The sequence below is a fragment of the Monodelphis domestica genome, chromosome 6 (genome assembly GCF_027887165.1).
Source record: "Monodelphis domestica isolate mMonDom1 chromosome 6, mMonDom1.pri, whole genome shotgun sequence".
In the NCBI taxonomy this organism is placed as follows: Eukaryota; Metazoa; Chordata; class Mammalia; order Didelphimorphia; family Didelphidae; genus Monodelphis; species Monodelphis domestica.
In genome coordinates, this window is record NC_077232.1 from 287,672,567 (window position 1) to 287,744,655 (window position 72,089).

Below are 72,089 nucleotides of genomic sequence, written 5' to 3' on the forward strand. Positions count from 1 at the left end.
CTAGTAATGGACTCTGTCTTAGTAAATTCTAGCCTAGTAAAGGACTCAATGAAAACTAGAATAGGCTAAGCAAAAATCAGTGACTCACTTTCTCATTTTCTGAACCTCTTTCCACAAAGAATTTCTCTCCATAATTCTTTTAATTGTTCACCCTTTCTCTGACTATTCATTCTATGATTCAGATTTCTTATACCTATCTAGTCCCACTCTATTCTCTGTATTCCTCATGGAATCAAAACTTCCAAGGTTTCCATTCTTGGCTCCCCTCTCTAAGCAGCTTCTGTTAAGCCTGGGGTAGAACCTGCCTTTACCTTCTTTCTATTGTACCTCACTTCTGGAAAAATACAAACTCCTGCAGGGGATAGAGAGAACACTGTCCCATGACAGAACATCTTGCTTCCATGTACTTGATTATGCAGCCTATCACCTTCTTTCCCCATTTGTCTCAAAATCTCCTCCCTAGGTTCATGCCCTCAGGTACCAGTTGCTCTCAGAAGCTCTAACCTAACACCTTCATTCTAAGAAAGCATCAGTTGTCTCTCTAAGTACCAAATCTTCACAGACAACACCTGGCACAAGATGCCCTTCTCTTTTAAAGAACATCTCTCTTGGGGGCAGTTAGGTAGCTCAGTGGATTGAGAGCCAGGCCTAGAGATGGGAGGTCCTAGGTTCAAATCTGGCCTCAGACACTTCGCAGCTGTGTGACCCTGGGCAAGTCACTTAACCGCCATTGCCTAGCCCTTACCACTCTTCTGCTTTGAAACCAATACACAGTATTGATTCCAAGATGGAAGGTAAGGGTTTTAAAAACAAACAAATAAATAAATAAAGAACATCTCTCTTCACCCTTCATCAGACTTCCTTCCACTTCCAAAAACAAGACCTTCTACTTCCTCCTCCCCTCTTTTCTTTTTTAGATTAAAATGTGTAATAATTTCCCATTTATTTTTCATTGTCACAAAATGAGTTGTGATATATTGGTGAATTTTCTGTGGAATTTCTCTTTAGTCCCATTAAGTGATAAAAATCTTTTCATTTAATAAATACTTTGAAGGAAAGTTTTAACCTTCTTTGTTTATTGTTAATTTATTTATTTGTTGACAACTTCAAAATTCCCAGGTATCTCCCACCCTCCCCTCCCCACACCAGAGAAGACATCACTTTACCAAAAAAATGCGTATAGAAACTCTTTCATGTTTCTATTTATCAATTCTTTCTCTGGAGCTAGACATTCCAAACTTCTGAAACTTTTTTTTCAGAGATTTATTTGTGTTGTCTTATTATTTCTATATTTGTATACAATATTTCTCTTGACTTTAATAATTTTGCTTTTCATAATTTCATGGATGTCTGTCTATGTTTTTTAATTACCTGTTTGGGGGCAGCTGGGTGGCTCAGTGGATTGAGAGCCAGGCCCAGAGACTGGAGGTCCTGGGCTAAAATTTGGCCTCAGATACTTCTTGGCAGTGTGATTAGGCAAATCACTTGACCCCCATAGGCAATGGGGCTAAGGGGTAAGGGCTAGGCTAACCCTTGATTAGAACTGAGCACATCAGAAATTCTACTCTGTCATCTTCCCCTTCCTCATTCTATATATCCTTCTATTGTGTAATTTAGTGACCCCAAAAACATTGATTCATCTGTAGGCAGATTGACATAATATTCTGTTCATTATGTTCCATTTCTACCATCACTTCTACCTGACTTCTACCTTCACTACTCTAATGTATATATATATATAATTTATATATATATAAAGAAGTAACTCTCAAGTTTCTCTGATGTCACTCTGTTCCTACCTGCTAATGTCCTTGATTGCTGCATTTGTTCTTCTCTACTGAATTTTTGTTGTCTGGAGTATTTGAAAAATGAATAATCTTTTTAACAATGTTTTGAATACCACTTTACTGTTGAATATCTATCCTTTTTCCTTTGTGCTTGGGCTCAGATTTTCAGGACATATTATCTTGGACATCTTGGACTTAACCATTCTCCAGAACACATTTTTCCATTTTCTCCTACATTTTCTAGTAGGTGCAGAACAGTGTTGTCTAGATTAAAAAAGGAAAATGTGCATTGGTCATAGGTTCAAAAACACTTCCTGGAAGAGCTCAAAAAGTACCTTAAAAATTAAATAAGAGAGGCAGAGAAAAAAGTGGGGGTAAAATGAGAGTGATGCAAGAAAATAATGAAAAAGAGTCAACAACTTGGTAAAAGAAGCACAAAAATACTGAAGAAAATTAAGTCTTAAAAACAGAATAGGCCAATGGTAAAAGAGGCAGGAAAATTCACTGAAGAGAACTCTTAGAAAGCAGAATTGGCATCATGGCAAAGAAGTTAGAAAACTAATTAAAGAAAACAATATCGTAAAATGTAGAATTGTCTAAATGGGGGGGGGATGTGCAAAAGGTCACTGACGATATAATTCCATAAATAATTAAATTTCAGAATAATTCCTTAAAAATTAGAATTGGGCAAATGGAAGCTCATGACCCCATGAGACATCAAGAAATAATTAAACAAAGTCAAAGGATTAAAAAAATAGAAGAAAATGTGAAATATCTCATTGGGGGAAAAACTGATCTGGAAACAGATTAAGGAGAGATCATTTAAACATAATTGGATTACAGAACACCAATTTAAGAAAAGAACCTAGACATCATATTTCAAAAACTTATCAAAGAAAAGGTGAAGTGAGATACCATTCCATGTCTGCTACAAATCCTAGCTCTTCCTTCTTCTAGCTGCAGGAAGAATGTGCAAATCATGCCACTTCTCATATCTTTAGTTTTTCATTTGTAAAAATTAGGATGCTATTTGTACTCCTTTCCTTATAGCATTGTTGTAAAGAAAGTACATTATAAGTCTGAATTATAGAAATATCAATTATTATTATTATGAATAAAAATGTGTGAATGTAGATCTAGATAAGGTATAGTTAGTTATTCAATATACATATCTTATTGTGTAGGTTTTTTATATATATAATTATATTAAAATAGAGTCCAGGGCCTAGAGGTAGGAAGAAGTGAGTTCAAATCTAGCCTCTGACATTTACTACTTGTGTACACTATTCAAGTCACTGTTTGCCTTGCTTTCTTCTCTATAAAGTGGGGACCATAAAAGTGTCTATCTCCCAGAATGGTTGTGAATATCAAATGAAAGAATAATTAGCACAGTTCCTGGCATATAGTGTTACATAAATGTTAGCTATTATATATTAATAAATTGTGTATGTACATATATACATATATATATATATTTAATTTAGGGATTTCTATCTTCCTTGCCCTCACTTTTACATAACACTTTTATTTTAGAATTTAGATATTTCATAGAAGGCACATCTACAATTACATTAATAGTATGCTCATTTTAATCTCACACAACACAAACAAGATATGTGAAGGGAGTAAATTATCTAAATTATTCAAATAAGTGACCTTACCTCTTGTCAATGCTGAGGTTAATTAATTAAGGCGTATTTAGTAACATGCAGATATACTAAATATTATATTTGCAATCTTTGTGAGAAATACTTATTTATTCTTAGGGGTTATAAAAATAAGAATTTTTTCTACCATCAATAATGAAAGAACAATTCTGTCCGTGTTTACTTATGGATTCCTCTGTTGATTTTGATTTATTTCCTAGTCATATGCATGTGCATATCAGAAGACAGAATTTGATCTTAACCTGTGATGCAGTATGCTTTTTTCCTTATACACATTAAAACAGAAGTACAAACACTCTCAGGCTAATGCATTAATTAACAAAAATTACTTCTTTCAACTACAATAGTAAAGATAATTCTTTTCTGTATCAATATCACTGGAAATATATTTTAAAATTTCTATTTAAAAATTTAGCAAGGACTTACTAAATGACCTCATAACTTTTCGTCTTGTCAGGCATGGGGAGAGTGACAAAAATAAAGTCATTTCTTGAACTACAAATGTTAAGTGTATTCCTAATGTTGGAATATGACAGAAAAAAAGTGCCTTGCACACATTCACTATATTGTGCTCTATACACATCCAAAAAGTGATTCCATTTTCTTAGAAGCAGTTATAGAAATAAGAAAAATCAGCAACTGCTGAGGACTTTTGCAAACAAGTATATTGTTTAATTCCAAAATTAACAAAGAGTAATAACAACAATGATGAAAAGTAAACATAGAATCCTTAGCCCAGAAATAGATGCAATCTTCCCTCCCCTCCCCATACCTAAATCCCCATGATACATTAAAGATACAAATACAAGAAATCATGACTTTTTCATTAAACCCTCTTGAAGAAAAGTCTCCTTTCATGCTCAAGTCATTAGACCATTTTATAGACATCACTATGGTGGTTGTTTGCTAATTAAACCCTCCAGAAGACCAAAAAATGTTTGTTTCCTGAAGTATCAATGTTCCACCCAACCATCCTACCACCAAAGGATTAAGTCTGTACCCAAGTCAACAAAAGATGTTCTATTCTGGAAAACTCTACTGAAATACTTTTTCTTTTACAGAGAATAAATCATTTGAGACTTTTTCAGAGACACGAATACACACATTCTCCCCTCCTTCCTCTCTTTAAGTTCATTTTATCCCATTTTTAAACTATGGAAACAGTTCTCACTTGTTCTGCCTGGTAATTATTTGCACTGAGTCAATCTACTGATTCTGAATTGATGCTATACAAGCGAGAAAATTAAGTATATATGCCAACACCTTTATTTTCTTATCCTGTTATGCACATCCTTGATTTTCAGTCACAGGGAGCCATAGTAATGTTATATTTATCCTAGTCAACAAAAGAATCTCTTGATACAGAGGGCTGACATACCTGGCCCCATCATTACTAATTCTTTCTAGTGTTATTCTTCTTTATGGAACCTGGAAAGATAGTTTTCCAACTCTGAAGGAGGAAGCATCACTATTGGTAATTTATAGCCTGGGTTCTAGGATTCTTGGAGTAAAAAGGAAAAATGTAATGTGCATGTAACACACACTTGCTGGTACCATTTTTTTTCTAATGCCTTTTTTTGACACATTATTGCTTGGCTTTGACCAGAGCAATTATTCTGATGGTTTATGTCTTAGAATTATGTGTCTTATATTTAAATATAGTTGAGTTGCACCATTCTGAAAGCTGTGATTTCTTTTACTGAGGTTTCAACACCAGAATTTGAAAATGATCATCAAAAAGCATTTCCCTGATAGTCAACCTCTTGCATTCTACAATATGTTGTTGTTTCTTTTTACACCTATGTACATATGTATTGGTTTTTACTACATATTTAGAGAGGTTACTGAGTTGTGGCAAGTGGGTAGTTGAGCTGGTAAGTGTTCATACTTAAAATGATTGCTGGCAGATATTACTAATTACTTGTGAAACAGATGAACTTCATGATTCAGTCCATCTTGATGGTTCCTGGTCATTGTCAACCAAGCCCATTTGGTGTTTATGGTTAGGGAAATTGATGAAGTTAATGATTGATGAATTTCCTCTTCCATGTGAACTATGTCCTTTGGTGAAATTTGAAGATATTCTTGATCCTATATCAATGGGGAAATGGCATTATGATCGAAAGAGGGGCCTCCTCTGTCCCCTTTCCCAAACTTTCAGAGTAATGATTTCATTCAAAGGAATAATGAAACAAGAAATGGAGAGTTAATTCTGCAAATCATCTGTCATTTTTCAGGTGGCAGTAACTAACTTCCATTTGTGTAGAACCCAATCGGTTAGGACACTAGTGTCAATATTAAATAAGAAGTTAATCTTTTAATGAAAAATCACAAATACCAAAACAGACACAGACTCCAACTTAATGAGTAGGAGAGGGGTGACGTAAGGATAACAGTTAAGGAAGGACAAGCTGCTGAACTACTTAACTGCTTATTTAATTTTATAACTGTCACAAACAGCTATTTGCAGGAATCCTAGCATCATTTAAATTAGAACTACAATATAAAATAAACAGTCTCATTTGAATGGTGACATTGTAGAAAATTACTATTTAGTTATCATAAACCTACTAAACAAAACTAAGTTTGCCCTATTTCCCTAAAAAATATAATCACGCATATACAAATGCACACATTTACACACATTCTACTTAAGTTTGATAGATTTTCTTTAAAATACTAAGAAATGTGAGAAATCTTTGCTGGGATTCATCATTAAAGTGAACAGATACTTCGCTTACATTAAAGAATCTAAATAAGAGCTGCCTAGCTAAAACAATCATTAACCTAAATTCACATCATGATTCAAGAGTATCTTTTCTAAAGTAATGGAAAATGATTGTGATACACTTTTGGTGTGATTATAGGTTATTCAAAGAAAAGAGAAATAAGCATTAAAGTGATCACGAGAAACAGAAGGAAACACCAAAAGTAAAAATTTCAAGTAATATTCTATTTCTGCTTTAAGCATTTTGGAGAAATTTTAGGGGACAGGTTTTGCGCCTCTGATTAAATTATACTCAGTACACCAAAATGACTAAGGGAAGTGAAACGTACTAAATACATTGTATAAATCTCATTTGAGGTTGAAATTGAAAAGTTTTCTGGTTAATCCTGATTTTAAAAGAACATGTAATTAATGCTCCATTTCCTTGGGACACAGGTTTTAAAAAAAATTAACTATTTTTTTTCCAACCTTTACCTTCTGTCCTAGTAACAACTTTAGGACAGAAGGGCAAGGGCTGGGTAAATGAGATTGAGTGACTTGCCCAGGGTCATACAGCTAGGAAGTGTCTGAGGCAAATTAACTGTGTATTAATAGACAAAATTTGAGCCTGTGGTAACCAAAAGGATACATTTAAGAAAATTAAGAAACTCCTAAGAAAAGAAACAGGAGAACATGAATGAAATTTTGATATAAGAATCAAATCAATATTGCTGTTATCATAAAAATAGAAAAACAAGAATTTAGATTTTTTTAAAATGATGATTCATTTCCAAGGAACATATTATTTCAACAGTTTCTATTTCATTTCCATTTTCTTCTGCATACTGAATTCTAGCTCATTTCTTTCTCTTCTTGTTTAGTCAGTACAAACATCTCTATTAATAAAAATAATTTTCATAGGATGTATAGTTCATAGGAAATGGAAATTATCCTCCCCCAAACTTGCAAATTCAAGTCTCAAGTTAAATAAACTCAAAAGAAAAAAAAATCCTCAGTTTCACCAAAGAAAATTTGAAACAATTATCATAAATGTTGGTCAAATGTAAAAAGAGAATCTTCTTGAGTTGTTGGCATTCACATAATTATTGATGCTACTTTAGTCTGCATTGTATGCCTCCATTTACACTATTGGCTGAATATAGCAACATTCTCAAAGACTAGTTTAATGGAAAAAGTTAATAATTTAGAAATATCATGAGGTAAGGATATTGCTATCTCAAAGGAATTTCACACTACAAATAATTCTTATTAGCTACAATCATATTTCTGTGAGTTTTTAAAAATCATTTCTTTTTTATGACTCATTGGTCAGTAATTTAGTATCCAGCAGTGCCTTTTACATTTTAGGTACTCAATAAATATATGAAAAACAAATAATTATTGCTTTGTTCTGAAATACTTCATGATAGTTATTATATAATTATAAAAATAACATTTCATGTAATGACCAGAAAACCTATAGCATATGACTATAAAGTAAAATTGTGTAGTAGAAAATGATAAATTTATGAGAATTAAGGGAAACATGGGAAGAAGCATGTGAACAGATACAAATTGAAAAAGAAAAAAAAAAGAGAAAAAATAGTAATTAGAAGAATAGGAAGGAAAGATTCTCCAAAAGAAAAAATAAACAAATGAAGATCATGAAACATATCTCCTCCTTGCAACAGTGGGGGCCTACTAGGACAAATGTATAAATTGTCAGACATGGTCACTACATCTAGTAAAAAAAAAAATCACTATTTTTCTTTGTTACCAGAAAATGTTTAAATGCACGGTTGTGGAGAAACACAGGTGATGTGAAAAAAAAAAAAGGTATTTTCTAAAAGCTTATTCTGAAAATAAGAAAATGAAAAGCCTATGAAAGTAAAGTTCGATGTCAGTACCAGACACTTATCAGAATTGCTACCTATGGAATATTTTTTAACTAAAAAAAAGTTTTAAGAGTAAAAAATACAGCTCCTTCTCCAATAGACAAAAGTCTATAATTTCACTTCTTTGGGACATATATACCCAAAACATTTTGGGCTCTGCTTCACTTAAAAATATATGAATGTGAACTCATAAACAGTATTATTTGACCTATAGCTTGCCTTCTAGTGTTAATTTTGATGACTGCTACTATATACTGGGTGTGTGTGTGAGTGTGTGTGTGTGTGTGTGTGTATGAAGGAGAGATATAAAGAGAGAGACAGAGACCATTGCAAATACCTATGGATCCACACAATTATGCCTGGATATTATCATATACTAATAATTTCAAGGAAGGTATTTCTATTTCAAAAAACTATTTTAACATAGTCCAAATGGCCAATAACTCAAACTTTTAAAAATAGTACTATAATTTGTTTTCAGGGCTCTTTCTCTCAAAACAATTAAACGGTTGCTTCAAATTGGCTTATGTGTGTTGAAGGAAAGTCCCTTCAATGGACTATTTCAGACTTGTGACAGGACATGGACATGTTTTGCATAGAATGGTCAGGCATGGATGAGTTATCTGCTTCAATGCAAGGAATAATAATATCAATAAGATTACAGATCTCTCTGAATATTATTATTTGAAGATAAGTGCTTTCACTATCATTCGTGCAGATTCTAATCTTGTCATAGTACAATCACACATAGATGAATAATTAAAAAAACCCCAAACCCCAAACCCATGGAATAATCTTTATTCCATGTCTTGAAATTTTATGGCATTAAAACTAGGTTTCCTGCCTTGTGTTCAGAACCTGGAAACCATGATAGTTTAAAAAACAAATAATTAAAAACCAACTAGAGGACTTAGTGGGCACAGAATATCGTATCAGATGCTGAAAAAATGATCTATGCTCAGAGACCTGTACTTTAAGGAGAAATTAACTTTTTACGTCAACTAAAACTAATGACCTTTTCAGTAGTTTGTACCATCAGTGCCTCCCGTGTAAGAATAGGCTGATGCTCGCCTCAGTGAGAATCATTGTGATGCATGTGATAGATGAATGAAAGAAACCCCCAAATTGTGTTTTTCTGATGAGGTGTATGATAATCCTTTTCAAACTAAATTAATCAAGCCACTTCTTTTCTAATTAACAAACTTTAACAACAAGCCCAAATTAGATATGGAAAGAAGGCATTAAGTACTCATATAGCACCTACTATGTGCTAAGTACTGTGCTAACAATTTTTTATAAATGTTATCTCATTCTATTCTCACAACAAACCAACAGGGTCAGAGTATTACCGTCCCTATTTTACAGTCGAGGAAACTGAGACAAGGTATATTGAGAGGTTTTTTGTTTTGTTTTGTTATGTTTTTTGCTCATGGTCACATATCTAGGAAGAGTGTGAGGTCAATTCATATCTTCCTGGCACCAGTTCCCAGCACTCTATCCATTGTGCAATTAGTTCCTCTGAAAATACTATCTGAAAAAAGTTCATGTCTCACAAATATTCACTGCATTTTCTTGAATTAGGTCTGGGACATATTAAATGGAAAAATAACATGATGTATTTTTTTGTTTATATAATTATTAGAACAGGAATCAACCACTTTATTCTTATTACTCATGTGGCTTTCCAACAGACAATTAAGTGATAAATAGGTTTTTATATTTGCTGAGTTTCTTAGAATTTTTATTGTTTTTTTTTCTTGGTAGAACATCACAGGAAAAACTCCTCTCATTAATTCAGATCAAAAGACTTTTTGTAGGTTAAGAATATGAAATTGTATTAGAGAAGATCATTGAAATCTGACTGTAGTATTTCCATATTTCCATATAAGATACATAATACATATTATCTTTTCTATGCAAGAAAAGGACTAATAAAACTTGCTTGTTTTTTGCCAATATTCTGGCAGGACCAATGTGTTTGAATGCTTGCATATTCATATAAACATTCATTAATGTTGGATAATTCTTTGTGTTTTAAGGATTCTTTAATTTCTAGAATTTGTCTTATAGATAAATGAAAGTTCAATTGCATGCTTTGTATTAATTATTTTCTACTTAAAACTTTTGTGTGTTGATACCACCCTTTTTGAATTAAAATCATAGAATTTAGAGCAACTAAGAACCTTGAAGATTGTTTGGTGCAGCCCCCTAATTTTTCAGATTAGGAATTTGGGCAGAAAAATTGTAAAAGAATTTGCACTAAATCTTTACTTTTTAATACAGAATAATGATCTGAAATCAAATAACTCCAGTTTGCTAAAGTGAGGAAATGATATAAAAATGAAATAGCTCACAATGCTTTTTCCATGAATATTCCTATTATCTGCTTCTTATTTCCGGTTTAGTTTGTAAACCTACACTGAAATATGTTTCTCTTACTCTATTTTTTTCTTTAACTATAACATTCAAATGGACAAAGTTCTTTTAGAATGAGTTAGGGCACCATCCTTATGATTAGCAGACTTCCTCATAAAATGTATGGAGCCTTGATCATAGACCAACATGCATGCCCATTGTACTCAGTGTGCACACACCCTTCTATATACACATTGTCTCCTTTAATCTAACACCGATGAGGGAGCAGGATGGACACAGCAGTTGGGACGCCTAAAGTTCTGCATCATGGCCTGGAACATATTGTGTTGCCTTCCCTTAAGCTTTTTATTTGAAGATGTATCGGAGGAAATCGATTTCCGGTTCTGGTTGCTTTGACCCTTAATCAGTTTCTCGTGTTCCCTGATTTGTCTTTGTAAGTGGTTCTGAATGGCAATGCCCAGAGACTCGGGGTCTAGGGAAGCACCGTACACTTCCCATGTCATGCCTTGATCATCCCATATCACATCCCTGACTTGCTTGGATTGTTTAAACTGGAGCTTGGAGTCAGCTCCGAGCTGCTTTTTCTTTTCTCCAGGCATAAATCCAACCTGAGCAGCTGCTGCTGTCACATTCAGTTTTTGCTCCTTTAAGAACTCACTGACTCGGCTGGCCCGGCGAGGACTTGCTTTGACTGACCGAGAGGGCGTACGTTTGCCGGAATTGGGACTGGAGTCGCCCATCATCTCTGTTGGCAGCCCCAGGCTGGTAACCGCCTTTGCCTGCTTGCTTTCTTCGGACGCTCGGTCCTGGTTCTTTCTGCCTGTGGTGGGAGTGATGGCATTCCCAGGACTCACAGTGAGTCCTACGGAGTTATTTCCTCCGGCAGTAGGACAAAGCAACTCTGGTTTTGTCTCCACTCTGGGTTTTATGGCTGCCTTGGAATCAACAGTCTCCCCCTCTTTTCCTATTTGAGTAGGCAAAGGCTTCTCGGTCGTGCCATCTTTGTCACGGACACTCCAGTCATCGCGTTTGTTCAAGTCATCATCAGGGCTGAGTGGTTCACGCTGTGCATCACTGGAATCACGCTCAGGTTGCTGGTTATTTATGGTTTTCATTGACAACTCAGATGACTTGGGGTCAGCTTTCCCCAAGCCGGGACTCACTTCAGCTTCGTTATATACATGGGCAGAAATGGGATAAACTGGTTTTGCGTTGGGTGGGAGGAAAGTAGTAGGTGTTGACTGTGTAATGATGCACCTTTTTCCTTCAGTGGCCATTTCTACCGCCTGCCATTCCTCCTTGCATATATTTGTGGAATCATTGGAAGTCTTTAGAAAGCAGAGGCCAGAGAGCCCGTTTTTGGAGGCCGGTTCCTCATTTGTGGCTGCTGAATCTGTTGACTTCTTTTCCACTTGGAAAGCTGATACGTTGGAAGAAGCAGCAGCAGCTGCCTGGATGTGGACTTCTGTCTTGTTACCAAACCCGCACGATGCTTCTCTTGGACCTTCCAACTTGTCTAATGGATTGTTCGCTTTACTACTGCTCTGGTAAATGACACACAACTGCTCTTGTTGCTCCAGAGTCTCAGAAGCAGGAATTTCCCTTAAGAACGTTGCAAGCATACTTGGGCTGGTGGCGACAGATCTACTTTCCATACTGGTTATTGTCTGAACCTCAGCATCTTGCCAAATTCTGTTGGCTCTCTCTGCTAAAAACCCACTCTCATCTAGGCTTGTCATGGTACCCATTTCTTTGAATCTGGAGGACAGAGGCTGTGCCTCCAGGGTCTTTTCTTGCTCTGGAAAGCATCCTGAATGTTTGCTACTGAGGCCAGACTGCTGAGATGTCGTGGAGGATTGAGCTGATGTAGTCAAAGCAATTACGAAAGACTCCTCTCTTTCCTCTCTTTCTGAATGTATGGGAAGCCTTGTTTCTAAGTTCAAATCAACTGGCTGCTCACCTCCTTCAGATCTACTCACAGGAGTGGCTGACTGAAGAACTATCTCAGATGTTGTCATCAGAGTTTTTGCTTTTCCTTGTCTTTTTTCTGGAGAGTCAATGCACAACTCTTGGTCTTTGCTACTTTTGTCAGACTTCTCAGGATCCTCTGCATCTGATGCTCCCTGGGGTTGTGGTGTTTTATCAACAACAAGGATGGCCAAGGTCTCCGGATCATCACAAGGTTGGGGGCAGCCAGCATCCTGGTTGACTGGTACCACTGAGTGTGTAAGGTTCAAGTCTACTCGTGGAGCTGGGACTTGTGCTGCATGCTCACTGTGACCTTGAGGTTGAGAGCTATCAGAAGGGGTGCTGTCTGTGGGAGATAATTTTTCAACCTCATTGGAGATCCCAGAAGACATGACTGTCTGGGTGAGATCATGCTCAGAATCCTTCATTATAGTTTCTACTGGTCCAGGGCAGCCAAGGTCCAAGAAGCCAATTCTAACTGATTCTGAAGGAAAGCCTAAAAGACTATTATTAGCATTGCTGTAAGGAATAAGTGATGTCTGCTGTGAAAGAGAAGACTGCTGGTCTTGGAGCAACTCCTCCTCTCCTGGAACTACAGTCAGGGAAGCTTTGGTCAGCCTCAGTGAATCAGGCACAGTCCCCATGGACGAACTCTTTAGGACAATCTCTGGGAACCTTCTCTGCTGGTGCCACTGCGGAGTGACAGCTGATATCCACAAGGAAGGCAATGAGGGACAACTCCTCCACAAACAAATCTTTGAAAAAAGGAAAACAGCATCATTACCAACATGTTACTTGAATAGTTTAAAAATACCTAAATTAAATCTTTAAATAAGGATTAGTGTTAATTTTCTTCAAATACACTAAATTCTAAACTTTTCTTCTTGTGAATTTTCCAAGAAGTCTTGAAAAAAAACTAATAAAAAGAATAGGCCTCTGTCACTAATTTTTACTACAGATTTACTTTGGTAATTAATGAATGAATGAAAATGACTTCCAATATTGTTTTTTCCCACCAAGAAGTAATTCACATATAGGGGAAATTATATATTTGAAGTGGGGTACCATTGAATCTCTTCCTTAAAATTTATAATAAGATATTAACCGTTCTCACAAAATAAAATATTTAATTTCTTAGAGGAGAAATAACTACAATATTCTGATTCTAAAGCAGACAAAAACCGAAACTACTGTAGGATAATTAAGCTTAATGAAATCAATTTAATGGCAATATCATATGTCTTAAAACAAAAAGGCTAAAACCAAGTTTCACTTTGCTCTGAAATGAATATAAATATTAATCTTCTAAACTGGCAGTAAGCAACCTAACACTCTTTCTCATTAATAGAAAAGCAGGATGGAATAGTGGACATTGGGCCAGTCTCCAAGTCGGACTGACTTGGGTTCAAGATTCTTGGAAAGCCATTTAACCTCTCAGTAACCAACTCACAAGATGAAGTTTCAGAATGATTGCCATTGTGTTAGTAAGACAAATTTCCGGAACTTTCTACACCAATAAAATTAGAGGTTGCAACTAAAAAATCAACTTGAGGATCAACTGTAAATTGAATACAATTTGGCAAACTAGTCAGTCTCTCTCCTGCAGACTCCTATGTAACAGATCAATGAACATAAAAAGAAGATTGTCCTGAAATTGCCAAGATGGAATGGATGACTTATAGCCATTTATCTAAAGTTTGAGCCAGTAGTCTATTTTATTTAGGTTTGTTATTCTTCTTTAAATTAACATTTTGAATGAAAAATGCAACAAAACATATAAATATGGTGGAAAGGGTGAACATGAACTTTGTGACTTAAAATTAAGTAAATTTTATTATTATCTATTATTCAATAGCCTTAAAAGAGAAAAAAGGAAAAGAAAAAAACAAGAGATAATACACTGAAAAAAATCTGATAATATGAACAATATTTTATACATGGATTCCCACTTTGGCAAAGCAGTAGATAGAAGAATGTATTCATAACTTTGTTATTGCTTATTCATTGTAATTGTACAATATTCCTTCCTACCTTTGTGGTAGTTGTTCCTCCTAATACATGCCATTGTACATATTATTTTCTTGGTTCTGTTTCACTTTGTTTTTGTAAGTCCTGTTATACATCTCTACTCATCATAGTAGCCATTTTTTATGACACAAAAATATTCCATTACCTTCATATATCACAATTTATCTAGCCATTCTCCAATCAATGGATGCTATTTTATCTACTTATTTATTATATCTACTTTACCACTACCATTACCACAAAAAGATATGGGATAAATATTTTGGTGTATATAAGGACTTTATGTTGTATTAAAGACCTTCTTAAAGTATATACATAATAGAGAAATCTCTGGGTCAAATGGTGGAAATTTTTTAGTCACTTTATTTGCATAATTGCAAAATACTTGTACTAATTCACAGACTTACAATAATGTGCTAGTGAGCCCTTCTTTCTAAAACCCCTACACTACTGATTATTCTTATCCTTTGTCAATTTTGCAATTTGAAGTGAAACTTGAAGGATATTTTAATCTGGATATTTTAATATAAGTGATTGGAACACTTTTCATTTGGTAAAGGTTTATCTTTTGAAAGTCATTTGTTTATATTCTTTGTCCACCTAATTATCTGCTAGGAGGAAAGACTTCTGATCTTACATATTTGTTTTTCTTTTATAGATGTTAGATTACAAAACCTTATCTGAAAAATATTATGCAAAAATTTTAGCCCAGTTGACTCCTTCCATTATTGCCCTAGATGCATAAATTTTGTTCAGATGCTTTTCAATTTATATAAAACCTCTGGAATGGTGTTTTTCCATTGGTTCCTTCCATCTTAGAATCAATACTGTGTAGTGGTTGCACAACAGAAGAGTGGTAAAGGCTAGGCAACGGGGTTAAGTGACTTGCCAAAGGTCATGCAGCTAGGAAGTATCTGAAGCCAGATTTGAACCTAGGATTGACCTGGCCCTCAATCCACTGAGCCACCCAGCTGCCCTCAATTTCCCTATTTCTTAACAAGTATAAAACTAAATCCCTGTGGCTAGATGATACAGTGGATACAGTTCTGAACCTGAAGTAAGGAAGAGTCATTTCCTTTGAGTTCAGATCTAGACTCAGGCACCTATTAGTTATGTAATTCTGGGCAAGTCACTCTACCCTTTGTCTCAGTTTCTTCATATGTAAAATGAGCTACAGAAAGAAGTAGATATGGTATCTTTGCCAATAAAATCCAAAATGATGTTATGAAGAGTCAGGTAAAACTGAACCATGAGCAACAATTATAGTCAATGAAGCAAATATAAATACAAACATAAACACCTTAAATTGCATAGCAAACAAATTCTTAAATGAAAAGTTAGTTACCAGAGGAAATAGACAGAAAAACTATGCTTGTAGGAGACCTTAACTTTGCCCTTTCAGAACTAGATAAATTTAAACATAAATAAATTCAAAAGAATTAAATTAAAGAGCTGAATAGAATTTTAGATATGATAGAAATCTGGAGAAAACTAAATGAGATTATAATAGAGTATACCCTTTTCTCAGTCTCACATGGCACTTTTATAAAAATTAACCATGGAATGGAGCCAAGAGAGTAAAATAAAGGCAGGGGCTCATGCAAGGTCTTCAAAATTCATCTCTAAATAATGTTAAAATAATACCTCAAAATGAATTCTGGAATAACAGAACTAACAAAGTCAAAACAGCTACTGAAAGGAAAATGCTTTAAGTTTATTTTTTTTTTTTTGGTTCCTTTAGTTCTTGCTCCACCTTTTTTTTTTATCATCTGTCTTAGAACTGATACTGAATATTGGTTCCAAGGCAGAAGAGTGGTAAAGGCTAGACAGTTGGGGTTAAGTGACTTGCCCAGGGTCACACAGGTAGGATGTGTCAGGTCAGATTTGAACCAAGGATCTTTTGTCTCTAGGCCTTGCTCTCTATCCACTGAGCCATCCAATCATGCCCAAGTCTGTTTTTTAGGGTGTTTTCCCCAGTATTTTCTGTGCCTCCTTTTCCAAGATGTTGACTATATCTCATTATGCATAATATAATTTCTTTTCCCAATCTTTTCTCTACTTCTGTTATGTGGTTTTAAAAATTCTTTTGGAACTTTTCCAGGTATTGCTTTGGGGTATGAGACCAAGTTTCAATTTTCTTTGAAGCTTTTATGTAGCTATTTTGACTTTGTTTTCTTTTGAGTATATGTTTTACTCTTTTGACATAGAAATAACACTATTAGGTCTGTCTCCCAAAGAGATCAAAAAAAGGGAGAAGGATCTATATGTGCAAAACCACTTATAGTAGCTCTTTTTGTTTTGATAAAGAATTATACATTGAAGGGATGCCTATCAATTAAAGAATGACTGAACAAGTTATTATATATAATTGTGATACTGTACTATACTATTTACTATTGTGACATAAGAAATGACAAGCAAGATTCTTTCTAAGAAGCCTGGAGAGACTTACATGAACTGGATCAAAGTGTAATGGGAGAACACTGTGCATAGTCATAGCAATATTGATTAACTGTGAATAACTTATCTATTCTCAGCAATACCACAATCTAAGACAATTCTGAAGGACCTATGGCTAAAGATGCTATCCATCTCCAGAAAAAACCATTGACAGCTTTCGAATGCAGATTGAAATGTACTACTTTTAAAAAACTTTTATTTTGGTCTACGTTTTCTTTTGCAACATGGCAAATATGGAAATATGTTTCTATGACCACACAGATATCATATTGTTTGCCTTCTCAAGGTGAAGAGAAAGGAGGGAAGGACAGATGCCATTTGAAACTCAAATTTTTAAAAAACAAATGTTAAAAATTGATTTTACATGTAGATGGGAATATATATATACATACATAAATATATATTTAAAACCCTTCCATCTTACAATCAATACTGTGTATTGGTTCCAAGGCAGAAGAGTGGTAAGGGCTAGGCAATGGGGGGTAAGTGACTTGCCCAGGGTCACACAGCTAAGAAGAGTCTGAGGCCAGATTTGAACTAGGACCTTCCATCTCTAGGTCTGGCTCTCAATCCACTGAGCCATCCAGCAAGCCTCCAGGAAATATATTTTTTTAAATTGACCCCATATTTAGGCATTTATTGGTTACTGCTAGCCTAACTAATACATTGTTCAAGCTTGGACAAGCCTCTCAACTTACCTTAACTTTCTTTCTTTTTTTTTTAAACTAAAAAACCCTTACTTAAGTATAAAGAGTTCTTCTGAATTTCTTTTTTGACACAAAAATAAGCCAGGGGGAGCAAAAAGAGAGAAAGAAAACTATAGGTCAATTCCCCTAATGAAGCAAAAATTTTAAATAAGACGATAGCAAGGAAACTATAGTAATATATCACAATGAATATACATTATAACCAGGAATGCCAAAAAACTGAGCATAACTTATCAAATTAATAACAGAACAACCAAAAATTTCTGGTTATATTTATAGATGCAGAAAAAACTTTTGACAAAATACATCACCAATTTCTATTAAAATTATTAAAATAAGCAGAAAATGGAACATTTCTTAAAATGGTGAGTTGTATTTATGTAAAACCAAGAGCAAGAATTTTCTATAATGAGAATGACCCTTTTCATTAAGATCAGAGGTGAAGCAAAGATGTTCATTATTAACGCTATTCAATATTGTATTAGAAAAGCTAGTTATAGCAATGACAAGAGGAAAGAAATGTGACTAGGCAGTGAAGAAAAAAAATTATCCTTCTTTGCAGATGATATACTATCCTGGAAGAACCCTAGAGAATCAGCTAAAAAACTAATTAAAAATTAATTCTTTTAGGATTTTAGGAATTAATAATTTTGGGAAAGTTGCAGAATATAAAATAAACACATAAATTACCAGCATTTCTCTATATATTAACAACAAAACCCAGTAGGAAGAGAAATTCTATTTAACATAACTGCAAACAGATTTCACATGTATAACTGGTATCATATTGCTTGTCTTCTCAGTGGATGGGCAAGGGGCTAGAGATAGTGAGAGAATTTGGACCCTCCCAATTTTTTTTAAAGAACACCTCAAGTACCACTTTCTACAGAAGTCATTTTCTCCTCCCAACAGCTATAGGAGCCTTCTCTCCTTCCCAAACTACCTTGAATTAATTTTTAAGTACTACATATATGTATATGTTAAATATGGCAAATATTTTTCAATCCAATTAGAATGTGAGCCTCTGAAGGACAAGAAAAGTTTCCTTTCTGTCTTTGTATCCCCAGTGCTAATAGCCTCTTAAAAATAATGATTGGTGGTATGACTTTAAAAAGAATAAATGAATAAATAAAATAAAATAACTGAACACAATTACAAACCACTTTTCATAGAAAAAATAGTAATTGCTTGCCGATATTTTTCAAAATCCAATTATACTCAAAACAATTGATTTATTCAGTTCCATATCAAACTACTGAAGAATTATTTTATAGAGCTAGGAAAAATAATAGTATATTTATATATTACATATATATATATATGGAAAAACAGAAGTAAAAAGTATCAGGGAAATCAAGGGGGAAAATGGAAAGAAAGCAGTCTGGCAGTATCCGAGTTCAAACTTTATTATAAAAAGTAATCAATAAAACAGTCAGTTTCTGGTTAAGAAATAGATTAGGCAAATAATACACAGTAGTAAATGACCATAGAAATCTAGTTTTCTAATATCCCAAAGATCTATGGTTTGGGGGCAAAAACTTACTATATGATAAAAATTGCTGTGAATACTAGAAAGCAGATTGGCAAAAACTAGGCATAGATCAACAACTGACATTATATACTAATAGAAGGATAAAATGGGTAAATGATTTAGATATAAAGGATGATGTGATAAATAAATTGGAGGAGAATATAAAATTTTATTATCAGATCAATGAATAAGTAAAGAGCTTCTGACCAAATCAGGATTCAAGAGGATTGTATGAAATCAAATTAATAATTTTGATTGTGATGACATTAAAAAGGTTTTGCACAAACCAAATCAATGTGACCAAAATTTGAAGGAAAGCAGGAAACTGGGGGGAAATTTTACAGCAGGTATCTCTGATATAGGTCTCATTTTTCAAATATATAGGGAATGAAGACAATTCATAAACATATGAGCCATTCTCCAATAAATGGTTAAATGATATGAACAGGCAATTTTCAGAAGAAGAAATCAAAGTTACATATGAAAAAATGCTTTAACTCAATAAAAATTGAAGGTCTCTAAAATTACTGAGGTGCCATTTCACACATATGAGTCTGGCTGACATGACAGAAAAGAAAAATGCCAAATGCTTGTGAAGTCAATCATGGACTGGGGCTTGAGTTGGGGACCTGGAAGTACATCAGACTCTAGACAAACAAAACTGGAATAACTAAATAGGACTCAGGAAAAAAAATTCCTGAAACCTAAGTTAACATAACACAGGGACTCCAGCAAAAAGTTAATAATTAAATCTAATAGCCTGGCTGCTAAAATGTAAAAAAAAATTAAAGCATGAAAAAGGAGAAAGAACCCCACTTTTGATAGCTATTATGGGGACACAGAAGACCTCAGCTTAAACACAGAACAGTGAAGTAAAAATACCTACTTCAAAAACAGAAAAGAATACAATACTATAATAAAATGGCCACAAGTTCAGAAAGAGCTTTCAGAATAGCTTTTTAAAAGATATCAAAAACCAAATGAGAGAAGTTGAGAAAAAAATAAAAGCAATACAAGAATATCAAGAAAATTATGAAAGATCACTCAAATGAATCCAGAAACTCACAGAAGAAAATAATTTATTAAGAACTAGAATTGAACAAGAGGAAGCTAATGATGTCCTAAGGACCTAAGATTAAAAAAAAATCAAAATCAAAAGAATGAAATGATAGAAAAGAAAATGAAACATTTTATCAAAAAACAAATGACCTGGAAAATATATTGAGGAGAGACAATATAAAAATAGTTGCACTCTCAATAAGGAACAATCAAAATAAGTGTTTAGACGCTATACTCCAAGAAATCATCAAAGAAAATGCCCAGAAATTCTAGAATTAGAGGGTAAAATGGAAATTGAAAGAATCCACCAATCACCACCTCAAAGATGAAAATGCACGAGAATATCATTGCTAAGCTCTGTAGCTCCCAGGTTATGGAGAAAATACTACAAGCAACAACAACAACAAAACCCATTTAAATAATGTGGAGGTATAATCAAAATAACATAAGACTTAGCAGCTGCAAAATTAAAGGAATGCAGGGTATGGGGCATAGTATTTTGTAGAGCAAAAGAACTGGACTTAAAACCAAGAATAACATATCTAGCAAAGCTAAGCATAATTATAAAAGGTTTAAAAGTGGATATTTAATTAACTAAAGGAGTTTAAACTATTCCTGGAGGGAAGGGGACCCAGATTTTTTGAAAGGTAGATATAATAAAAAATAAAAATTAAGGGAAGGAAAAAAGACTTTTGTAAAGGTGGACCAAATTCAAATTAGGAGGGCAAGGGAAGAGGATAAGGGAAGATTTTTGAGAAGGTAAGAATGATATTGGTCAAAGAAAATTGGATATCTGAGGAGGGATATGGTGAGCGACTGGAGTAGAATATATTATGCCACAGCTGATCCAGAGAAAGCAAGAGTAGCAGTCATGATCTCTGACAGAGTTTGGACTAAAATAGATATAATCAGAAGACATAAACAGGGTAACTATATTATCTTGGGGGGTACTATGGGTAATGAAATATTATCACAATTAGACTTGTATGCACTATGTTATAGCATCCAGATTTTTAAAGGAAAAGCTAAATGAGATATGGATGGAAATAGCAAAATAATAATAGCAGGTGACTTTATTTTTCTCCTCTCAGAATTGGATAAATCTAACTAAAAATAAATAAGAATGAATATGAGTTTAGATAAGTTAAACATAATAGATGTCTGAAAAATTCCCACATACCTGCATGAGGCTAGCAATAGATCTAAGCCTGAGCATACATATAATCCATATAGTTTCTAGTGAGAAAACAATGGTTTTGAGAACATAAATATTCTTCCAAAGTCTTCCTTTAACACTCATCACACTATGGAGATAGTCCTGAATTCCTGAGAGGATATGGCATTGGAACAAAAGTTCTATTGGGTATGACCAAGATGAAAAGACTTGGTTTTGGAAAAACAGATTATGTCTGCTGGCTAAGGACCAGTTTAATATGATCCTGGTAATGTATGTTAATTGAGAACCAGACTTGTTGACCAAATTAAATGATGACATATACATGGAGAAACAGGCTTAATATTATATTGCTTGAACAGCTGTGAATTGTTTTTTAGAAAACAAGATGGTAATATACATTAAAAGCTATAAATCTGTTCATGCTCATTAACCTAGGGATCACATTACTAGGATTTAAGCTCCAAGGACATTATAGAAAGGGTGAAAAGCTATCTATATGTGAAAATATTCATGGAAAATTTGCTTGTAATGACAAAACTATTAGAAATAACACAAATGCAATGATTGGGGGAAATGGAAGAATAGATTGCATTATGTTATTAGAAATGACAAATATTGGAAATATAAAGAAAATAAGAGTAATATATGAAGAAATGAAAAGAGAATAAGCATAATACATACTATATTTATATTTTAAAAAAATAACAGTCACAAAATCAAGAGAAAAAACTATTAAAGTAAAGAAAACAAAAGAAGATGTCTATAACAGCACATATACATAATTTACATACTTTCAAACAAATTGTAAACAACCTGGAGTTTGTGGTTTTTCACATAACTGTTTTTTGCATTTGTTTATTTAAATGTTTTTTGTTGGTGGTGCTGGTTACTAAGTATATAATTTTTAAAAATTTAAAGAAAATGGGAAATAGCTGATGAAATAAATAAAAATATTTTTAGAAAGGCATTCCTTAATAATAAAGGGAATAGATTCAGAAAAACCTGGGAAGACTTATACAAATTGATGCAAAATGAAGTGAACAGAACCAGAAAAATAATATACACAGTAATACCAATATTGAAATAATGATTAATTGTGAAATACATACTCTCATCAAAACAATGATCCAAGATAATTCCAAAGGACTCATGATGAAAAAGCCAGCCATCCCCAGAGAAAGTACCCATAAACTCTGAGTGCAAACTGAAGTACATTTTTTCTCTTTATTTTTCTTGTTTCTTTTTTTTTTCCAAGATGGCTGTTATAGTGATGTTTGTTTTACTTGCCTTCTCAATGGGAAGGAGATGGGCTAGAGGAAGAGAGAATTTGGAACAAAATTTTAAAAAAGAAATGCTAAACATAAATAGATGAATAAATAAAAGGATGTGATGAGATATTCTTGGACCATCAAAAGGAAACAAAACAATTTTACTTAAGATAAAAAACCTACTACTCTCCTCTCCTTTTTACAAAGTTATTTGCCAGGTGGGATCAGAAAAGAATCCCCACAAGTTGTTGAGAATGTGTAAAAACCCCTAAAAATAATTCCTAATAGGCTAGCCTTTAGGGAGCAAAAAATCAAACTAATTATAGTCCAAGGGATGACCTCTCCATTCTCATGAAGGAAATCAGTCAAAGAAACAAAAGGTAGGTGATATTACCACAAGTATTAAATAAATCTCCCTGTTGTTGTTGTTGTTGTTGTTGTTTTTGCCATACTTGATATTAATGACTAGGTATCAAATAAAATTATCTCCATTGCCTAACTTTCAAGATTTCCTGTATCATTTTGACATTGTTCTTCTGAATTGATTTTTAATTAAATAATCAGTAGAGATTTTTACTGTCTATTTGTATTAACAGTGTGATATAAAGATTAAAAATCAATAATGGTATTATTAGCACAAAATATAAAAATAATATGTCCAGTAATTAGGAAAATAGAATAAATTATGGCATATTAATGAAATGGAATGTCAAAGCTGTAAAAATACATGTGGAAACCTCTAAAGCCATGTTGGTGAACCTATGGCACTTGTTTTGGAAGAGGCTGCTCCCTTCCCCCTCTCCATTGTGCCTGAGGACATTCCTCATTTCTCCCGCCCCTCTGCCCAGCTGCCCAATGGGAGTGCTTCTTCCCTCCCTTATCTGGGATAAGGGTGGCTGGGTTTACATGTGGTATGAGAATTGTAGTTTGGGTACTTGGTCTTGAAAAGGTTTGCAATCACTGCTTTAAGGTATCTTAGTTTCTTTCAGGGCTCATCACAACAGCCATTTTTTATAAAAAAGGTTCCTTGATCTTTGCAGCTATTAATGCTGTCTCCCCATTTCAAATTATATTGCATTTTCCTGTAGGTATTCAATCCAAAAGAATATAAGCTTCTTAATAAGTTCTAAAAGGGCAGGTTTTATTATGTCGCTGCTGTTCTCAATAAACCTACAGTGGCTACTTATTAATTCGAAAAATAAATATATGCTGTTTGTCATTAAAATGAATTTTTGCCTGGCTCTGATCATGATTTCTTGCCATATTATTCCCCTCTGCACTCTCTACAGTCGAGTCAAATTTGTCTTCTCACTGATTCTTACACAAAGTACTCCATTTTCCATCTCTTGGTTGCATAGTCTGGCATTCATGCCTGGAATGCACTCTTAACTCATCTCTGACTCTTAGAACCTCCAGTTTCCTTCACTACTCAGTTCAAACAATGACTGAGACCCTTTTCAACTCTCTTAATCTACAGTTCCCTTCTCCCACTTTATCAGTTTGTATATGTTTTGTATTTTTTTTTTTACAGGCATAATGTGTTTATTGTCAAGAGGAAAAATTCATTATACATCCTACTGATATTCGGCACCTCTCATCAATGCTTCCCCTAACCTTGTCCCTGAGAGTGACCCATACACAGGTATGAGGGAAGGACCTAGAGACCAGGATGGGATGGGATGGGAGCTAAATGAAATTATAGAGGCCTTAAGAAATGGGGAATGGCCTTAGACACCCAGGGTTGACAGTCCCAGGAAACATGTGCGTGCTTCCTCTCCAGAGAGACTGTAAGTTCCTTGAGGTCAGAAGCTATTTAATTCTATTTTTTTAAACGTCCTAGATAAGTTTATAATTTTATATGTGATTTTCTTGGCTCATATGTTTATTTTTGTTGATGCTTATACATTTATTATAATCCTTTTTATTATAAGTATAAGCAAAAATTAACTTTATAAAGACAATATTTAATTTTCATTCCCTGGAAGTAAATATATATATTTATCATGAGGGAATATGCCTGAGTCGTTGACACAGAGACACAAACACATTAAAAAGAAGATGTCACTCTGATTGTGGATTGTGTAAATAGACAACATATCTAATATTCTAATTGATTCTGTTCTCAGGTCTCTGTGTCATCTCAGTGCTTTGGTGAAGTACCAAAGATGTTCTGGAATTAATAATTAGATGAGAGGATGTTTTTAGAATATAAGTAGGAGGCACAAAGTGGGGGTGGTAAAGCAATTACGTGTGTGTCTGAGAAGGGATGAGGCAGCAGGCAAGTAGGGAAATTATGGGAGATTTAAGAAAACTATTCATAGTAGTTGGGTGCCAATAGAGTTATATCTGAAATGTCCAGTTTATAAATCAAAAGGTCTCTTCTCACAAGAACTATTACAATAGATTCTTTCAATGAATTCCCTGCCTCCAGGCTTTCCCTTCTCTAATTCCTACTACAAAGAGCTGCCAAGGCAATGCTCCTAAAACATAAATCTCTGTCACTTTTGTGGCTACCCTTTATCTCTAGGATCAAATGCGAATTGCAGCTTGGCATTTAAAGTCCTCCATAACCCAGTTCCAACTTACTATCATTCCCTGATGTACATTCTTCCAACAAACTAGGTTTTCCCCTCACTACCACAGACATGATGCTCTAACTCCCATCTCCACACCTTTGCCCAGGCAAATGTCTGATATACTCTCCCTCCTCAATTCCACTTTTTAAAATCCTGAGCTCCCTTCCAACTTCAGTTTATGAAACACCTCCTAATCTATAGACTTTCCTGACACTCCAACTACTAGTGTCTGGCTTCCTCCCAATTACATTATATATATATATATATATATATATATATATATATATATGTACACATATATATGCACATATATCCTATAATATATATGTATATATGTACATATATGTGTATATGTGCGTATACTTGTCTTTCCTCAAAGAATGTAAGCTCTTTGAAGGCAAGAGTTGTTTCCTTTTTGTCTTTATATGCCCAGTTCTTGGAAGAGAGTAAAGGCGTAATAGATCCTTATTGATTGTTATTTTGTTTACTGTCTCTTGAGCTGTATATTTACAGGGTATGAGTCTGAAAGAGAAGAAAATCAGAGTCATATTTTTGTCTTTGTTCTATTTTTAAGTTGTAAAAGAAATTCTGATATTCAAAATCTCAGAAACTCAGAGTTAAAAGAGAACTCAACGATCATTTAGAGCAACTGAACAAGGATTTCTTGAACTGAGCAGAATTATTGACAGAAAAGTGACAGAAAAAATTGACAGAAATATTGACAGAAAGAAATTGACGAAATGATATTGTTGAGTAGACAAATAGTCAAAGGATATGAATGGAGAAAGAAAAATCAGAACAATTTAGAGGTTTCATCTCAGACCATTCGTGCTAGAAACAACAAAAATTTTGAAAGACTGTGAGAAGAAAGACCCCTCTAATACATGACTGTTAGAGTTGTGAAGTAGCCGGATCATTATGGATATCCATTGAGAATTTTGGAAGAAAAATGACTAGGTTATTCATACTCTTTGCACTTATCCACTATTCTTATTACTGATCATACAACTAAATGAAATAAAAGATAATAACAGAAGTTTATTATATATCAAAAATGTTGATTGATTGGTTGATCAATATCATAGCAGCACATTGTTTGGCAGCAAAGACCTAAAAACAAAGTAGGGACACACTACTTAACATAGGAAAATTTTGTGAACTTACGTGTAATGGAAGAAGCAGAATCAAGAAAATAACATTGACAATGACTATACTATGAGAAAAAATTAATAAAAGGAAGTTGAACTTTTAATAATGTGAAAGCAAGTAATAATCCAGAGAACAGACAATGAAATGTATTTCCTTCTTCATGTTCAATTGAACATGATATTTCATACAAGCAGTCATCATATCAGGTGGATACACGATTTTGCTTTATTTTCTTTGTCACAAGGGACAATTTGATATCAAATGGAATTTGACTGAAATCACTGAAATGTAATAAAAAATGTTTCAATAAATAATGTTTTTAATGAGTGTTGGAGAGTAGTTTTAGCTGAATAATGGAAACAATACAAAGATTGAGAGGTGAGAGAAGAACTAGAGAAAGTAAATGTAAATAGCTTTACTTAGGACTATGAAAGGAAAGAGAGTTATAGGACAATAGTGTCAAAAGAAGGTTTCTTAAAGAAGGGAGACTGGCTAATGTTTTAGGCAGTAGAGAAAGTCAGTAGATAGGGATAAATTGATAATTAGAGAGGAAAGAAATGAGAGGTCTTTGAGGAACTGTTTCCCTTCTCTGGAGAGTTGGTTAAACACTTTAACTTTTCCATTGTTGCAAGAAAACAAGAATCTGTCCCAAACGCTACCTTTTGGTCCTCTCACCCCTCCTTAGGGAGAAGTATAATGACTACTAAGGGTTATATTAGGAGCCATATAGATGGACAACTGATTCTTATATTACAGTAAGCAATAAATTAGTTGCCCAATGAATCTGACTTTTGCTACTTCACAGGCAGAGTGCTTGCTCTTCTATTACTGAGATTTCACTGCTGCTAAATATCAGTAGGCTGCCTGATGCCACTGGGTCCTATGTCTTTCTGTGCTGTTTGTTGCTGCACTTTGTATGATTGAAAATCTGTTACCCTAAAAAAGAACTACATATCCCAAGAACTCACTGACTTCCTGTCATTATGTACTACCTGTAGATGGAGGATAAAGGGTGTGGGCTTTGGAGGCTCCTGCTCTCTGAAGTAGAATCAGCATTGATGATGATGAGTGGGGTTGACTAAAAAATGGCTAACCAACTATGGGTATGTGGCCTTTATTTTGTATGTTCTTTATTCCTTTATTTCTAATGATCATTAATAAATCTCTTAAAATAGAATATTATTATTGAGATTTAATTTTAACTTTTACACCATCTCAATCATCACTTCCCCTTCAAAACCAGTAAGAGGGGGATTCATGGCTAATTAAATGAAATGCAATTGGCACATGTGTCCATATTGTTAATTCAACAAATACCTATGGGTTTGGGGAGAGAATTTATCATTGAATTACTTAAATTACTTCATTCCAAGACTTGTACAAAAAAAAACCCCAAACACCCTAAGATCCATGTGGCAAAATTGTGGTTAGTTTCTCAAATTTCATTTTTTGGTAGTCACATATAGTTTTTTAATTTTTCAAAAAATATTTTTTCTAAATTTTATGTAAAAATCATTTAAACATTAAAAAAAATTTGATTTCCAAATTCGTGCCCTTCCTTTTTTGTTTTCCCAGGCAAGCAATTTGATGGAAATTATTCACATACAATCATGCAAAATATATTTCCATATCAGTCACATTACAAAAGAAAACCCAGATCAAGAAAAAAACAACAAGAAAAATAAAGTTTAAAAAGTGTGCTTTAAGGTGGGAGAATGGTAGAGTAGGCTTATTTGTTTGGCCACTAGAATTAAAAAAATTAGTAAACCAAAGAAAAAGAACTGAACTAGATAGATATTATGGAGATAGAGAAGACTTGGGTTCAAATTCAGAGGACAGGAAAGTTAAAACACCTACTTCTAAAATAGTAAAGAAAAAAACCTAAATTTTTTTGGAAGACCTTAAAAAAAATTCAAAAACAAAATGTTAGGAATGAGGAAAAACTTGAAAAAATAAGAGCAATGCAAGAAAATCAAGAAAATTGTGAAAGATCAATCAATTGGTAAAAGAGATCCAGAAACTCATGAAAAAAAAAATAGTTCACTAAAAATTAGAATTTGGACAAGGAGAAGTTAATGACTTCTTCGGGCAACAAGAAATAATAAGCAAAATCAAAAGAATGGAATAATGGGAGTGTAAGAATTAAAAAAAATTATGAGGCTGGTTGTAGCTTAATAACTTCATTAAATCAAAGTAGTAGTAAGAATTGGGGGAAAATGGGAGAGAGGTAGAGAGGTACTTAGCTTTTCTAATCTGTGACTTCCATTTTGGCCCCCCTACTACAGTGACACTGAAGAGTACAGTTGCCAGCAAACACTGAAGTCCACAAGCCCCTACTTCCTGCTTGGTTCAACTTATAAAGTCTTTTCTCTACCCACTAACTCTCACATATCACATCTCAGAAACCAACCATAATTTCTTAATTTGGCTGGTCCTCTTGGGGAGTAGTGCCTGGGAAATTGTTTTACTGACTCACAATATTTTTGACTGTCATTGCTTCTTGTCTTGGTTCTTAACTTCCCTTTTTTTTTCCAGTGACCATTTATCTCAACTTATTCAGTGATATCTGGCCTCCAGGTGACAGGAAATGATATCACAAGAGTGACACAGGAGGGAGAGAAGTTTACATTAAACAGAAGAGAACATGAAACATCTTATTTAAAAAATTGACTTAGGAAATAGATTTAGGAGAGACAATATAAGAATTGTTGGACTACTGGTTATGATAAGTTATGATTTAAAAAAAAAGGTTTAGATGGCATACTAAAAAATCATTAAGGGAAATTTCCTGTAATTTCTATAATTAAAGATAAAATTAAAATTGAAAGAATTCACCAATCACCACTGCACAGACCCTAAAATGAAAATGCATAGGAATATCATTGCTAAGTTTCCAAACTCCCAGGTTAGGGAGAAAATACTACAAGCAACAAGAAAAAAAAAACAATTTAAATACTGGGGAGCTACAGTCAGAGTAACACAAGACTTAGCAGCTTCAACATTAAAAGAACAAAGGTCATGGAATACAAGATTTTGAAGAGCAAAGGAGCTGGGTTTACAGCAAAGAATAACATACCCAGTAATGCTGAGCATAATTACACAAGGTAATTTAACAAACTAAAGGAGTTTCAATTATTCTTGGAAGAAAAAAAAAACAGAACTCAGCAGAACATTTAGTCTACCAGAATCATAATAAGGTAAATATAAAAGATCATTTATAAAGAATCTGACAAGATCAAATTATTTATTTCTTATATGGGAAAATATTGTCTATAACCCTTAAGAATTAAAACATTAATTGGATAGATTGAAAGATCTATAGATAGGTAAGACTTGAGGTCAAGTTGGATATAATGGAATGAGCTGAAAATAACAATAAAATAGGGTAGGAAGAGATAAAAATGAAACAATTATCTCATATAAAATAGGCATCAGTGGAAGAACTGTTACAGAGAAAGGGAGAAAAGGGTGGAAGGCTGGTAGTACTAGAACCATACTCTTATCAGATCTGAATTAAAGAAGGAACAACATATACAACTAGAAGGATAAAAAAAAATCTTACAGAGAAATGGGAGGGTAAGGGGAAAGAATAAGGGAGGGAATGAGTCCCATTAAGGAACTAAGGAATTAAGAGAAAGGAGCATAGATTAAGAGAAAAGAGGGCAAGGGAATAAAAAAAGAGATAGATTCCCAGAAAGAAGTGCAAATCAAGAAATAGGAGGGAAAGGTGAGGGCATAATGGAGATTTTTGTCAGGAAAAGATGAGGTAGGGAGTTTTAGAAGGGCATTCATATCAAGAAACAAAAGGCCAGGGTAAGGGCGAAAGACGGGACTTTTAGAAGGGTAGATATAAAAATAACTAGAAGGTATAGGGAAAGGGACAAAGAGAGACCCTTAGAAGCGTGTTTTGATTTAGAACAAGGAGGCCAAAAGAAGATAAGAAGGATTGCAAATTGGAGAGGTAATGGACAGAAGAAATAGAACACCTGAGGAAGGATATGGCAAAAGGAGAGGACAAACAGTGAGGTAAAATAGAATGGAAGGACATATACAACTAGAAATTATAACTGAATGTAAATGAGATGAATTCACCCATAAAATGGAAATGGATAGCATAATGAATCAAAAACCAAAATCCAACATTATGCTATTTATAAAAAACACTTAAAAGTGAGAAACATATATAGAGTAAAAATAAAGTGCTAAAGTAAAACATACTCTACCTCAGTTTAGCAATCATGATCTCTGATAAAGTTAAAGCTAAAAGGGATATAATCAGGGCAGATGAATAGCTCAGTTGATTAACAGCCAGGTCTAGACACAGGAGGTCCTAGGTTCAAATCTGGCCTCAGATACTTCTTAGCTATGTGACCCTGGGCAAGTCTTTTAACCACCATTGCCTAGCCCTTACCACTCTTTTGCCTTGGAGTCAATACACTCCAGTATTGTTTTAATTAGTATTTAATTTTTAATTCTAATTTAATTCATTCTAAGACAGAAGGTAAGGATTTTAAAAATTAATAATAATCAAATAAAATAAATATAATCAAAAGAGGTAAAGCAGGGGAACTATATTATGTTAAAAAGGTAATATAGATATTGAAGTATTACTAATATTAAACCTATATACATACATGAAATGTCATAGCATCCAGACTTGTAAAGGAAAAACTAAATGAGTTACAGATGGAATTATATAACAAAAGAATAATAGTTGGGGTTACTTAAATTTTCTTCACTCAGAACTAGGTAAATCTAACAAAAAAAATAAGAAAGAGGTCAAAGGGGTTAATAGAATCTTAGATAATTAAATATGATAGATATTTGGAGAGAATTGAATGGAATAGAAAGGAATAATCTTTCATCTCTTTATACTACCTTTACAAAAACTGCCCCTATGTTAGGGCACAAAAATATTATACATAAACAGAAAAGCAGACATGTTAGATGTATCCCTTTTATATCCCTTCTATACAATAAAAATTGTATATAACAAGGCACTATGAGAAAACAATGAAAAATTAATTGGAGACTAAATAACTTAGAGGATGAGAGGATTAAAAAGCAAGTAATAGAAACAATAAATAATTTCATTAAAGGGATTGATAATAGTGAGACAGCATACCAAAACTTATGGGATATAGCAAAAATGGTAATTAGCGGAAAATTTATATTTCTAAATGTTTTTATTGATAACATGAAGAAAAACAGGTCAATGTATTGGTAGGTAGTGTGTTTTTTAAAAAAACGCACTTCATGGGGGCAGCTGGGTAGCTCAGTGGATTGAGAGTTAGGCCTGGAGATGGGAGGTCCTAGGTTCAAATCTGACCTCAGACACTTCCCAGCTCTGTGACCCTGGGCAAGTCACTTGACCCCCATTGCCTAACCCTTACCACTCTTCTGCCTTGGAGCCAATACACACTATTGACTCCAAGATGGAAGGTAAGGGTTAAAAAAAAAACACGCACTTCTTTAGAAAGTTCTTGTTCTTTAGAAAAAGAACAAATTTAAAATCCCCAGCTGAACATCAAATTAGAAATCCTAAACTGTGGGAGTAGAAACACACAAGAAAAACATAATATTGATCATATGGTTTGATGGGGATATGGGGTTTTGTCATTAAAAGATCACTCTGTTACAAATATGAATAATATGGAAATAGGTTTTGAACAATGATATATGTATAACCCAGTGGAATTGCTTGTCAGCTCAGGGAGAGGGGAGGGAAGAGGGGTGGGAAAATAAATCTAGGAATTGGTTGAATGAAAACATCAACAAAATAGATAAACCATTAGTTAATGTCATTTTAAAAGGAGATAAGAAAGCCAAATCACTAGCATTAAATATGAAAATGGTGACTATACCAACAATAAAGATTAAATTAAAGCAATTATTAGGAGTAGTTATTTTGTTCAATTATATACCAACACATTTAACAATGCAATTGAAATGGAAGACTACCTACAAAAATAAAAACTACCTAGACTATCAGAGGTGGAAATAGAATATCTAAATAAACCTCTTTTAGAAAAAGAAATTGAACAATCCATAAAAGAACATCCTTAAAAAAAGCATCAGGACCAGATGGATTCACAATTATCCTCTAAAATGTATGTGTCCTAATTTTTCCACATCCCTTTGAAATTTTCCTTTTTCTGTCTTCTTAGCCAATGTGATAGGTTTTCATTTGTTTTAGAGTTGTTTTAATTTGCCTCCTTTCCATTTTTAGTGATTTAGAGCATTCTTTCATATATACCTTTGATTTATTTTTCTGAAAAAACTGTTCATATCCTTTGACCATTTATCAATTGTAAACTGACTTGTATTTCTTATAAATTTGTCTCTTCTCAATATAACAAATTACAAACTTGGGGGAAAAAAACCACTTCAGTTTTTTCAGTACAATTGTTAAACAATCATAAAATTGCAAAGATTGGCCAATGCCAAAATTCTCTCATTGCTGCGATGTCTAAAATTTTCTCATTGTTGGGATACCTCATGGCTGGCTATAAGGCTGACCATCCAATTATAGGACTGAGTTCTGCTCTTTTGGTTGCATTGTCCTTGCCCAAAATCCATTCCAAAACTTAACAGTTTATACACATATGACTTTCTCAAGTCAAAAATGCTTTCCTTTTAGGAGATTTTCTCAAGGCAAGTAGGTGATGATGGTCATGATCAGTGTAAATGCATATAATCCCAGAAAGACCCAAGTACAGCTACTTCTTATGAATCTTTCCTTCTCAAATGAGAAAAATCTCTTCCTGGATCTCCCCAAATTCAATCCCTATAAGCTTCTTTGAAAGTAATTAAGTTCTGAAGAGATCTAACAGAATTTAGAGAGGGATTAAATTACTAGACTGAAAGGTGCAACGAAGCTAGAGGACCTAAAATACAATTTACTCTAAGGCATGCCAGTTGGTACAAAAAATAACTTTAAAATTAAAAAAAATATTCCTTATTGGCTCAATTTTTTTTCTTTTGAAAATTCTTACTTTCTGTCTTAGAATCAATACTGTGTAATCATTCCAAAGAAGAAGAAATATAAATGCTAGGGAATGGGGTAAAGTGACTAGCCCAGGGTCACACAGCTAAGAAGTTTCTGAGGCCAGATCTGAAATAAGGACCTCTTGTCATTCTTAATCCACTGAGCCACCTTGCTCTATTTTTCTCTGGCATATGGATAAAAAATGCATTATTCAGTAATATATCTTGGTTCTTCAAGATGTTCTTAAATTCTGGTCTATTGTTAGAATTATAAGTTTTATTGTTAAATCTATTATGAACACAATAGATGTGTGCAACCATGATCAAGTCATTTAACTTCTCTGAGTCTTACTTGCCTTTTCTGTAAGTGGGGATAATTTTACCTACTTCATAGAACTATTGTGTGAATTAAATGTTCATTTAAATTAAATAATCAAATAATACATTAGGTTAAGTACTTTGTAAATTAAGTGTTATTTGATGGTCAATTATTAAACTATACTAATAGAACAAAAGATTAAAAAATAAATTATAGGTAAGCTAAATCCAGGGCAGCTAGGTAGTGCAATAGAGAGAGCACTGGGATTGGAATCTGGAACTTCTTCATAAATTCAAATCTGGCCTCAGACATTTACCAGCTATATGATCTTGGACAAAATGCTTAACACTGTTCTTTTCCGTTTTTCTCATCTGTCAAATGAACTGCAGAAGGAAATGACAAAACATTCCAGTATCTTTGTCAAGAAAACCCTAAAAGGGATAATGAAGAATTGAATGAGACTGAAATGACTAAACAAAAAATAACCAGAAAGTTACAGCTACCATAGTATTCTATTCTATCTATTCTACCATAGTATATCTAGTATTCAACTCTTATTTTAAAAAAAATGAGACCTGTTTCTTATGCTCCTTGTGATTATTGTTTCATTTTATTTCCTATATGTTTACTAATCATATCTATAATTAAACATTCTAGAAATTTGCCAGCAATCAAAATTAACCTTGTAGGTTTATATTTTTCAATTAGTGATGTGAAGAATGAATCAAACTTCCTTTGTCTATCAATCACCAACTTTTAAATTAATCAAGAAAAAATCTTAAACATCCCTACTTAACAGTAAGAAAGAGAGTTCACAAGTTACTTAATAAAGTGAGTGACAACTCCAGAGGCCACTAGACCTGCCCTGGGCAGTGCTAGTCATATTGAAAGACTGCAATTGGTTTTCATAAAGTGGAGGAAAGGACCGGAAGTGACATGAAAAAAGGACTATAAAAAGTCCTGAACTTCCCTTCCAGGGGACCTTCGACCTTGGCTCTTGGACTGATTCTTAGAGAGCTGCTCCTGGATCTTCTCCTTTGGACTCTGATGTTGGAGGACTTTGCCTTGGAACTTGGCCTTCAGTCTTCTCCTTTGGAGTTCTCCTTGGGTGGGTAAGTAGCTGGCTTTCCTTTCCTGGCTTCTGGAGAGATTGGTTCTGGAGATTCCTGCTTTGGATTTGGAGGAGACTGAGTTGGTGGAACTCTAGCTAAAGACACCACTGGACATGCAGAAGCCCATGTGAGACTGAGCCTTACTTCACTGGAGAAGGGCTAGTAGGATTGTTAAAACCTGTCTCTTTAGCTACCTTTTCCCATTTTCACACTTTCTACCTCTTTGTAAATAAAGCTACGAAAAGTCATTTTTTACTCAAGTTATACTATCTTTAAATCGACGACCACAATATTACTAAAATTCTCATATTTAATATAAACCCTAAATTTAATTTCATATAATGAACTCTTTCATTTTATGAAACTAGGGCCAAAATTTGTTCTAAATTTTGGTTTTCCACTATGTTTCATAGATCACTAACAGTGGCAAACATATATCAAAAGTTTCTCTATGGCAGACTTATTTCATTTAGATGAAATGTTTTGGATTCAATCAGAGTGACTAAGTGCTCTATCACTCTCTCCTTATTTGTCCTTGTTATCATCTCCCTATTAATCTTTTTTGTTCTGTCATTTTCTGTACAGAGATCACTTTCCTTTGGCAGAGAAGTGAAATAAGAACTGAATAGTTCTGTTTTCTCTCCAATGTAATTTATCCCAAACACCCTAAGAACTAAGATTTTTCCCTTTGATTCTCTTTTTTTTCCAATATGATTTTTTTGAATACTAAAATAATTTCATTATCCTTGGTTTGCTGTCACTGTTATTAAAGAATCGAGCCACTCTTTTGTATTCATCCTCTTTTACAATTCCTTGTTTTCATCTTTTGTACATTCATTTTCAAAATCTATGTTGTTTGGGAAGTTCCTTGAGCATCCACATGGGTCTCATTTGACAACTCTTTCCTTTCTTCTTCATTGCAATTGTTTCTCTTAATGTTTTCTCATTTTCATCCTTGAGAGCTTCTTATTCTTCCAGATTAAGATTTCTTTTTTTCTATATATTTTAGGTCACAAGATCATACCTATTTTTTAAAATCACTTTGAAATGTGCTTTCCCCAAATCTAGGTTGTATTTCTTAATATTTCCAGGTTTCCTTTCCTTATCACAAATTCTGAGATGTAGCAGTCATTTCCTCTCAATAGTTGCCATTATTTTTAGTCAGTCAGTCAGTTAATAAACACTTATTAAGTTCTCCCTCTGTGTCAGGTACTGTGTTAAGGACCAGGGATTTGAAGAAAGGCAAAAGACAGTCTAATGAGGGAGATGACATTAAATGGACTAGAATTAAGAGGGATTGGAAAAGACCTCCTCTAGAAAGTAGTGTTTTAATTGGGACTTCAATGAAGCCAGGGAAGTCAGGAGAAGAAAATGAGAAAGAAAAGCATTCCATATGTAGAGAACAGACCTAAAAATGCCTAGAGAGATGGAGTGTCAGGTTTGTGCTATATAGCAAGGAGGCTGGTGTCACTGGATCAGAGCATATATGAGGGAATGTAAAGTATAAGAAGATTGGAAATGGGGTTAGGAAATAGGTTCTGAAAAAGTTTTGAATGCCAAATAAAAGATTGTATTCTCAATCCTGGAGGTAATAATAATAAAACTGGAGTTTGTTGAGTAGGGAAGTGGCATGGTCAGATCCTTGATTTAGGAAAAAATCTCTTTGATGGTTGAATGGAGGATGGATTAGAGTAGGGAGGGATTTGTGGCAGGCAGACCAACTAGCAAGCAACTGCAATAGTACATGCATGAGGAGATAAGAGCCTTTAGTGGTGGCAGTATCAGAAGAGAGAAGGGACAATATGGTGTGTACCCTCCAAGTAAATGACTTTTTAAGTGGAAAGGGATTATGGGGAAAGATGATGTGTGAAATTTTGGATACAATGATTTTAAAATGTCTAGTAGATATCCAGTTTGAGATGTCTGAAGGACAGGCAGTTTGAAATGTGAGATTGGAGAGATCAAGGGCAGATAAGCAGAAAAGTAAATGAGCACCATAGGCGTAGAGATGATAATTAATCTACAGTAGCTGATAAGATCACCAAGTCAAGAATTATGGCAGGAGAAGAGAAAAGAGTCCAGGACAGAGCCTTGTAAAACACCTATGGGGGGAAGAGACAACATGGATGAAAATTTAGAAAAGGGGATTGAGAAAGAGCAGTCAGATAGGTAAGAAGAGAACAAGGTGAATGGATTCTACGATGAAGAGATGACTGGTAATTTTGAAGAAGGCAGTTTCATTAAATGAGGAGATCAGAAGCTCAATTATCAAAAGCTAAGGAGAGAATGAAATTGGATAGTCAACCAAAATAATATCACAGATGACATCTTCTGACTTGCACATAAGTTGGATTTAAATGTGAGAGAATTGCACAAAATTGTTGGTCTCACTATTTCTTCCAGGATTATCAAAGTCTAATGACAAGGCAAAAGTACAGACAACTGGTGATATGCAGTGAACCTTGGGTTCTTTGATGCTTTAAGCCCTCCACAATGCCTTCTCCTGCGGCCTTTCATGGCCATTGGAACAAATTGTTCTCATCCAACCTTTTTGCTGGGAAAAGTCTTTGAATACCTGGGGAATAAAACCTGTTTGAAACCTTCATCATGGTTTAGCCTTTCTGTAGAGATGGTTTACCAGGATGTGGCATGCTATGGTGGAGAAAGAGGAAGATAATCTTCCCAAGGAATTTACCCACAAAAGCCAAGAGAGATATGGGATAGAATTTAGTGAGAATAAAAGTGAAGTGTGTTGGGTTTTTTTTAAGATAGAGGAGACATACAGCTGTTTGTAGACAATATCAAAGGAACTAATGGACAAAGAGAGACTGAAAATAAGTGAGAGAGTGGAGAGGGGATGATCTAATGGAGAAGAGGGGACATAATGGAATCTCTTATGCAAGTAAAGGAGTTATCTGCCCAAGGAGCAAGACCACATAGGAGACAGAGGTGAAGGAGGTGATAGTGGCAAAAGGAACATATCTGAAATGAAGCAGTAGAGAAAAGAGAGGCTCCTCAGCAGATGACCTCAGTTTTTTTTTCAGTAAAATGAAGCAAATTTCTCAATATATGGGGTGGGGGGAACCCTAAACATTTCAAGAAGAATGAAAAAATTTGAAAGAGCTACTGTGAAGAGAGGGATAAGTTGATAAGTAAAGTGTAGAAGGATTGTCTAGCCAGAGAAAGAGATTAATTGATGTTATCTAACATAAATTAATAGTGGTCCCAGTCATTATAGTTCTATGATTTTTTTCTACTTTTGCTCTTATGCATGTGCTATTTACCAGTAGCACAATGTAAGAGACAAAGACTGAGGTTTGACTGGGCAAAATTGGTGACAAAATAAAGGGGTATCAAATTCACTAAGGGATCAAAAAGTGGAAAAGACAAATGAGTGGCTACTGCAGGGATATTGATCTGGGAGAGACCTAAGGGGCTGAGCAATCAGAAGTCATAGTGTGGTTTAAAAGTAAGGTTTGCTATGAGAAGGTAGAGGAAGAGGTGGAAAGGTAAACTGATGATATAAGGAATTTTCAGAGATGGAGATTTGGGGGTGATGTTAGGATCATCTGACATCTTTGACTATCTTTGTATGTGGAGGGGTAGATCATGGGAAATGAAGAGGACAAGAAACTGTGAGGTTAGCATGATAAAGGAGTATCAATATGTCTGGTGAAATTCCTTGTTATGGAGGCAGGAATTGGGGAGAAGAGAAGGTACTGACTTATTGAGGAAGGAGTGGAATTGACCCAGAGGTCTATGGACAATAGCTACCAGCATTTTACCTGGGTAGTAGACGTGGACCTCAAAGGAAATGTTACTGAATGATAGTGGTAAGAGAGAAAATCTGCAGGTAGCAATGTGAAAGCAAGGAGCATTCCAACTTCTCTACTTTGACCAATGAGCTCAGGAGAACAAGTGGAAGTACTATTAATGATGGAAAAGATGGCCAGAGAGAGAGCTCCCTCAGAGGGAAGTGAGGTCTCAATGGTAGCCAGAAAATAAAAGTAGTGAGAAAGGAAATGATGAAAATAAGTTTGTCATCACATATGGAGCAGCATTCCAGAGGGCACAGTGAAAGGAGTAAGTAGCATTTGGTTGAGAGTTTTGGGGTGAAGGGAATTAGGAATAAGGAATTGGTTTGTGGGAATGGAGAGCAGAGTTTGGAATACGACTGATGCAATGTATGGGGAATTTATTAATCATTAAATGAAAGATGCCTCTCCTTAGTAGAGGCTGGAGACAAGTAGAGCATTAGATAGAAGGATAGTGGTTAGATAGAAGGCCTCAGGTCCTTCTTCCTGTTAAACTGGAAAAAAACACAGAACTATTAAATAGTCAGAAAAGCCACTCTTTAATTATGCATAGGAGTTCATCAAGATACTCTTGGGAGTGCCACTGTGCTAGATGACAGTTCTGAAGGACAAGGGGAACTGGGAACTGAGGATGAGAATATAGTTGATTGACCTTAAGAAAATGAGGCATCTAGGCTTCACAATGGACATAAAAGGGGGAATGCTCAGCTAAAGGCTGGGCTACCTAGGTAAAAGACTTTGGTCTAAGGGGAGAAACCTATTGGATCAAAAAAGAGATATTAACATCTGATGGCATTAACCATCTCTACTTAAACTACTTTAAAGTCTCTTGTTAGTCTGAGAAATTGGGCTTTCCCTTAGGGAGAAACTCTCATGTGACAAGGTCAAACTTGAAGTTTTCACCTTCAAGCTAACTAAACTGGGGGGGGGGGGCGGTCATCAGACCTCACTAGGTTAAATGTTTGGGGGTTTCTAGATTCCACTTCAACAAACCTTACCTATGTTCTCTCCATGAACCCTTTGAAATCTGTTCTCTCAAGATCCAGGATGACTGTCATACAATTTCCAGCTTGCTTTTTCCTTCTCTATCACAAATTCTAAGATAGAGTGGACACCATAAACATGTGATGATCAATGATCAACAGAATCATTCATGTTGGGCTGTCCCCATTTTCCCTCAGTCTTGGCTTCAATTTCCTTTACACTATCCTCTCTATACCATTGCTGAGTTCGTTTCCATTTTCATTTGTTTTCATTCCTGCTGTCATGTTTCTGGACATTGGCATCGAAAATGATGCATAATTATTAAATGCTGGCAATCCACTTCTTTGTAAATCAACATGGATTAAGCATCACAAACCAAGAGCAATGGATTTATTCATAGTTCAAATTTCATATTCTCACGTTTATTTTCACAACATTCCTTGTGGATAGGAGACTTTTTACAGATGAAGAAACCAAGGTACAGAGAAATTAAGTGACTCGGCCAAGGTGATAGAGTTATCACTCCATCTTGTAGCAACATTTGTCAGAGTAAATTTCATAGGCTTCTCACACCAAAGAAGTCCTCAGCCACCCAGTAAATGATGAGTCTCACTGTAGTAAATGAAATCAATGAAAGGACAGTTGCATACTCTAAATTATCAATAAATTACTACTCAGATTAGTTGGATAAATTGCTTTGCTTAATTGTTATATGGAGAGAAACAGCTTAAATATAAACTAGGATTGAGATCTCCTATTCTAACCTGGATTTTATGAGTTTATTAACTCAGCTCTAATTTTTTTTTTTTTACTGGAAGCTTCAGGAGATAGAGAGGGATAGAAATAACAGAGCATATCTATCACAGACTTTAGAACGATGAAGTTTCTTTGAGATTACCTAATTCAGCTTCTTTATTTGGTGTGGATACAGACAAATTAAGTGACCTGCTTGAGGTCACACAGCTAGTGGCAGAACCCCAGAATTCTTTTCTCTTGATTGAATGATATGAAATGTATTGTTGACATTTTCAAACCTAATGTGGGGCGAAACTCTCTGAAGAAAATTAAAACCCAACATATGAGTTTGTCAGAAAATAATTTAAAATCCAAACCCTGACATAGTGTAGTGAAATAAGAATGATTTCCTTAGCCTGAACTACTTTTTAAAAATTACCTCAGTTCTTTAACTGCAAAAAGTAGCCACACACACATGTTTTTCATATTACTAATAAAATTCATTCAGAATTTAAATAATGAAAGTGGTAATGTTTATGCAATGTCAAGCCCAATTCCAATTCCTTCTTAATAAGGGCTTTCCTTCTACCAAATATTCCTTTTAAATAACAAAATAAAATACAAGAAAATTGACCTAACACATTTTGTCTATACATTTCACCTGGTCCACATACCCATTCATACAATGTCATATTTAGAGCTGCAATTGTTTACTGTCTAACAATGAGAGTCAGAATAAAAACAATCAGAACCCCAAACCACTTAAACTGTTTTTGTACAGTCAATATGAAAATAACATTTTAAGATATAAACTCCCATCTTTTACAGATTAAAATTTTTTAACGTAATTCTTTTTTAAAAGTAGCCTCCCCCCCCCCCCCCCGGATTGATTTAGATCTGTATCTCCATTTCCAAGATAGTTAAAGAAGTACAATAAGTAGAAGTGACAAAAAAAAAATCTCAAGTTATATATACATTTTTCATAAGGGTAAGAGTTAATCAACTTTTTCCCTATGTGCCTCTCAAAACCTTGTGGGGGGAGGTGGAGATAGGTGAGTCTATGGATACAGTGCTAGGCATAGAGTTGGGAGGGCCTGGGTTCAAATATGACCTCAGACACTTCCTAGCTGTGTGTCCCTGGGCAAGTCATTTAACCTCAGGTGCCTAGCCCTTAACACTTTTCTGTCTTGTAACTGGTATTGATTCTAACATAGAAGGTAAGGGTTAAAAAAAAAAAGCCTCACTAGCAGGTGTTATCACTTCAGTTTCTTTACATCCTCCCCATGCCTCAAATTTGTAGCCTTGAAACAAAAACAAAACCAAAGGTCAGTATACTTATAGAAATATTTGGAAAATATGTTCATGTTCCTGGTGTGAATTCTGAAAGAGATTTTACAGGATAGGAAAAATGGAGAATGTATTGTCTCTGGTGTCAATAACCACTACTGGGTTCTAATTCTTTCTCTCACTGCATTTCTGCTTTTCCCTTCCATACCACACACCATGAATTCTTGAAAATCATAACCCTAACCTTGACCCGCAAAAAAACAAAAGCTGACATTTTTTTCAGCTGCCTCCCCTCAAGTCGTTAAAACCTTGGGCAACCGTTTGGAATAAGGAAATTATTAATAATAGTAATAATAATAAATGCGCCAGGGTCTATTAGTTCTCATTTGTTGGCTGTCCATTGATGAGGCCTCAATTTTCCCCAGGATTTTCTTCATTGGCCTGGAGAGTGCAAAAATCAGCCTCTGGCATTGTATTTTTGCTCCACAATTCTCGGGAGCTTTATAAAACCCGTCTCCAAAGGGCATTTTACAGCATGTGGTTAGCACCCTGACTAATTGTGGTTCCAAAGTTCACCCACAGATCAGTTTCACAATCTTCTTCTAACAATCCCAGACTCCGGCCGTAACAGAGAACCACAATTTGCTTTAAAGGCAGAAAAAGATCCCATTTAATCACATGAGCTTTTCCACCACTGCAACACATAACATACACCTCTCCTGGCAGGCGCGCGCGCGCGCGCGCACACACACACACACACACACACACACACACACACATACACCCCTCATTTGTGACCCCCGTGTACGGATAAATGTCCTCTAAGTGCAATGGAGAGGGAGGGTACGTTCCCCCTTTCTTACCTTCCAAGCCAGTAGTAAGACAGGAGACTGAGAGCAATGACCTTGCAGAGAAATTCATCACCTGGTAGCGTAGCCAACACTGCTCGTCCTTGGATGTTGGGCTGAATTTGGAATCAGAGCATCCTCCAGGCTATCACAGGGGAAAATGCGGAGCCGAGCGCGAACCCCATTAATAAAGGTTGGGGGGAGGCACCCCGCAAAGCCACAGGTCACCTGCTTCCAGGAAGCTGGGTAAGCTGCCCTCTTGTGTCCGGTAGGGGGGCGTTGCTCCAATGGCAGAAAGGCTCAGGGCTTGCTCTGGCGGGTTCGGAGGAGGGGGCTAGGGAATAGGGGGGCTCTCGTCGTCTGTCTGAGCTTGGCAGCAGCGGCGAGGCACGCAGGGACTGAAATGACCGAGGCTGAGCCTGCGGCTGCTACTAGCTTCCTTTTCCTTCCTTCCTCCACCTTCTAAAAGAACTGGAGGTGGATCTTCCACGTGCCCACCTACAGATCAACCTGGCAGGGACCTCGCCACCCCACCCCTCTCTGGTTCCCCCTCCCCCCACCGCTTCTCTCTCTCCTACACTTGAACTCTCCTAGTCAACGAGCGTTTAGAACACTTGCCAGCCACCAAGGTAGAGGCAGGCACCCCGCCTTCCAGCCAAATCTTTCCCCAGACTTCTGCTTTTTTCTTTCCCAGGAGACTCATTCCTGCTAGTCCAACGCTGGGGAGGGAAGCAGCGAGCCGCAGCGGTCCAGTCTGCGGTAAAGGACCTGTGACAGCTCAGCCTAAGTGGAGCTGAGTTCAGTTAGAGGACGAGGAGGCAGAGACAGACTCAGCAGGGATTCCGTCCTTTTTTGCCTCTAGGATCCACACTCCGTCTGGCCTTTTCTCAATGGCAGGAGACTTCTCCTACTGCCATGCACTGAAGCTCTAGAGAGGCAGAAGGTTTGGGGAACACAGGGGCAGAGTCCCAAACAGGCAGGCAAGTCGTCCCTAACCTCACTGACTTTCGGTTTGCTCCTTTGTAAAATAAGGAGTAAGTTCTAACAGGGCTGCTCCCATGTGCTTTGAGAATTGTGTAACTGCATCATTACTCGCCTAACCCTGTACTATTGAGTTTAGATGGCTTGGATAACAATATTAGAATCACCCCAGTAGGACAGTATCACTGGAAGGTCTAGATGGTGGGTTTTCTGATTAGCAGCTCTAACCTGTTGTCATACATAAATGATAACTTTGAAGTTAAGATTTCTGTAAGACTTCCCAGGAGCAAATAACTACCCAATAGAAAAAAAAATAACCTCTTACGTTCCATCTTAGAATCAATATTATGTATTGGTTCCAAGGCAGAAGAGTGGTAAGAGCTAAGCAATGGGGGTCAAGTGACTTGCCCAGGGTCACACAGCTGGGAAGTATCTGAGGCCAGATTTGAACCCAGGACCTCCCATCTCTGGGCCTGACTCTCAATCCACTGAGTCACCCAGCTGCCCCCTCCAAATGACTTTTAAGAAAAAATGCACTACAATCTTACGGCAATTCAATGAGTTCCCCCAATTAGCTTGATGATATTACAGGGCACAAGTAAGTCTCTTTGTAGGCACATGAGGGACACCTTCCCTTTGTGAATGTGAACAATGCTCTTGATGCCTTACTAAATAATGAGAGTCATGATGACGAAGATGATGGTGATCATCTACCTGTATATTAGCTTGAAGGTTTGCAAAGGGCTTTACAAATTTCTTATTTTTTCCTAATAACAATCTTAGGTCATGCTATTATTATCTCCACTTCACAGAGTAAGAAACAGAAGCAAGAAAATAACATGGAACAAACAGATTCTATGTGTGTGTATGTGTACCAATATGGAAATACTTAGACAATAGTCCTGAGCAACAACTTCCTATTTAAAAGCTAATAGTGATGGTATTTCCCAGGTGGTATGGTCCTAGAGAATAACCTCTGAACCAGAGAATGGATTTTCAGTGCCCTTTTGGGGAATTGTTTCTTGAGTTTCCCCCAAGTTCAATAGTACCCAAGTTCAAGAGTTCATACATCAGCGTTTACAAAGCAATAAGAGGATAATTCTAGCATCTTATGATTGCCTTGAATTGACCCCAAAACAATTTGATAAAAGTAATAAATATAAAATAAATAATAGGAGTGAAAACAGAGATAAAAAACAAGCTATTCTTCTCAAAGTAATAAACCCTCAGATAAAACATAGGAGTGAAACAGAGATAAAAAACAAGCTATTCTTCTCAAAGTAATAAACCCTCAGATAAAACCAAAAGAAGTACTTGTGCAATGGTATATTTTTTTCACCTTTGCGTATAATTATTTTATTTTGAATTTTACAATTAAAAATGCATTACTATACACACAATAGAAGAGGAAATAAGACACACATGAAACTAGGGATCTCATGCATAAATGGCTTTTCTTTTTTAAAAAATATATAATAAACCAAAAGTTTAAGTTTTTAAAATTTAGATTTATGTTGTTTACATTAATACACCCAGTTAACTTCCTCCCTTTCTCCTTTTCCTCCTTTAGTGAATGCAACATTTGGCAAAAAGATATATATAAAACTATGTCTTATTTATATATATATATTTTTTTCCTTTCTTTGTTTCTTTCTTTGTTTCTTTCTCTGGAAGAGAAAGTCATTCTTCAAACAATATTTGTGTTGCTGTATATAATGTTCTCTTGGTTCTGCTCAGTTCACCCTTCATAATTTCATTTAGAGCTTTCCATGCTTTAAAAAAATTACTCTGTTCATCATTTCTATGCAGTAATATTCCATCACAATTATATGCCACAACTTGTTTAAATTATTCCCTCAACTAATGGGCATCTCCTCAATCTCCCATTCTTTGCCACCACAAATAGAGCTGCTAAAAATATTTTAGAACATACAGGCTCTTTTTCTTTTTCCTGGATCACCTTAGGAAATAAACCTTATGTCATATTGCTGGGTCAAAAGGTATACAGTTGTGTAACTCTGAATATAATTCTAGATTGCTTTTAAAAATAGTTGGGTCAGTTCACAATTTCACCAAGAGTGGATTGGTCTCCCCATTTTTTCACTTCTCCTCCAACATTTGACATTTTGCCCTTTTATCATTTTAACCAATCTCACAACCAAATGTGAGATGGTAGTTCAGAGTTTGTTTTGATTTGTGTTTCTCTAAGCAAAAATGATTTAGAGCATTTTTTCATATAGTTTCATATAGCTTTGATTTCTTCATCCATAAATTGTCTATTCATTTCTTATGGCCATTTGTTGATTGGAGAATGGATCATATTCTTATATATTTGACAGTTTTCTGAATATTTTGTATATGAGACCTCTATTTGAGAAACTGTCTATAAAATTTTCCCCCAAATTACTGCTTTCCTTGGCTACATTTTTTTAAATTATACAAAGTCTTTTTAATTTATTGCATTCACAATTAACCACTTTATATCTCACAATACCTTCTTTTTGTTTTTAAACCCTTACCTTCCATCTTAGAATCAATACTGTGTATTGGTTCTAAGGCAGAAGAGTGGTAAGGGCAAGGCAATTGGGGCTAAGGGACTTGCCCTGGGTCACATAGCTAGGAAGTGTCTAAGGCCAGATTTGAACCTAGGACCTGGCTCTCAATCCACTGAGCCATCCAGGTGCCCCCTCACCATGCCTTCTTTATCTTGATTATTCATAAATTCCTTTCCTATCTGCAAATCTGATAGATAAGATGTTTTTCTAATTTGTTTCTGATATCTCCTTTTTTATCTCTATCATGTAGCCATTTTGATCCTATCTTGGTAAATGTGTAAGATATTAGTCTATATCTAGTTTCTACCAGACTGTTTTCCAATTTACCCAACCAAAAAGTGAATTCTTATGTTCAAAACTTGGATTTTTACTTTTGTCAAATATAATTTTTTTTTAAACCCTTACCTTCATCTTGGAGTCAATACTGTGTATTGGCTCCAAGGCAGAAGAGTGGTAAGGGCTAGGCAATGGGGGTCAAGTGACTTGCCCAGGGTCACACAGCTGGGAAGTGTCTGAGGCCAGATTTGAACCTAGGACTTCCCATCTCCAGGCCTGACTCTCAATCCACTGAGCCACCCAGCTGCCCCCTACTATAATTTTTTTAAACAGATCTTTGTTGTATTTCTGCTCTGTTCCACTGCTCAGGTCTTCTGTTTCTCAGCCAGTACCAGATAGTTTTGATAATTACTGCTTTATAATATCATTTAAAATCTGGTATTGCTAAACCTCCTTTCTTTACCTTTTAAAAATTAAATCTTTTGATATTCTTGCCCCTTTATTCTTCCAAATTAATTTTGTTAGTATTCTTTCTGGTTCAATAAAATAATATTTTGGTAATTTAATTGGGTTAGTATTGAATAAGAAGACTGGTTTATGTGGAATCATTTTAATTGTATTGGCTCTGCCCATCCATGAACAATTAATACTTCAATTATTTAAATCTGAGATTATTTTTGCAAAAAGAATCTTCTTATTATATTCATGTAGTTTCTGAGTATAGTAGGTATTTTATTCTATATATTGTTATTTTAAATAGATAATCACTTATTATCTCTTTTTTTTCAGGAATTTGTTGGTATTATATATAAATGTTAATGTGGGTATATTTTATATCCTGCTCCTTTTAGTTGAATCACTAGAATTTTCTATTTTTTTGCCTCCTGCTCCTTTTAGTTAAATCCCTAGGATTTTCTATTTTTTCCCCTATTCCTTCCATTTCTTTGTCCATTCTTATTCCTTTAATTTCTTATCTTATTGCTATTGTTGGTATTTATAATACAATATTAAATAGTATTGGAGAAGATGGGCATTCTGATCTTATAGGGAAAGCTTATAATTTATCCCTATTACAGATGATGTTCACTGGTGGCTTTAAGTATATATTTATCATTCTATTATATATTGTTCTAAATATCTAAATCAAAATACCTATGTTTTCAAGTGTTTTTTTAAATATGGATGAATATTCTAGTTAGTCAAAACCTTTTTCTGCATTTATTAATTTTTTATTTTCTTGTTGATATAATTATATTAATAATTTTCCTTATATTAATTCAAACATCCCTGTATACCTGGGATAAATCCTATTTGGTCATAACATATAATCTTTATAATACAGTTGCAGATAATTGTGGAAGAGGCATGTATGCAAAGGACAGAAGCTGGAGATGGGTCATCTGTCAGTCAAATGAAGATTCCATTTGGAAGCTGACTGGAAGACAGTTGGAGGCAAGAGCCAACTGCTTGAATGGATTTGAAGGTCTTTTGGGCTTTCTAGCTGACTGAAGGAAGAAGCTGGTTTTAACTCTGGGACTTGGGATAATCAAGTTGGAGGTAGCCTGGCTGAGTTGAAGGCAGAAGAAGAAGGACAACAGTCCATATATCTCTTTCTGACTGGCTCTGTTTCATGCTAGTGACTGAATTGCCATTTCTCTCAATATCCTCCAACCTAACACTCATTATAGATAACAGGGAAATCCCGCCCCTCTTACCTTATCCTCCATCTTTCCTGTTTTCTTCAATAAACTCTTACTTGAGATAAAGAAGAAAAAAGAGTATTTCCTCTAAAGCATCATAGCTCACTCTGAGTGACTTAGAAGGAGGCTGAAGAAAAAGGGGGAAGGGGAAACTGAAGGGAAGAAGAGGGGAGGAAAGGAGACTGGAAGAGGGAGGAAGGGAAGGTATACAGGAAGGAGGGTAGGCAAAAAGAAGATAACTAGTTATCTAGTATGCCATCAAAATATACCTCCAAATATCATCTATTAGACTGGCTAATTATTTATTTAGCATTTTTACATCTATATTCATTAATAAAACTAGCCTACAATTTTCTTCTCTGTTTTTGCTCTTCCTGGCTTAGATATCAACACAATATTTATTTCCTAAAAGGAGTTTGACAGGGCTCCTTCTTTACCAATTGTTCTAAATAATTTATTTGACATAACACTAAACTATCCAGGTTGTAATTTCAATTGCCTGTGATATTTGTTTGTTTTTTAGACTTTCCCTCTCTTTTCTTCTGTGAAATTTTCTTCTCTTTAAAAAATTCATTTTTAGGATATTTTTAGTTACAAATTTTCCCTCTCTTTGCCTTTCCTTTCCCTACCCACTGAGAAGGCAAGAAAAACAAAAACATTACAAATATGTTTAAGAAGACAAAATAAATGTCCAAATTAACCATACTCCTTCTCCCTTGCCTTTCTGAAAAAGAAAGAAAAAAATATGCTTCTATTTGCAGGCGAGGTCTATCAGTTCTTTATCTGGAGATGAATAGTATGACTTATTTTGAGTCTTTTGGAATTAGATTTACTATAAGGAATTATTATTAGAATAAATGTAGATATGAACAGATAATTTTTGGATGGAGAAATAAAAGTCATATATGGATATATTTTTAAAATATTACAAATCACTACTGATTAGAGAAATGCAAACCAAAATAATTCTGAGATATCACCTCACTCCAAAAAGGCTGGCTAAAATGACAAAAGGGTGAAATGACAAATGTTGGAGGGGATATGGGAAAATGGGGATAATAATGCACTATTGGTTGAGCTGTAAACTGATCCAACCATTTTGGAAAGCAATTTGGAATTACACCCAGACAGTTATAAAACCATGTATCGCTGGGCTTGTTTCTCAAGGAGTTTAGGGAAAGAAGAAAAGAACCTATATGTTCCAAGATATTTATAGCAGCTCTCTTTGTGATAGGAAAGAATTGGAAACTGAGATGTCCATCAATTTGGGAATAACTAAACAAATTGTAGTATATGATTGTGATGCAATACTACAATGCCTTAAGAAATGATAAACAATCTGATTTTTAAAATCTGGAAAGAACTATACAAACTAATGAATAATGAAATAAATAGAACCAGGAGAACATTATACACAGCTACAGAACTAATACTAGAAGAATAAATTGAGAATGTTACCTCTATAAAGTGAACAGAAAGATAAAACATGAAAGACAATTTATATGAATATGTTGACCACCACACACTATCCTATGTGATGTAGGGAGGTTATGAAGGGGTTGGAATACTAGTGGATAGGATCTATTATGTAGATCCTAAGAAAAGTAAGTTAAACATATAGGAAATCTATGATTTCATTTATGTAATATCTTTTTCTTTATATATGGAAAGGCTTATTTTGTTTGGCTTTTTAAACATTTGGAATAATAAAGTGGGAAAAATGTGGTTGGTCATTGTACTGATCAGAGTTAATGCCTTTCCAAGTTGATTATCTTTACAATATTGCTCTTGTGTATGAGTTGCTATCCTGCTTCTGCTTCCTTCACTTTGCATCAGATCATACAAATCTTTCTAGGTTTTTCTGAAAATACCTCCTTCATAATTTTTTTTACAGTGCAATAGTATTATTCTATTACATTCATATACCATAACTTGCTTGGGCATTATTCCATCAATGGATATCCCCTTATTAATTCTTTGCTGTCATGTAAAAGAACTGTTATAAGTATTTTCATAATATAAACTCCCTTTTAAAAATCTCTTTGGAATCTAGAACTAGTAGTGGTATTGCTAGGTCAAAGGGAATGCATACTTTTATAGATTTTTGCACATGGTTCTAAATTGCTTTAGAGAATAATTGGACTAATTCACAATTCTGTCAACCATGCATATGCATGCCTATTTACCTATACTGTCTTCAACATTTGTCATTTTCCTTTCTTATCAACTTAGTCAATTATTTTTGGATGTGAGATGGTATATTGGAGCCATTCTATTTCGATTTTCTCTAATTCTTAGTGATTTAAACTATTTTTTCATCTGATTATTCATAACATGAATTTCTTCCCCTGAAAATTATCTAGTCATATTGTTTGATGATTTATCAATTGGGAAATGGCTCTTATTTTTGTAAATGTGACTCTGTTCCTTATGTTTCAGAAATGAAACCTTTATCAGAGAAACTTGCTATGAACATTTTTTCCCAGTTTCTTGCTTTGCTTCTTATTTTAATTCATTGGTTTTAAATTAAAAAACCTTTTTTAGTTTATGTAATCAAAATTGCCCATTTTGCCTCCTATGAATTTATCTCTCTTTTAATCTTTAATTCTTTCCCTATTCAAACATCATAAAATAATTTATCCTACATTGTGCTAATTTTCTTATATTACTCTTTATGTCTAGATCACGCATACATTTTAAGCTCATTATGGTATACAATGTAAGATGTTAGTCCTTATGTAGTTCAATTTTCCCAACAGTTTTGGTCAAATAGTGAGTTCTTGCCCAAAGAGCTGAGGTCTTGGCTTTATTTGTTTGCTTCTTACATTGTGTTTCACCATGATAAACTTTTCTGCTTCTTACCCATTAGTGAATTGTTCTGATGATTATAGTCTTGTAGATTAGTTTGAGATCTGGTATTGCTAGGTTCCTTTCCTTCATATTTCTTTTTCATTTGATTCCCTTGATATACTTCACTTTTTGTTCTCCAAATGAATTTTGTATTTAATTTTTCTAACTCTGTGAAGAAATTCTTTAGTTGTTTGGGGTTTGCAGAAAAACTAATTTAATTTAAGCAGTAATATCATTTTTATTATATTGGTTTGGCCTACCCATGAGCAAGTGATGTTTCTCCAGATATTTAGTTCCAGATTTATTTTTGTGAAATGTTTTATAATTATGTTCATATAGTTCCTATGTGTGTCTTACTTTCCAGGCAAATTCCTCATTGTTAAGATAATTTCTAGACAGTATCTTCTTATTGTTGCTGGTCAGATACTCTAGATAAAGGGCCAAGGTAACAGTATTGGACCTTGTTTGTAGGCTCATACAATGGATAACAGAGTCAGAGAAAAAACTTAATCTTAATTTAATAAAAGTTATAGGGATTTAAGAAGGTGATAGATAAATAGGAAACCCTAAAAAACTAAGGGGATATTAATCCTTTACCCACTCCCAACTGATTCTTCCTGGTGGTTTTTTTTTTCCACCTGGAAACCAGGCTACTCTATTTCTCCTGACCACTAAATAAAATCCAAAATTTCCTGTCTAAACAACCTATTTCCAATAACTTATAAATAATATATTTATCTTAAATCTGTCTCCAATCAAAAAGATCAGTCAGAGCAAGTTTGATTGAGGCCTAGCCAAAGCTCTGCTGTGACTCTGGGTTTCCCACAGAGCCCAGGAAAAAGAAATTATATTCTGATTTCTTCTCTGTCAGTAACTTCTCTCCAGCCACAGCCAAATGATGAACAAGCATTGTATATAGGCCATAATGGAACCTTTTCTTCTGTCTCATCCTTCTTGGTTTTGTTGATAATAAACAGAAAATGCTTTTCAAATAAGCATTAACTCTACTATCATTTAACTTCTTTAGACTGCCATTCATTTATTTAATTCTTCACCTCATATTCAAGCCCCCCCAGAGGGAATAAATTTCAGTTTTATTACACGTAATTGCCCTGTGATATAAGTTAGAAAATTATGTTGATATATTTAGGAAATTCAAATAACTGAGAAATCAGAACTGAGCTAATTCTCTTAAATTGCCTAGTTTGTGCAGACGGTGAACAATGGCATACATAATTTTTGGAACCCAATTTTTAGAACTTTTTATTAGAACATGCTTAAGGCCTTTGTATTATATTAGAAGAATTTCTATTTGACAAATGTAATTGTCTGATTAAAAAAAATTTCACTCCAATTATTCACTCTAGCTGCCCACATCACTCTTGGGAGGATGAGATGCTGCTAAGGATGGATCTTATCCTAGATATGAACACATACATAACAACATTTTGTAGAGAGATGACTTCAATGTCTGAGTTTAATGATCATACAAATGAATTTACCTAAGAGACACTTATTTTACTCCAATTGTAACAAAAAAAACTATCAAAGAATGTATAAACCAACTAAGTAACTTCTTCTAGATTGTATCAAACAAGTTGTCTATAGTAAAATATGGTTGGTTACTAACCATATTCAAATGAAAATGATATTGTAACCACATAAACCTCTGCTCGCAACTCCTCTCTAAACATGAGGATATAGTTAAAGTAACTCTCATAAAAGTTTCTTGTATTTCAGAGAATTCTCTCTATAAACTTATTTCAAGGATCTGAACTGAAGAAACAGATCTGCTTTTAGAGGCTGCCCTAACCAGGCAACTGCATCAGGAGATATCTTCATTTGTGCTGTATTATTTTAGTTAATATGTTTTAATTAATAAATATTAATTACGCAGAACTTAGTTTCCTAATATGAGCTGATTTGTAAACTTTCCCATTCTAGCCAGTGTGAATCATAGAGCTCTCGGGTTTAGGCATTATAGAACCTTATACCAAATCTCCAGAAGAGCTGAAACAAACTTATAAATGTGTACCATCTTAGCAGCTAAAACAATGAAGAAACTTTTGAAGTCATTATTATAATCCTAATGAAATAAAATACACTTTGCTAAATAGTTAGCAGCCTTCAGATAGTTCCTTATCAGCCAAGTTTATAACTAACAATAAAAGCCATTTTTTTAAAGTGTTGTAGTTACCAAATTTCGCATCAGCATGCAATGCATTTTACATTAACAGGACTAGGAAATATACATAAGACGTTACCAATTTAGATTCACAACTGTTATTAGGTTAGCTAATAGTATGCTGTGCTAAATATTATAAGCCACTGCCGTTAAAAATTTCTCACTCTAAGATTCTAGGCGGAGGACTGATTACGGTCTCATTTCCCCAAAATATGAGGGAATGAGCCAAATTTATAAAATAAAAGGCATTCCCCAATTGATAAAAGGTAAAAGAATATGTCATAATCAGACAATTTTTAGGAGAAGAAATCAAAGCTATTAATTGTCATGTGAAAAAAATTCTAAATCACTCACCATTTGAGAAATGTAAATTAAAAACTACTTGGCATACCAACACACTGTAATCAGGTAGACTAATATAACAGAAAAGGAAAGTGGTAAATGCTGGAAATGTGGGAAAATAGGTGTATTAATTTATATTGAACTGTTCTAGTATAGGTACAATGTGTAATCATATTAGCAGATCCTGAACTCATCAAAATAGTCTGAAGAACAATTTTATAACACTACCCCAGAGCAATCAAAGAAAAAGGAAAAGGGTCCTTACGGACAAAATATTTTTAGCAGCTCTTTTTGTGATAGCAAAGAATTGAAAAAGGAGGGGATGCCCATCAGTTGAGGACTGGCTAAATATGTTGTGGCACATGTTTGTGATGGAATGCTGTTGTGATATAAGAAATGATGAGAGAGATTGTTTCAGAAAAATCTGGAAATATGGAATGATATAAAATGAAATAAGTGGAACCAAGAGAACATTCTACAAAGTAACAACAATATCATGATGATAATCAACTGTGAAAGACTCAAGTACTCTAATCATTCCACAACATTGTTCCACAACATCGTTCCGTCATTCTGTACATTGTTCCACAACAATTCCAAAGGACATATGATGTGAGAGAAGAGATGAACTTTGACTGTAGTTTGAAGCAGTTTTCTATTTTATTTTCTTGATTCGGAGACATGTCTAATGTGAAAATGCTTTACATGACTTCATATGTATGTGTCATTTTTTGTCTTCTCATTTGGTGGTACAGAGTTTGGGGGAGTGAGAAAATTTGGAATTGAAAGATTATATATTTATATGTATGTAGGTATGAGCAGCTAGGTGGCTCAGTGCATAGAAAGTAAGACCTAGTGACATGAGGCCCTGGTTCAAATTTGGTCTCATATACTTCCTAGTTATGTGACCCTGGGGAAGTCCCCAACTGCATATCCATTACTGATCTTCTGTCTTGGAACCCACATTTAGTATTAATTCTAAGACAGGAGGTAAAGGTTTGATTTTAAAAATATTTTAAAAAGAAAATGATTATTTAAGAATTCTCTTTGCTGTACTGTTAAGTTGGGCAATTTATATTTTGTAAATATTTGCCCATTTCATTTAGATTGGCAGTTTTTTTGGCATATAGTTGGGCAAAGTAGTTTCTTGTAAATATTTTTATTTTCTCATTGAGTGCGAATCAACCTTTGTCAATTTTGATAATGATAATTTGGTTTTCTTTTTTAAAAAATCAGATTAGTCAACAGTTTTGTATTTTATGCTTTCTAAAAATAGCATCTGGTTATATTTACTTAGTTTTTTCAATTTGGTCAATACCTTCTTTGATTTTTCAGAATATCTACTTTGGTATTTAATTGGGAGTATTAAATGATAGTCTAATTTTTAAAAGTTCATTTCTTTTTTTTTAGACTTTATTTGGATTTTTATTTTAATAACAAATTTCCACATAAGTTTTCCAAAGTTATATGATCCATATTGTCTCCATCCTTCTTCTCTCCCCACTCCTGGAGCTGATAAGCAATATTCATTCTGGGTTATACATGTATTATCATGCAAAACATATTTCTATATTATTCATTTCTCTAAGTGAATAATCTTATAAAACCTAAACCCCAAAATATATACTCAAAAATAAGTGATAAACCATATGTTTTAATTTGCATTTATATTCCAAGAGTTCTTTCTCTGGAGGTGGATAGCATTCAAAAAAGTTCATTTCTTTCTCAAAATTTCTTTGTTAAATTAAACTTCCCAGGAATCTCTCTCCTTCCCTCCCTACTACACCCTAGAGAAGGTATCATTTGACAACAAATCGATATGTATATGTAAAACTATGGCATAGTTTCTATTTATCAATTATTTTCTGGAGATGGGCATTTATAATTATTTTTCATACAGTATTTCCATTACTGTATAATGTTCTCTTGGGTTTGCTCATTTTACTCTTCATAATTTCATGTCTTTCCATGGTGTTTTTAATTAACTTGCTTGTCATTTCTTTCCATGCAGTAGTATTCCATCATAATCATATGCTATAACTTGTTTAGCCATTTCCCAATTTATAGACATCCCCTCAATTTCCAATTCTTTGTTATCACAAAAAGAGCTGCTATAAACACTTTTGTACAAATAGGTCATTTTTTCTTTTTTTATCTCTTTGGGATATAGACCTAGTAGTGGTATTCCTGGAATAAAGGGTATGCACAGTTTTATAGCCCTTTGGGTATAGTTCCAAATTATTCTCCTGAATGATCAGATCAGTTCACAACTCTACATTTGTGTCCCAATTTTCCCAAACTCACTCCAATATTTATCATTTTCCTTTTATGTTGTATTAGCTGATCTGATAGGTGTGAGGTGGTACCTCAGAGGTGCTCTAATTTGCATTTCTATAAAAAAGTTAAAGCATTTTTCATATGACTATAAATAACCTTGATTTCATCTGAAAACTGATTGTTCAATTCTTTATCATTTATCAATTGGGGAATGACTTATAGTCTTATAATTTGACTGAGTTCTCTATATATTTGAGCAATGAGGCCTTTATCAGTTGCCATAAAGTCCCCCCCTCCCCTGCTTTCTGTTTTTCTTTTAATCTTGGTTGTATTGGTTTAATTTGTGCAACAACTTCTCATTCATATTTACTGTCTTATGCTTCCCTTGAATCTTGTGTTTGAATATCAGATTTTCTTTTTAGCTCTAGCTTTATTCATTAGCAATGCTTGAAAGTCATTTATATGTTTGTAGGATTATACTTGGGTTTTCTGAGTAGATTTTTCTTGGTTGTAATCCTAGATCCTTTTCTTTCTAGAATATTATATGGAAACGGAAGACCTTTGTTTTGTTAAGGTTGGATAAATTTACTAAATCTACTAAATCCTGATTGTGGTTCCAGGGTGCTATTTTTTTTTCTTTTTTGGCTGCTCTAATAGATCTGAGAGTTCTGGACTTTTTCTATAATATTCCTAGGAGATTTCATTTCGGGGTTTCTTTTGTGTAATTACAGTTTGAACCCTAGAACTATAATTCCTTGCACCCCACTTTCCTTCTCATGTTACATGCTGACATAGGGAAGATATAAGTTTTATGTAGTCCTGCCCCTCTCCCTCCCTCCCTCCCTCTCTCTGTCTCTGTCTCTGTCTCTCTCTCTCTTCTCTGTCTCTTCTCTCTCTCTCTTCTCTCTCTCTCTTCTCTGTCTCTTCTCTCTTCTCTGTCTCTCTGTCTCTCTCTCTCTCTGTCTCTCTCTCTCTCTCTCTCTCTTCTTATGATCAAGACTGGCTGAAGCAGGCTTTTTGGGAGAGGCAAGAGAACTATTCACGTAGTCTTATTTTGATTAATTGTATTTTTATACTTCTATTTCCTTTTTATTCCTTTACTTCAAGTGATTATTAATAAGCTTTATGAAATATAATGTTTGGAGTATTGGACATTAATTTAAATCTTATATTTATGGCAACCAGAAGTCTTGAATTTAGGATCCTTAGTAAGTGAGTAGATTGGTTTTTTTTTTAAAATGCATTTCTCTCCTGCCACTGCCTTCTTGCTCCAACTGTCCAGGGAACTCCAGCTGCAGCTCCTGCTACTGCTGCCGCCTGCTGCTTCTTGAACACACAAGCTGGGAGTCCTTGAGAGTCACTTTCTGGGAGGCTGTTAAAGTATAAACCACTCTTTCCCTTGCATTGCTAACAGCTGAGTGCTTTCTGCTGCCCCTCCACTGAGCACTGTGGATTCCCCCTTAATGGAAGGTGAGAAGCTAAGTAGTAGCCCTCTGGTGGCTGGCTAAACCCCACCCCCTCGTGGGTCTCAAGCATGTGGTACCTTGTTGCTAAAACAGCCTTTTAGACTAGAAACAGCCTAACAATGCAGCATAGATGCTGGCTACCTCATTTACCTCCCAGGTGGATTTTATTTATTTATTTATTTATTTATTTTAAACCCTTACCTTCCGTCTTGGAGTCAATACTGTGTATTGGCTCCAAGGCAGAAGAGTGGTAAGGGCTAGGCAATGGGGGTCAAGTGACTTGCCCAGGGTCACACAGCTGGGAAGTGTCTGAGGTCAGATTTGAACCTAGGACCTCCCGTCTCTAGGGCTAACTCTCAATCCACTGAGCTACCCAGCTGCCCCCTCCCAGGTGGATTTTATACTAACCCAGAGAGTCTTCCATGCTCCTGGCTGTGAGAGTGGGGAGAAAGCTATTGTCTTTTCTTTTATCTAAAGCCTTTTAACCAACCTCCATTTTTAAAAAAAACTAGCTAAAAGGGGGTTGTCTAAGAAAGGTATTTAAGATCATGATAGCAAAGAGGGAACAGGTTTCCTTCACTTGGAAAAAACTTGTCTCCTCAGAGAATTTTACCGAGTTTGAACTATTCAACACTTCAGAGTGGTTTTATTTAGCACTGTTCCTGGGAGGGCTTTTATTAATAGCATATTTTCTCCTCAAGAAAAATCAATTCAAGGTTACTTTGATTAAACTACAGACTCAAATAGACAACACTGAGAAATACTTACATAATTTTAAAATTCATAAGGAAGACTCTCCTCCATTCAAACCTGCCCAGCCCATGCCCTAAGCTGATTTCCTCCTATCTCATCTTGTTCAGCTTTTGGAAGCCCATGGCCTGACCTCCTCAACCTCTTGCTCCTCCCTCCCTTGCTCAAGTTCTCCATCTGGCTCCCCTGCCCACTCTCCTTCCCCCCACCCAGCCCCTTCCCTTTCCTCTCACCACTTCCACTCCTGCCAGATCTACCTTTGCCGTGCCTCTTCCTATTCTTCCCCTGTCCCAACCCCTCCCTCCTCTATCTGACACTAACCCTACCCTACCCACCCCCTCTCTTGTCCCTCTCCTAAACCTCACCCCCATTCCTCTCATCCTGCCTCACCATCCCTAGATCAACCCCTCCCTCTTAGCTCATCTACTCTTCCCCCTTCCCTCACTTGCTCCATAGCAACCCAAACATCCAGCCAAGAGGCATAAATAAAAAATAATTCAGTTAAAGGCCTATTCTCCTTAAAAGAAGTACCCACCTTCAATAAAACTGGAGATGTGGTGCCATTAAGACGCTATACACCCTTCACCCCTTAGATATTGAGAGATTCAAGCAAAATACCCCTTCCTTTGAAGATGACCCTATTGTAGATATTAATAAGCTCAAAAATGTCTGTCAAACATATGATCCTATGTGGCAAGACATGTAAAATTTATTCGAAGCCTTCTTGACAGAAAGAGAGAAAAATAAAATCATCTCTCTTGTTAATGAGGTCCAAGGAAGGAAAGCAGCTCATTGGCCACGTGAGGACCTGAAATGAAATTTGAATACAGAGTAAGGTTATTTAAAACTATGCTAGGCTAGAGAGGCATTACTTAGAACAATGAAAGCTTGCTCTGATAGGCCTGGTAGATGGGCAAAATTAGAAAATATTAGGCAAAAACAAGAGGAAAATCCCTCCAAGTATATGGATAGACTTATTGAGCTGGGAGATAGATATATAGATATATAGACTTGTATCTGTTCAGGGAAAGGGATGTGAGACAAATACATAGACAATTTGTTAAAAATTGTTGTGAAGTTGTTAGAGACTATGGAATTGAGGAGGGTGGCAGTCTATGTTTTTAAGGGCCATGAACAGAAAGATGAGGAGAACAATGACTTAGTGGAGGACTTAAGGAAAGAAAAAACTTTTAAAAGAAGAAACTTAAAAAGATAAAGAAAATCTTGGAGTGATCATAGCCCCTTTTCAGGAATCCACAAATCAATCATTAATGTGTTCTGTGGGAAACGGGGTCATGAAATGATGGTCTATAAAAAGTGGAATCGGGCAAATAGAAAAAATAACAACTTTAGAAATAAAAACAATTACAGAAATAATACTTCAAATGAAACGAACAATAATACACAACAAAATACCCAATAACAATATATCCCAAGTGGAGATTGTTCACACTATACTTGGGGTTAAAATGCACCTGAGCATGGGGGATCCCAAAGGAATACCCAAGGATATTTATGAAGGTATACAGTGGGGTAAGGGCCCTGGAATCAGAGAGTAAAACTTTTGATTTCTCAGACCCTGATGTTTTAATGTCAATTATCCCTATCCACCCCTCCCCCCATAGTGATGAACCTCATCTAATCCTGAAAGTTGGAAACACATATTATGATTCTCTCTTAGACACTGGAGCATTTAGATCAGTATTAATGAGTAAACCTGATTCTGAATGCAATTCTATTGGCTCACTAAATGTAGTGGGGGTATCACAACCATTCCTTAAATTGCCAAAGCTTTCCCCTGGAATGGTGTCTGTGGGACCCCTGTCAGTAGAACATTCTTTCCTTCTAATGCCTAACTCTCCTACAAATTTGCTAGAGAGAGATTTTTTATGCAAGCTTAGGGTCATAATAACTTGCTCTTCAGATGGCTCTATGTCACTAGAATTGCCTGAGGAACCCTTAACTTTGCTCCATGTACTTCTTTCAGATGAAGGAGCCTCCCACCTTTGAAATCCCTACTGAGTCTCTCTAGGCTACATCATCTTTTGATGTTGGCCTACTTAAACCAACTGTTCCTGTTCAAATAAAAACAAATGAAGGTCCACTTCCTTCCATTCCTCAGTATTCTCTATCAAAAGAGGCAATTGAGGGAATTATCCCAATGGTAGATTCATTAATTGAGCAAGGAATAATAATTCCATGCAAATCTAAATATAATACACCCATCCTACCTTAAAAAGCCAAAATTAAGCCCCAATGGGAAAACTGTCGATTCGTCCTGGGTTTAAGGGCTGTAAATAATTATGTCATTAAGAGACATCCTGTGGTTCCCAGCCCAGCTACAATTATCTCTTCTATTCCCAGCACAGCAAAATATTTTACTATGGTAGTCCTCTATTCAACCTTCTTCTCAATCCCTATTCATGGGAATTCCAGGAATATATTTGCTTTCACCTGGAAAGGTTAAAAGTGACATGGTCCCAATTACCACATGGGTTCGTGGAAAGTTCCACCCTGTTTTCACAGATTTTAAGTCAAGCTTTGGACAGTATTAGGTTTAAGGAGAGATGTTTGATACAATTTGTGGATGATTTTCTCTTGGCCTCACCAAATGCCAAGAAGATAGCAAGCATCTCCTTTTAGAAACTACATAAACGAGGCCACTAGATCTCTAAGACAAAGGTTCAGTGGTGTCTCCCCAAAGTAGAATATTTAGGGTTCATTTTAACTGCTGATACCTGCTCCATTTTCCCAAGTGCATTAAAAATATTAAAAAATTGAGCACACCCTCCACTAAGAAACAGTTAAGGGCAATTCTTGGAGCAACAGGGTTTTGTATACTGTGGATCCCCCACTATGGGGAAATCACCAAGCCCCTTACTGCTCTGACAAAAAATTCAGACCCTAAACCACTTAAATTAGAGGCAGAACATCTGTCATGCTCATTGTATTTGCTGATTGTTTTAAGATTTAATTTTGTTTGTTAAGTTCATATATTGATCTAATCTAATATATTCTGTTACACTATGTCACATTAAGTTTCTGTGTTTTGGCCATTAAGTATATGTTCTGTTATAATGTTTCTATTTGCATAGTCCTACTATCTTTATTTGTACTGTCCTATACTTGGACTGAAGATAAACTGTTTTCTTAGTGAAAATCATTTGCCCTCACACTTTGGATCATGGCCCAATTAAAAAGGAAGTGGATCTCATTTTTGGGTGAGACCTTTGTATTGCACCTCTCCTTGGCAAACACAGTGTGTCAATGATTGTGAACTATATATTGATTTTAAAATATTATCATTGTTTTTCTTTGTATGTGCAATACAGTATTTGAATTTTCTTTCTTCTTGTTTATTTTTGTATTTGAAGCATGTTACCACTGTTAATTTTTTTTAAATTTGCATTAATATAAGTTTACACTATCCGTTGGCCCAAATATTAATGCATACCCACAAGCTTTAGACTATGGAAACCTCCCATTGATTGTTAAATATCATGGAACTTTGATTAATAATTCTGTCTGATTCCAGAAGAAGGGATCACAAAAGAGCCATTACACAGTGCCAAGAAGCACAAGGTCAAGGAAACCAACCAATCCTGGTGGGATTGATGAGAATATGCACCAAAACAGAGGACTTGTTTTGGGGTTCGAGGAAGTGGCTGTTTGACGTCAGACACAGGATTTTCTCATGCCAGGTTCAAACAAAATACCTCAATTTGGCTATAATTCTGGCTCCCCTATCCCTAAGAGTGAAGGCAAAATCAGACTAAGGAATGATATTTTCCCATTTACTGCAAAAATCTAGTCCCTTTTCTGTCTTTCATACTTTGGCAATTTTCTGAGTTCCAACTGCTGATTGGATAAGTGCATATTGCTGCAATGGTCCTACAGGCTTGTAGGACTTAAATCACTTTATTGGGCCCTGACTCTAGGATTTCTTATGGGCTTATTCTTGCTTACTCAGAATTTTTATATAATATTTAATTTTGATTTTTTCTTCTATTTGGATTTTTTATGTTTTTCATTTCCTTTTAACAATTGATTCACATACCTCATAACTTAGCCATGTATCTCAGGGTGATCCGTGTGCTTGCCAACACCCTCCTCAGTGGAGGATTGTATTGTTGTCATAAAATTCTAGATTTATAAGATTTTTTCTTGTTTGAGAGTAATTTTAGGATAAGAAATTTGCTACCTCTCCGAATCCAGAAAGTGAACTGTTTGGAGAAAATGCCATGGAGATGCCTGCAGAAACCACACACTGCACCAAAAGATCCAGAATGAACTTTGGGAAGTAGTGAAATTGAACTGTGGGGCCTTTAATGCATTTATTTTGAGAGTATGTTCTTATGCCAAAGGGGATTGTCCCATAATTGGCTGTCAATGTGCCTAGCAATCATTAGTTTTGTTCTCTTTCTCATTTATTTCTCTCTTATCCCAAATTATTGTAATTTCCCCTTAGAAAATGCAATATGGTATGTGCCTCTAGTTGAAGATCTTTAAAGATATAAGTTGGTTATGTGTACTGATTCCATAGGGAAACTAGGCATGTAAATCTGGGAGATTTCTACATGTTCGTTTCCCATGGGAATCACAAGGGGGATTGAGTAATTATAATTTGAACCCTAGAATTACAATTCCCAACACCCCACTTTCCTTCTCATATTATGTGCTGATGTAGGAAGGATATAAGTTTTGTGCATCCCTGCCTCCCTATCCTTGTGATCGCAACTGGCTGAAGTGGGTTTTTTGGGAGACGTGAGAGAACTATTCACATGGTCTTATTTTGGTTAGATAATTATGTTTTTATACTTCTATTTCCTTTTTATTCCTTTACTTCAAGTGATTATTAGTAGACTTCATAAAATTTAATACTTGGAGTATTGGATATTAATTTAAATCTTATACTTTTAGGAAGTAACCTGTCATTTCTTTCAATTTCTACTTTGCCCTCTGATTCTAAGATACCTGTGCAGTTTTCCTTTATAATTTTTGGATTATAATGTCTAGGCTCTTCTGTTCACATGTTTCAGATAGTTCAATGACTCTTAAATTATCTCTGCTAGATCTAATCTCTTGTGCCAGTTTTTTTATTTAATATTTTACATCTTTTTAAGTTTTTCAGTTTTGATTTTTAAAAATTATTTCTTGATGTCTCTTGAATTAAACATTTCTAAATTTTAATGAGTTATTTTCTTCAGTAAGATTTTGTACATCTTTTACCAAGCTATTAATTCCCTTTTCATTACTTTGTTTTGTAGCTCTCACTTTTCCCCTTTTTTTCTTTTTGGTTTAAAAATATTTTTTACTCTTATTTCCATCTTTAATCCTTTTAATACTCATCAAGGATATTTTTGGTTCTTCCAAAGTGATGTGATCTGGGGAGAGGTCTGCTTTCTGCTTTATTGATCTAAGCTCTGCAAGTTACTGATTCAGGTTTAGTTCTGTTGGCTTGTGTTCCTGGATTCTGTCACTGTTGGCTGGCTGAAAGATTCTGTAAGTTCAAACTGACTACACTTCTAGCTCCCCTTGGTCTTGGTCTTTGGCCTTAGTTATTCTACTATAAACTTATGTGTGAAATTAAAGGTTAGAACTGGATCCTCATCCTACTCCTTGGCTCAGAGCAATACAATGAAGTTTCTGGAACTTTTTCCTAACTTCTACATAGCTAGGGCCATGATCCACAGGTAGGTGGCATGAGCCATCCCTTGCCTAGAGCTGGGAAATAGATGCAACCAATTCCTGATCCCAGTGTGATGATTAAAAAGAAATTCAACTTATTAAACAGGCTAGCAATAACTAATAAATTAACTACTCAGAAATTTTTCTCAATGATCAAAGACAAATTCATTCAGCATCTTGAGTCATTAAATACAATTATGGAACATTCTTATTCAACCCTCCCCAAGACATCTCGAATTGGTGTATACCTAATAAGGAGATGGGCCAATATTCTCTAATCCCTACCCAATTCCTTCATGATGATGGAGAAATCACATGCCTGATCATAGGATTCCCATATCCAAATGAAGAAATCAGGTAATTCCTGGTTAAATGTATCCCTCCTTGTTCACTTCAATGGAATACTCAAGAAAGTTGCCATGTTGTGCCTCAGACACTTTTTATACCTAATTCAGGTATATGTTTGGAGCTTATTGTGATTTATGGGATAAGATATATGTCTATATCTAATTGCCACAACTTGATTTCCAGTGTTCCCATAAGTTTTTGTCAAAATGACAATTCCTTATCCAGGTTACTGGGATCATTGGTTTTATGTAACAAAAAGACTTCTTATAGCCAATATTTGTAAAAACACCAAGGAGAATTCTTGCCAATTCTTTGCCAATTCTTTAAGCTTGAGTCCACTTTCCCCATGGACTCTATATGTATTTGTGGAAGAATGTATCCCAGATTTTTGGGGAGATGTTTGTGCCAACTCTTCTTAATATACCTCATTGGTTAATATTTGTTTTTAAAAGCTATTTCAGTATGGCAAAAATGATAATCAATTGATAAACCTGTGGTTAATAACATTAGTTAGGGATGGAGCCAATAGCAAAGGAGACCTTCTGAGGAGAAGATATAAACAGCTATTTACATAGGACTTAAGTGAGAATGAGAGTTGGAGTAAAGGTTCTGAGAGATTATATGGGCTACAATTTTCTCATGGTTGCATTGTCTTCGCAGATAATAAATATATCATTATTTCTGTAGTTTGGTGAAATTTCTCCTCTATCTTCTAATTTAAATTGAATACAGATATGCTAATGATTTGTGTGAGTTTATTTTATATGCTAAAATTGCTGGAGTTATTAATTATTGAAATTAATTTTTGTTAAGTCTTGGATTTTCTAGATAGAGCAATATACCATTGTAGTCCATGGGCTCTGAATTAATAAAGTTCACACAGAGCATTTACTCTAGCAGATTCATTTCTAAATGTGTCATGGCTGATGGATGAATGTCGACATTTTTTTTTAATTTTTTTTCTTTTTTTAATTTAAACCCTTACCTTCCATCTTGGAGTCAATACTGTATTGGCTCCAAGGCAGTAGAGTGGTAAGGGCTAGGCAATGGGGGGGGGGGTTAAGTGACTTGCCCAGGGTCACACTCCTGGAAAGTGTCTGAGGCCAGATTTGAACCTAGGACCTCCCATCTCTAGGCCTGGCTCTCAATCCACTGAGCTAACCAGCTGCCCCCTGAGTCTACATTTCTAACTACTTATAGAGCAGTTAGTTCTCAGTGACTTGGTCTGCCTTTTCGAAGTGCACGGGTTTGTTGGAATTTCCAATATCCTTCACCTAAAATCAGGAATGAATAGGTATATCACAGACAAGAGGAACAGCAAGGCCATACACTCTTAGGTTCATGCCAGCCCCAAGTCAGAGATGACCCAAGTCCCCAGTCACCTAGAGACTGAATAGATCAGCTTCATTATCTGAGCCCACCAGGCTGGAAAGAGCCAGAAATAGAGATTCACCCTAGCTAACTAGCGCCCTTTTAATTTACTTCAATTCCAGCTATCTAGCCATGATTACAGAGAGTCTACAAATAACAATTTAAATAGCAGTTCAAATTGCCATGATATGAACCATAGAAAGAAAGGAGAGCAATTAAGGACAGGAATAAAATTGCCCCATGTTAGAAAAGACATGAAAACCTTATTTTATTTTATTTTTTTCTGATTTCCCTTTTATTTTGTTTCCATTTGAATTAGTTTAGTCAATTTAGAACATTATTTCTTGGTTACAATAATCACATTATTTCCCTCCCTCCCCTCCATCCACCCTTCATACAGCCCATGCACAATTTCATTGCGTATGTCCTTGATCAGAAGCTATTTCTATGTTGTTGATGCTTGCACTAAGTGTTCATTTAGTCTACATCCCCAACCATATCCCTTCGATGCATGTATTCAAGCAGTTGTTTTCCTTTGGTGTTTTTATTCTCATACTGTTTCCTCTGAATGTGGATAGTGGTTTTTCTTGTAGATTCCTCTTAGTTGTTCAGGATCACTGCATTATCATTAATGGAGAAGTCCATTACATTTGATTGTACCACAGTGTATCAGTCTCTGCGTATAATGTTTTCCTGGTTCTGCTCCTCTCTGCATCAATTCCTGGAGGTTGTTCCAATCCCCATGGAATTCCTCCACTTTATTATGCCTTTGAGTGCCATAGTATTCCATCACCAACAGATACCACAATTTGTTCAGCCATTCCCTGATTGAAGGGCATCCTCTCATTTTCCAATTTTTTGTCACCACAAAGAGCGCAGCTATGAATATTCTTGTACATGTTTTTTCCTTATTATCTCTTTGGGTCCAGCAGTGCTATGGCTGGATCAAAGGGCAGGCAGTCTTTTATGGCCCTTTGGGCATAGTTCCAAATTGCCCTCCAGAATGGTTGGATCAATTCACAACTCCACCAGCAATACATTAATGTCCCAATTTTGGACAATCCAAATCCAATCTGCTCCAGCATTCATTACTTTCTGCTGCTGTCATGTTAGCCAATCTGCTAGGTGTGAGGTGATACCTCAGAGTTGTTTTGATTTGCATTTCTTTGATTATAAGAGATTTAGAACACTATTTTCATGTGCTTCTTAATAGTTTTGATTTCTTTAACTGAAAATTGCCTATTCATGTTCCTTGCCCATTTATCAATTGGAGAATGACTTGATTTTTTGTACAATTGATTTAGCTCTTTATAAATTTGAGTAATTAGACATTTGTCAGAGCTTTTTGTGATGAAGATTGTTCCCAATTTGTTACTTCCATTCTATTTTTGGATGCATTAGTTTTGTTTGTAAAGAAACTTTTTAATTTGATGTAATCAAAATTATTGATTTTACATTTTGTGATTTTTTTTCTAGCTTTTGCTTGCTTTTAAAGTCTTTCCTTTCCCATAGATCTGACAAGTATACTATTCTGTGTTCGCCTAATTTGCTTATAGTTTTCTTCTTTATATTCAGGTCATTCACCCATTCTGAGTTTATATTGGTGTAGGGTGTGAGATATTGATCAAAACCTAATCTCTCCCATACTGTCTTCCAATTTTCCCAGCAGTTTTTATCAAATAGTGGGTTTTGGTCCACAAAACTGGGATCTTTGGGCTTATCATAAACTGTCTTGCTGAGGTCATTTACCCTCAAGTCTATTCCACTGATCCTCCTTTCTGTCTCTTAGCCAGTACCAAATTGTTTTGATGACCATTGCTTTATAGTATAGTTTGAGATCTGGTACTACAAGTCTTCCTTCCTTTGCTTTTTTTCCCACTATTTCCTTGGATAGCCTTGATCTTTTGTTCTTCCAAATGAATTTTGTTAATTTTTTTCTAATTCAGTAAAAATTTTTTTTGGTAGTTCAATGGGTATGGCACTAAATAAGTAAATTAATTTGGGTAGGATTGTCATTTTTATTATGTTAGCTCGTCCCACCCATGAGCAATCAATGTTTTTCCAATTGTTTAGATTTAATTTTAATTGTGTGGAGAGTGTTTTGTAGTTGTGTTCATATAGTTCCTGTTTGTCTCGGCAGATAGGTTCCCAAGTGTTTTATATTGTCTAGGGTTATTTTAAATGGAATTTCTCTTTCTAATTCTTGCTGCTGAAATGGGTTGGAGATATATAGAATTGCTGATAACTTATGTGGGTTTATTTTGTATTGTTAGAGACAAAAGAGTGGTTGCCTTAAACTATGACTGTGAAAATATGGTTTCAAGACTTTGAATTGTCAAAACTGTAAGGATAATTTTTTGTGTCTTGATCTTATATTGAAAATGAAGTGGCTGCCATGGGAAAAATTGCCAAATATGAAATACCCAAGTCAGCTGGGTTTTTATGGAGATTTTAATTAATACAAATAAGGAATTAAGGAAAGGGAGAGAGAGAGTAAGAGGAAATAATGGGAGAGAGACCTGTCAGTCTCTAATCCACTCACCACAAGATTTGTCCCAAGCAAGATTCTAGTGTTCAGAGAGGCCCTTCAGTTTAGCTCAGGAAGCTGAACTAAGTACAGCCACCAAGAGAGAGACAAGCCTCCAATTCAGCTCCAAAGCTGAAATCTGTTCAGAGGCCTTCTGACCTCCTTTTAAAGAGAATTTTCTCCTATGTCACCTCCCCTAAATTTCTATGTCTACCAACCACAGTAGACATTTTCCAAAGGACTGACCATTCTTAATTCACACCTGAGTAGACTGAAACTTTTGAGTAATTCACACCTGAGTAGACTAATCTTGTTATCACCTTCTCTGGGTAGACTAAAACCTCACACCTCTTGCTAAGCTTGCTTAAACTTTTAGTGATTAATTTGACCTTCATAGGTACCTATAGCCTTTTTGTATTAGATCTAAAAATAGACCCAGCTTAAGGGTTTTAGCTTTACTTTAAGTATAGGTTAAGTACTTTTCATTATTCAGTAAGGAGTTTACAACTTTATCTTCCCCTAAAGTATGCTTAAGTATGGGTGGAGTAATGTAAAGTTCTCACATTCCTGACCAAAGTCCCTTCATTGTTTTAAAATGGGGAATGGTCTTAATCAAATGTTCTAAGGTAGAGTCTGAGAATTTTTAACATTCACAAGTCTGAGAAATTTTAAGATTCACAATATCCTGCACCTTTGCTAAAATTGTTGATTATTTCCACTAGCTTTTTGGTTGATCCTTTAAGTAGACCATCATATCATCCTCAAAGAGTGATAGCTTGGTCTCCTCATTGCCAATTTTAATACCTTCGATTTCTTTTTCTTTTCTGATTGCTACATCTAGTGTTTCTAGTACAATGTTAAATAATAGAGGTGATAATGGACATCCTTGTTTTACTCCTGATCTTATTGGGAAGGCTTCTAATTTATCCCCATTGCAGATGATGTTTGCTGATGGTTTCAGACATATACTGTTTATAATTTTTAGGAAAGGCCCTTCTATTCCTATACTTTCCAGTGTTTTCAATAGGAATAGGTGTTGTATTTTATCAAAATCTTTTTCTGTATCTATTTAGATAATCATGTGATTTTTGTTGGTTTGCTTGTTAATATGGTCAGTTATGTGGATGGTTTTCCTAATATTGAACCATCCTTGCATTCCCGGTATGAATCCTACCTGGTCATAGTGAATAATCCTTGTGATGACTTGCTGGAGTCTTTTTACTAGTATCCTATTTAAGATTTTTGCATTTATTTTCATTAAGGAGATTGGACTATAGTTTTCTTTCTCTGTTTTTGACCTGCCTGGCTCTGGGATCAGTACCATGTTTGTGTCATAAAATGAATTTGGTAGAACTCCCTCTTTGCCTATTCTGTCAAATAGTTTGTATAATATTGGGATTAGTTGTTTTTGAATGTTTGATAGAATTCATGTGTGAATCCATCAGGCCATCGGGATTTTTTCTTAGGGAGGACTTTGATGGCTTGTTCAATTTCTTTTTCTGGTATGGGGTTGTTTAGGTAATTTATTTCTTCTTCTTTTAGTCTAGGCAATTTATATTTTCATAAGTATTCATCCATATCACCTAGATTGCTATATTTGTTGCCATATAATTGGGCATAATAGTTCTTAATAATTTCCTTAGTTTCCTCTTCATTAGAGGTAAGGTCTCCCTTTTCACCTTGGATACTGTCAATTTGGTTTTCTTCTTTCTTTTTTTAAATTAGACTTACCAGTACTTTGTATATTTTATTTGTTTCTTCAAAGTACCACCTCCTAGTCTTATTTATTAAATCAATAGTTCTTTGACTTTCAATTTTATTAATTTTCCTTTGATTTTTAGGATCTCTAATTTAGTCTTCATCTGAGGATTTTTAATTTGTTCACTTTCTAGTTTTTTAATTTGCATGTCCAGTTCATTGACCTCTGCCCTCCCTAATTTGTTAATATATAAACTCAAGGATACAAATTTCCTCCTGAGTACTGCTTTGGCTACATCCCTTGGGTTTTGAAAGGATGTCTCATCATTATCATTTTCTTCAGTGAAGTTATTAATTGTTTCTATGATTTGTTCTTTAACTAACCGGTTTTGGAAAATCTTATTGTTTAATTTCCAATTAATTTTTTATTTTCCTCTCCATGTGCTCTTATTATTATTATTTTCATTGCATTGTGATCTGAGTAGGTTGCATTTATTATTTCTTCTTTTTTGCACTTGTTTGCAATGTTTTTATGCCCTAATACATGGTCAGTTTTTGTGAATGTACCATGTGCTGCTGAAAAGAAGGTGTGTTCCTTTTTGTCCCTTTTTATTTTTCTCCACATATCTACTAACTCTAATTTTTCTAAGATTTCATTCACATCTCTTACCTCTTTCTTATTTATTTTTTGGTTTGATTTATCTAGTTTGGATAGAGGAAGGTACAGGTCTCCCACTAATATAGCTTTTCTATCTATTTCATCCTTGAGCTCCAACTGTTTCTCCTTTAGAAATTTGGATGCTATGCCATTTGGTGCATACATGTTGAGTACAGATATTTCCTCACTGTCTATACTGCTTTTTATCAGGATGTAATTACCTTTCCTATCTCTTTTAACTAGATTTATTTTTACTTTGGCTTTGTCAGATATCATGATTGCGACTCCTGCCTTCTTTTTATCAGTTGATGCCCAATAGATTTGGCTCCATCCTCTTACTTTTACCCTATGTGTGTCTGCATTCTTCATGTGTATTTCTTGTGGACAGTATATGGTAGAGTTTTGGGTTCTAATCCACTCTGCTATTTGCTTGCGTTTTATGGGTGAGTTCATTTCATTCACATTCAGAGTTATGATTACTAGCTGTGTATTTCCCAGCATTTTGATTTTTACTCCTGGTCCTGCTTTTTCTTCTTTCACTATTTCCTTCTACACCAATGTTTGTTTTTAGTCAATCCCCCTATTTCCCACCCTTATTTTGCTTCCCTTTCTATCCACCTCTCTTCTTATCTGCCCCCCCCCGTATTTGCCTTGCAGTCTTTCTAAAACTACCCCCGACCCTTTCCCTCCCTTGTACTGTTTCCCTCCCCACCAGTCTGTTTGTTACCCTTCTATTCTCCTATAGGGCGCAAATCTATTCTATGCCCCAATGGATTGGATTGTTCTTCCCTCTTTGGGTCAATTTCAATGCACATAAGATTTGAGTATTTCCTACCTCCAAATTCTTTACCCTTTCAGTGCATTGATGTTCTCCCCCCTCCCGCCATGAGCTTCTTTGTGACATATAAATTTACCCCCTTTTGTTTCTTTTCCCATTTCTTTTAGCATTGACCTCTTTTTTAGCTCTAGTTGTATATATATATATATATATATATATGTACATATACATACACATATTTATGCATACATATATCTATATACATATTTATATCTTGTCATTTCATCCTATACACTTTGTCACTGTTCCCTCTAAGTGTAATTCTTCTAGATGCCCAGTTGAAAATAATAATTTTTAAGAGTTACCAATGACCTCTTTTCTTATAGGGATACATACTATCTTAACTTATTGAGTCTCTAAAAAAAAGTGTTTTTTTGTTTTATTTTGATTTGTTCCCCCCCCCCCTTTTAATTACCTTTTGATGATTCTCTTGAGTTCTGTGCTTGGGCATCAAATTTTCTGTTTAGGTCTGTGCTTTTCTTTACAAATTCTTGGAATTCTTCTATTTTGTTGAATGACCATACTTTCCCCTGTAAAATATAGTCAGTTTTGCTGGGAAGTTGATTCTTGGTTGTAGACCTAGTTCCCTTGCTTTCTGGCATATCATATTCCATGCCTTTCAGTCCTTCAGTGTGGATGCAGCCAGATCCTGCATTATCCTCACTGTGGTTCCATGGTATCTGAATGACTTCTTCTTGGCAGCTTGTAATATCTTTTCTTTAGTCTGATAGTTCTTGAATTTGGCTATAACATTCCTAAGTGTTGTCAGTTGGGAATTAAGTACAGGAAGTGATCTGTGGATTCTTTCAATCTCCACTTTTCCCTCTTGTTCTAGTATATCAGGGCAGTTTTCTTGAATAATTTCCTGTAGTATTATGTCCAGGGTTTTTCTTTTGTCATGGTCTTCTGGTAGACCAATAATTCTTAAATTGTCTCTCCTCAAACGATTTTCTAAATTCTCTGTTTGTGAATGAGATGCTTCATATTTTCCTCAATTTTTTCATTCTTTTGGTTTTGTTTTATAGTGTCCTGCTTCCTTGTGAGGTCACTTAATTCTAGTCGTTGTATTCTGGTTCTTAAAGACTGGATTTAATCCCTGGCTTTTTGGTCATCCTTCTCCTTCTGGTCTGATTTTCT

General features: G+C 35.0%; 1 protein-coding gene across 1 annotated transcript; it reads right to left on the bottom strand.

Moving 5' to 3' along the window:
- Window positions 1–4,101: 4,101 nt before the first annotated feature.
- On the bottom strand, window positions 4,102–43,694 carry GPRIN3 (GPRIN family member 3). Its single transcript, XM_056803329.1, has 3 exons — window positions 42,458–43,694; window positions 22,472–22,672; window positions 4,102–13,155 (listed from the first exon to the last, which is right to left on the bottom strand). Exons 2-3 carry the CDS (start codon window positions 22,529–22,531, stop codon window positions 10,675–10,677), a joined length of 2,541 nt encoding a protein of 846 aa, XP_056659307.1. The 5' UTR covers window positions 22,532–22,672; window positions 42,458–43,694; the 3' UTR covers window positions 4,102–10,674.
- Window positions 43,695–72,089: the final 28,395 nt, after the last annotated feature.

What these genes read in the sequence shown, in the direction of transcription:
- GPRIN3 (XM_056803329.1), bottom strand. Translation starts at nt 22,531, where the DNA reads ATGGCTGGCTTTTTCATCATGAGTCCTTTGGAATTATCTTGGATCATT. An exon ending in GGATCATTGTTTTGATGAGA is followed by an intron (nt 13,156 to 22,471) that starts GTATGTATTTCA and finishes CTTTTTTCAAAG; the next exon opens with ATTTGTTTGTGGAGGAGTTG.